Source organism: Ptychodera flava, chromosome 13, assembly GCF_041260155.1.
Source record: "Ptychodera flava strain L36383 chromosome 13, AS_Pfla_20210202, whole genome shotgun sequence".
Classification (NCBI taxonomy): Eukaryota; Metazoa; Hemichordata; class Enteropneusta; family Ptychoderidae; genus Ptychodera; species Ptychodera flava.
Genome location: NC_091940.1, coordinates 33,152,055 through 33,217,023, shown reverse-complemented (window position 1 = coordinate 33,217,023; position 64,969 = coordinate 33,152,055). Strand labels below are relative to the sequence as shown.

General features: G+C 37.6%; 1 protein-coding gene, 1 long non-coding RNA gene and 1 pseudogene across 3 annotated transcripts; all 3 read right to left on the bottom strand.

Moving 5' to 3' along the window:
• Window positions 1–4,489: 4,489 nt before the first annotated feature.
• LOC139148214 (ribosome biogenesis protein bop1-like) lies at window positions 4,490–17,595 on the bottom strand. Of its 2 annotated transcripts, none has more exons than XM_070719528.1 (13): window positions 17,445–17,595; window positions 15,735–15,872; window positions 15,247–15,436; window positions 14,468–14,619; window positions 13,756–13,975; window positions 11,408–11,620; window positions 10,135–10,296; window positions 9,449–9,599; window positions 8,736–9,052; window positions 7,478–7,663; window positions 6,834–6,936; window positions 6,188–6,380; window positions 4,490–4,983 (listed from the first exon to the last, which is right to left on the bottom strand). In XM_070719528.1, the coding sequence occupies exons 3-13, from the start codon at window positions 15,406–15,408 to the stop codon at window positions 4,830–4,832; spliced, it is 2,013 nt and encodes a 670-aa protein (XP_070575629.1). In that variant the 5' UTR covers window positions 15,409–15,436; window positions 15,735–15,872; window positions 17,445–17,595; the 3' UTR covers window positions 4,490–4,829. The 2 variants fall into 2 exon arrangements, with proteins under 2 accessions (XP_070575629.1, XP_070575630.1); XM_070719529.1 differs by lacking the exon at window positions 17,445–17,595 and adding an exon at window positions 16,683–16,909.
• A 4,624-nt stretch (window positions 17,596–22,219) lies between these two features.
• Window positions 22,220–24,539, bottom strand: LOC139148213 (uncharacterized). Its single transcript, XR_011555895.1, has 2 exons — window positions 24,440–24,539; window positions 22,220–23,481 (listed from the first exon to the last, which is right to left on the bottom strand). It is a non-coding gene; the product is annotated as an uncharacterized lncRNA (long non-coding RNA).
• A 407-nt stretch (window positions 24,540–24,946) lies between these two features.
• On the bottom strand, window positions 24,947–37,059 carry LOC139148212 (alanine--glyoxylate aminotransferase 2, mitochondrial-like; annotated as a pseudogene).
• Between the last annotated feature and the right edge of the window lie 27,910 nt (window positions 37,060–64,969).

The window sequence follows — 64,969 nt, the reverse complement described above, 5'->3', positions numbered from 1 at the left end:
GATTCAAGTGCAACCAAGGACGTTATACGGTATGCTAAGGACATATTTGCTTCTTTTTGCTAAGAAATTGGCACTACTGTTCACGCTGTTGAGTAAACTTAGGCCGAGCAAAAAAAACTTGTGCTGTTCCGATAACCCGACCCTACCCTATTTTTACCCGCCGACCCTAAAATTTTCAGAGCTACGTAAACATGGAAGTAAAAAAAAAGAAAAAAAAATCCCGTAAAATCACGCGTTCGTTATTTGCTTGAACGAGAATGTCTTTAATGTTTTTTTTTTCCTTTTATATGTATGATACATTTTTTTCGAAATGTTGTGGCCAGTGTTTGACCGCCCTGAACACCTGAAAAATGCATATTTGAAAATAAACATATTTTTGAAAAAAAATCCTGCCGAACAAGTTACCCTATTTTTGAAGACAATGTTATCGGAACAGCACAATTTATTTATTTTTTGCCTTATCATAAAGTGTATAGTTTCAGTGCCTTTACATCAAAGCCTATTCAAAATAACAATATAGAAGAGCATGGGCATGTCGAGTGATATAAAACACCTATAGGCCTAACCTAGTCTTATTCGGGCTATAGCACCAGTTTATTACCCCTCGCATGTTACCAGAAACACATCACACTACCCCACGGCCTCGAGGAATAGCGATTGTGTTTCTGGTAACGCACGGCCCCTCGGGGTAATAAACGGGCGCTGTAGCCCTCATGACCAGGTGATAGGTGTTCAATATAGACCCTGGAGCAAGATGCGCCAGAGTTTATGATAAAAAGAATAGCGACAGATCATGCAAAGTCCCTAAGCTACTCCCCATGCTGTTTACTTCAAAACGTGACGGCATTGCCAACTTTGAACGTTTCTGAATGCATCCAAGAGGCATATAAACGGACTCTCAAACTTTCAAATTACTTTGCCTCCTACAAAAGTAGGCCTAGCAAATAGGAGTTTGGCGGGAGCTCATTTTTAGTTAAGGTCATAGAGTAAAGTTTTCACGAAAATCGAAAATTTCATTTTTCCCCGCAGAGTTGACACAGGCATGGCGACTATTTATTTAAACTGTCGGGAAATATTGAATTATTTGTTTATCTAGTATCAAATTTTGCGCGGTGACCCGTGATTTTATACTCGATTTCGAAAGAGAATGGTTTGAATTTTGCTTGAAGAAAGTTTGGGCAACACTTTGTCTGTAATTTCGAGGCACGAACTACCATATACCATTTCTTGGTTGGTTCGAAATATATAGTACTCGTGTACACTGCCCCTATATAGATTGTAAGTGAGTAAGCATCACCGCCACTTCAAGTCCGTCTGCACCTGCAAAATGTTTTCAGTACTTTAAAGTATGGTAACTAAGGAAATGTGTATTTGGCCATGTTTTTATTCTTGTGTATTGCTTGTAGCATAAGAAACACTTAAATTTCATTTGCGACACGCATAAAGATCTAATCATCGACAAGATACCCCTATCCTGTAATGAAAACAGTTGAATTTCTGCATGTCAGAAAGCTTACAACTTACCCTGCCGACTATGGATAACCAAAGTACTCGGCATGACAGTGAAATAAGTAATCTACACAAAGTTTCCACAGACATTGAACATGGTATTGGGAGCTAAAACTGATTTTCTCGCCAACATTTCAAAACTGAATCTCAAGTTAGTCAAGTTAGGCATCGGGCACTACTTTCTTCACGGGCCATCTTCGTTGGGTAACCAAAGCACTCCGCATGACAGTGAACCCCTCATCTACACAAAGGACTCCTTTGGATCGGATCCAACCATACTGGAAAAAGTTCAGACAGGGCACAAAAAATAAGCAACAATAGACAATTTTCTGCTGCACTTTGGATTGACATGGGGTCACTCAGGGTCATTGACCCTACAAGTAGACTGGAGTAAAGGAGTTTTCGGCATTCAATTCTTTACCCTTTAGGTCCCCATTAATAAGGGGAAGATGTCGAATGGTTCCTCAGCGAAATGTCTTCTAAAAGGAATGCAACACTCCACAGTCCCTCTACCCATTGAGGGACTGTGAACACTCTAAGCTTTTGACTGCATTAAACCTTTCTATCTGTGGAGGACTTTTATCCAAATATTGACCTACTAAGTGGTTGTATGTCGGAAAAGGTATAATATGATTGAATATAAGCTTGATATGCAAAAAAAGTTTACTTTTGAATTTCGAGAGAAACAACGGGAAACTTCGGCCATATGGGGACTGTTTACCCGCTCCGGCGGAGCCTTATTTTATGCCTGGTGTACCCAAAACGCCCTCACACGGCAGGGTATGCAAATTGTGAATTCCTGCCTACATTAGATGCATATAAGTTTTTACAAAATTGACAATCCTGGAAAGTTATTATCATTATCAGTAATCTTTGTTTAAACGCGATAACTCCATAAGTGAAACACCTCTTTGGATTGAGGTCGAATAGATAAAGAAACAATTATATAGTAGGTACAAAAAACCTGAAAACACAGGAAACACAGAAGTACAAACAGCAAAAAATAAAACTACAAAGAAGCATCAGACAAGTTTATAGAATACAGAAAGTTATTACAAAATTTCTTAAAACTAGTCAGTGACTCGAAGTCCCTCATGGCTTTGGGGAGACAAACCCGCAACAGATAAGGTATTTTGATAAATCATTGTACGTTCCTTGAGAGTTTTATGGAGGTTCTGATTGGAAAGTTGAAATATTGCATCAAATAAATGTTTTAATCTCTGAAATTTTGGTGTAATAAAGGTGAATTTGGTAAAATTAAATAATTTTATTTAGCCACACATTTTTTTCATTTCAATTAGAGTCTTTATGGTACAAAGTTTTACTTTTGTGTTATTTTACGATGAGAATGTGAAAATTTAGTAAATTAAGCATGCTCATCCCAATCTTTTTTCTTTAATATTTGATTATTCTATGCCAGAATTCAAACTCCTTGATAACTTTCAAGTCTCCTGGTCTTCAATATGTTGCTTTCTTGCCTGATCTTGTGTACTACAAGTATGTTTCACTGTCACGAGCGTCACATTAGCTACTTCATAGTCAGAGCTATCTCTGTCACTGTCGGTATACAGTGACAGTGACACTGTCCATAGGCAGTAGCAGGGCAGTACCTGTAGGCCTATTAAGTTTGATAATTTTGACAATAACTTTGTTCAGTTTATACAACTGCATTCTTGCTCTTCTTCCTACAGCATGTTGAACTGTCCAGCTTGCAAACACAGCTTGTGAATATGTACCCTGCATTCGTATCATTGACAAATGACATTCACTCTAGACTCCAATTCAATATTTACATATGCAGGCTTCTAGTGACGAACTGAATATTGTGTGTTTCAAGCATGCTGTATAGGGAGACAGCAAGAATCTGTATTTAATATAGTGCATAGAAATATTGAAAAATAATTATCCACAGTTGCAGCTTCTGCTCCGATACTTCGCCTACTTGTTTTTTTCACAAAAATTCATACATTTTCGATTTTTTTTTGAGACAAAAGTATGAAATGCGACAAAATGGTACTAGATCTTGTTTAATTATTACTAATACTAGAACAATTGGATGACGTTAAAATGTTATTCAATATTCATTGAATTACCCACCAAACCTTGCAATAAAAAAGGGAACCAAAACATTTTCAGGTCCCCCTACTACCTCCAAACTTTTCGAATCCCCTCCCTGAATTCCTCCATCCCCCGAAAAATGTGGGGTTTTTGGTGACCGCAGCCTAAATAGGAGTACTACCCAGTGACGTGTGTATAGGTGTCGGTAGCAATGATCAAACAACGTTCAGGCAGTTCATCTGTTACTCCGATGACATCACTTTCCTTCCAAGGCAAGGGTTTTCAGAGTAAGCTTTCTGCGTATTCTCAATATGACGACCCATGGACAATCAAAGAAAAACTCATCTGCATTGAAACAAATTGTCTTTTAGCAGAAGTGGACTATTACCCGAGACAGGAAAGGCTTTCCCATGGCCCACGGCAGTTAGAAGGAAATCTGAGGAATATTTCGTCTTATTGTTGGCAGGGGTAGAGAGTATATGATTTATTGTCGAGATCAACGCTGTATGATTTGACTCTTTCAAACTTTATTCAGTCTGAAAATGGCATTTTTACGTCAAATCACAGTACCGCCATACACTTGGCGAATTGTCGATCGAGTTTGCTTTTGAAGACCAGCCATAGAGTACAGCGCCCTCGTGCGTTTGAAGTGAAAGTACCATATCGATGACTGCCAGATATTATCCATAACGCTTTCTCTGCGTATAGTATTAGCCTTGTTCACACTCAAGTTATTGTGACTTTCAATACTCTTTTTCAGTAATTTTTTTCTATGTGTCAATAAGCTGTTGGTGTTTTAAGTGACAAAGTTACTAAAAAATTACATGCATCTCCATGCCACGCTTAATGTTCCAGTTTACAAGGATAAGATACGATTCTTTGATTCAGACATTGATTTGATCTCAATAACACTGATACAAAGTTGTGCTTTAAATAATACATTTTTTATTCACTGGAAAAGACATGATTACTCAGGCACAAAATTCATGACAAGAACATATATCTCAGGGAAGTTTACCCATGATTCAGATAAAAGGGAAGAGAAAATGGGTGATGGTCAGACAATGTGCATAAAGGTCTTGTAGCATGTGTTATTGTAGGTATTGCAGAATATTTCTTCAGTGACCGAGTAGTCACCAATGACCACAATTGGAATAACCATAACTACAGCATTGTTAGTGAAAATGTTCATTTTGTCAATAGTTTTGTACAGATGACTTTATGGAAAAAAAAAGCCCTGAACTTGCTCTCTCGTACATCCGTTACGTGAACAGCCTGATGGTGCAATCTGCCGCACTGGAGAAGAGCCAGGGCTGCGTCGGGTGGAATTGGCAGTCAAGCACGCCAAGGTCATTCCGAACTTCATGTCCTCGGAGAATCTTGACAGGAACAATGAGAGGGTTCTGGAGCAGATCACTGCGAACAGAGGAGATAGTGGGTATTGATTGAAACGTATTTGAACGATGACATAATTGACATTGTTGCACTGATTTGCACTGGAACAGTCTGGACAATGTCATTTCTATGGTAACATGAGAAACATTACCCATCTGGTGCTGAGTTTCTACATTAAATGTATTCATTTATGCAAAATATTTTAATTTGCATTGTTGAATATGCAAATTAACTTATGAGTTATCATCTATGCAGAGACTAACTGGCCTAAAATCGTGCACTATATGACACTGCCAGTAGATTTCGTCTGGTCTATGCCAGAGGTAAACAAATAAACATAAATCCCATGTAGTTTGTTGTGTAGGGGTTATCTAAGTGGGCAAAAAGATTGTTTGAGGGTTTGGACAGACCTTTGTACAGTATTAAAGATCTGAAGTAATTACAAAATGGCATGCAAATAACCTCTCACAGACAAAAATTACTGGCCTTGCATATGAGTTGCAGTAGGGTGGTCTATTCCAAAACATCTGGACATTTACACATCTTGTAAGTCTATCAGTGTCAACGCCACACATTTATATGGACCAATTTCACCTTGATGTGCCATCCTAAATAACTTGAGTATATGCCATGAGAATAATTCAGTATATGCCATGACATCTATTGAGTATATACCATGACATCAATTGAGTATCTACCCTGAGCATAATTGAGTATTTGCCATGACATTCATTGAGTATTTGCCATGACATTCATTGAGTATATGCCATGACATCAATTGAGTATATGCCATGACATCAATTGAGACTGATGACAATGCATTTATATGCATGATACAGCCAACTTTCACAAATACAGTAACATGCAATTGTGATGGAAATGGTTTTTGATGAACTATTGCAGCACAGATAAGAAATTAATTCCCAGTCAACACGTACAAGATATATCACATCTGGCTATTCTCAAAACTCTTCAATGGCCTTAGAACCTTGTACTGTAGTTGGTCATAAGTCTGCCAGTTTTGATTAAGATATTCTGTAACAGCCACATATATTCACTGAATTCTTTACTGAATTGTTACAATAGATTGTGCTGAAGTAGTATCTTCAAATTCAGCTGAAATGTTTTGTACAAATTACTACACATACAAACAGGGTACCAGATGTAAAGACACACTGTGGTCATATCATTTGACAATTCTTGCACGTAAGGTCACTGAACTCACCTGTACACCATTCCGTGGCAAACAATAACAGTACCATCATCTGACGCTGAGGCAAACAACGGGTAGCAACGGTGGTAGCATGCTTGGCGGACGGCTCTCCGATGATGTCGTAATGTCTGGTAGGGCTTTGTAGATAGATCCATATCAAACCAACTCAACCTAGCATCATAGCTTCCCACTAATAGGTTGTCACCTGTTAGAAACGGATACTTAAATCAGTAACCATACCAACCGTTATTTGCTTCTCTTGTATGCCTGATTTTTTTATCAAGCCTCTTTTTAAGGTTGAGTAATTCACAATCTGCATTAAATCCCAGTACACAGAAGACTGCAAAATATTTTAGGCCTCTTCACATGGTCAGGCCAAAAGCCATGTTCAGCCTTGCTGCATTTTATTCAACTTGACCTTGATAGTGATGGATGAAACTGGCTGAAAAGGCTTCACAGATACAGCCATTATGGTCAGCTGTGCCTCATGGACACATACATCTATTCAATACACGTATTCAAACTCTAAAACTTTTACAATACTTTTTTGGTCTACTTCTTGTGGAGGCTTATTTTGAAGATCATGGAGTATGTCAAATGTTTAATGCTGGGTGGTTTTCAGACGGTATAACCTAACCACTGACAGTGGACAACTTACCTCCAGGATGTACAGCTATGCTTGACACCCATTTGGCGTTGGTTAACAGCTTCTTGGTCAGTTCTTGCTTCAGGAGGTTGTACACTCTAACAAATTTCTGAGTCTGAATACAAAATTTGAAACAGTCAGATTGAATGTGCCTGAATCAAGTGAATGTATAAATCAGCGACCTGCCACACTGCAGATTGGAATGGATATCCATAGATATTAGTCTCTCTCCTGTTAAAATTCACGCAATTTCACTGTTGTCAACAAATAACTCGAATGCAAACAACTGTTGGAGGGCAGGAAAGTGGTGGAGGTCAACAAACTGGTAGGATGTCATTCATTATGGACCTTAAAAATTGGTTACACAACGCCAAACATTAAGTCAGATATACTGTGAATCATGTTGAATAATATACAAAAGACAAAAGAGTTTAGGTTAGAAACAGCTTATCAATTATTAAATGCTCATTTTTTTTCACTTAGATATAAGACAAGGAACTATACAAAACTTGGTAATTTCAAGAAATGGTACACTGAACACATAACAATGCCAACATTGAAAACAGCATTGGGCAAATTTGGTAAACGTTCAATAAATTATATGTCTGGTTGCATTCAGCTTATTTGGCGATTTTCAAGCATAAAACCCTACTTACTGCGACAAAGAAGAATGGCCTTGTGGGATGGAACAGCACGCACTGAACCAAACCTTTTGGCTTGCGGAATGGATTCTGTGTCCTCCTGGTGCTGAGCTGGTGTATCAGTACTTGAGCACTGCCCCCTAGAGGCTGAACAGTGGCCAGGTAGTCACCTCGCCCATGCCAAGTCACCTGTTTCACTGGCTGTGTGTGGGGAGTAGAGAGGACAAGAGATTGGTTTGTAGGACACTGCAGGTAGTCACTCTCGTGCTGTAAGTTTTAAAGTCATGTACACTACAGGCAAGTCTAATTTCAAAGTAAGTCAAAATGGCTGTGTAAAACATGCCTTGCCTGTGATATATCTGAATTTTCAGTCCCCCCAAACTTACATGTTCATCTGGCGTTGTGCTTTTTTTTGTGTCAAAAGAATAAAACTTCATTTGACTGTAAAACCACTCCAACCATGAAATATTACATCATTCGCATCACCCTGAAGTAAATCACTTAAGGCTATTGTCCTGCTAGAAATCGGCTATGAATGCTATGGGAGGTATATCGTTCACGAAACACAAGTTTTAGGGGACCAAAACTACTTTTACAGATCAGTCCTTGGCACACAGGGAACTGACCATTTGGCTGGTGTAAGCTATTGTAAGGTCTGCTACATTCTGTCTGCAGTAAAATGCATACTTCCATTTGTTTGTGTTTGTTTGTACTGTATTGACTTGGAAACCAAAATCAGGACAAGAGATGGATTCTCATCCTAAACTGCTCAAGGATTGGGCAAAGCGAATAAGAGGGAATATATGCTGGAGAAATAAAACTTGAAACAGAATCTCAAGTTTGAAAACTCTGTAATATGAATGAGAACTGATTTGTGATGCAAGATCATAATCCACCAATTATACAGCTTAGCCCTTTCACCGAGACAGTTTTGTACGACCCATTGTTCTCATGGCAAAACTAGACCACTCCATTTGAGAAAGAGGGTGACCAGCTTGAAGGTGCAAAATATGATCTTGTTTTATTAAAACTTTTCATGAAAGACTCGACTAAATGATAGTATTTACATGGACAAAATGATACACATGTAATCTTAAATGTTGGATGACTAGATCGAAATTTTTTCAAAAGTTGCTGAGACATAATTTGTCACTGAAGTAATAATATCAAACTTATAAAGGGAATACCAACAACTGTAGTTTCAGCGACCACAGTCTTGAATGAAGTATAGTGGTTCATAGAAGCAGACTGCACACACAACAAACCTACTGACCTTAGGGTGTTGTATTGTCAGTCGAAGCCCAGCATCTAATTGATCGCCCTCTAGAGCCTGCCAGTTGACCAACTTTTTAGCACTTTCCTCTTCAGGCGCTTCATAGCTATTGATGACATTGTCTGTTGCTGTGATGAGCACTTTATCGCCAAGGCAAGTGTTATGAATGTGGACAGAGTTTTCAACAGCTACTGCTAAGAGTGTGAGCGATGCATTAGGGCACCACGCCACACATTGGACTGGTCCGTTCACCGGGATGGTTTGTAGACATCTCCCAGACACAACCTCCCATAATTTGACCATGTTGTCATCAGAACCTGGATTCATAGACAGACAGGAAGGGAAAGAATATGTAAAACCTATAATAATGTGACAGAATACTGTCTACTGTTATACTTTCACTCATCCACTATGGTAAGCTGTATCAAACGTGTGTACGTACATGAGTCTGTTTATGCCATACTATGATGTGTTTGAAAATATAAAATTCTCTTAATTATTTTACAGATATCAAGGCTGTGTCCCTGTAACATAGCTATGCACTAGTGCAATGCAAAAGGTATTTTTTGCTCACTGCCCATGCTAGTGAGGCATAACTAGACATGATACAATTTCACAGTCTTGGAATGCCTTGACTACAAACAAGAGCAAGGATACAGCATTTGATTTATTATGAAGTTTGACAAAGATTGATAGTGGTTTGTGGAACTCACCCGAGGCAAGCCACTGTCCGGAAGGATCAACACTGATTGTTCTCACTAAATTCTCATGTCCTTTGTAAACCAGTGCCTGTGTCGTCGGGAAAGGCTGCAATTCCATGGGTTTGGGGAGTTTGGGAATGAGGTCCTCTGGATTGACTTGCACCTACAGAATGGAAGAATGATGTCATAATTGCCCGGTAAAGTCATTTACAGGGCGCAGCAATGTTTCTATACCACAAGATTACATGATTTACCATTAGTCAGCTATTCCTACTCAGAGAAGCTCTACGAGAAATTTTCTCTGCGACAAAATTTTTTGATGGAAATAATTGATTTATAGACTTCTTGTATGTGTGTATAGATGCAGATATTTGAGGCTACTTTGCGGTAACTTTTGTGCATTTTCCAGTATTTTTGTTCTCCTGTTTGCAAGTACAGGGGCATGTCAAAATGCCTGGGGTTCAATTCATCAGCACAGTCTGTATATGTGTAATGATCCACTTTGCTGTACATGACTCAACTGTAATCTTGACTAGAATTCATTTGTTTACAATAACACTGCATACGAAACACAATGCAGTGTGCTAGCAAGGCCAAATCTTTGTATTTAACCATACTGGTACACAGGAAGAGAATACGTACTGGTTTTATCCCAAAAATAATGAAAGTATTATCTTCAAAAAAACTGTAACACTAACTCTCATTTTGCGTTGTCTTGGACACAAGTACAAATCCAGACATCTCTCAAACTGTTCTCTAATGTACTGCGAATAAGCCGGGACTCTCCGGAGACAGTCGTACTTCCGGGGTAGTACGCTAACTTTCCGGTCTTCAGGGTCTTGCTCTTTCCACACCAATGCCTGTTGGTGGAAATGTCCGTTAAATTTAAATTTATGGAAAGGAGAGATGACACTGGCTAGGCTACTATGAAGTCTGCTGCATTCAAATGCAATACCACAAGTTTAACCCTTTTCATCACCACGGTGTGGCTTGACCCCATTGTGATCAATGGTGAGTGTAGACCTGTTCAAAAGAAATATGGGGGTGAGCAGGTTCAAGGGAAGCTTAAGGCATTAGCATTCAGTTGGTTACTGGAGCTAAGAGGTGGCCATTTACTGCAAAACACCCCTGTGAAAGTTCCAATTTCTAGTATTCTATAAGCTGGTACAGTTTGGTGTATCGTGCCATGAAAATAAACCTTGAATGAATTCCAAATATTTCTTTCTGAAAAAAAGGTTGAAAATTACACAACTTTCTCTGTAAAATTTGTGATAGAATATGACTGACAAAATGGCTTGCGGTGACCTTAGAAAATTCACAGTGCTATCAATGTACAACTGTACAAAAGAAAACGCAAAGGGAATGTAAATGTGAACGTCTTTGTGGGTTTCAAACACAGTGGTGTCATGTGTATTCTTGTGGGCTAGCCTCCTAAGATGAAGAGTTTCTCCTTTAAGAATCACAGACTGAAAGTGCAAACACCTGTCAAGGTGACAGCACCTTCAACTCATAACATTGCCCATTTTTCATGGTTATTCTTGCTGAAACATATAGTATTACAAAGTCACATTAGAAGTTTCTCTTGAATAATTCATTCAAAAACGTCATTGGATGAAGTTTTCGCTTGATCTAGCCATTACCTCTACAAGCACGTGGCAGATTGGTATTTTTACAAATCAAAAGTACAACAATGCATTGTAATATCAACAGACACTGGAATTTCACATATATCAAGGTTATGGGGTAGACAGTTATTGTACTGAACTACTTGAACATAATTTTGTGTTTGCCATGACTGCTGATATTTTTCACTGTTGACTTGAGTATTATTGACCAATCAGACAACAGTATAACCATAATGAATGTTGACCTAAGTACTCAGCCAATCAGAAGACAGAATATCTATATTGACCACCGAATTGATTACTTATCCAATCAGAGGAAATAGATGAATCTACAATGACCTCTCACCTCTTCTTCTGTTGGTAGATATTCAGGAGGCGGGTTGTAAGACTCCCCATGTCCTGGAAGCTTTGGCTTTGGTGCCGGAATGTGCATATTAGCTCTTTTACTGATGGCAGCCTGGTCATCATTTTCCCACAGGAGGTAGAACTCTGGTTTCTCACCTTCCTTTTTACTGGGTTTCAGCCAACCCATTCGGATGGCATGTACAAGTCTGCTTACCTATACAGAGGTCAGAGTTGAAAGGTTAAATATGGAACTGATTAGACCCACAGACAGTCTTATGTCAGACTACCCTTCACTACAGTGATGTTTCTGTTGCTTGTTTACTGTGCAACTAAACATAGGGCCAAAGTCCCTGAAGCTACTATAGACATGGATACAAAATTAAGTATTTCCTGACTGTATGAAATTATCTCACTAAGGTCATCCTAGGGACATGTAAACCAAATATTAAAGCTGTCTGACCAGCGGTTTTGAAAAAACAAGCGACCCAACAGTTGACAGAGCTCTGCTGTGGTATGTAGAGAATAACCTTTTGTGACACATGTATTGATGAAGAAGGTGGATATCTTTGATAGCTCATTTCAGGATGGCCTGACCAAAAATGGAAAAAAATTCCGTAAAAATACAGATTTGCATATTTCATCAGACTATATTAGTCTATAATAGCAAATAAACGAGAGTTAATTACATTCTAATTAAAGTAAACAAGACTTGCTTAAATCAAGATTTACGTCATAAAAAAAACAGCATATCTGTCAGGTTATAAAGAATCTTGAGCTGGTTATCTTTTATTATCAGTATTTTCATCCTATTAACCAAGCACATTTTAACTTTCAAATTAACATTGTAAGTAAGTTCTGTTGAATAAGTTGAGACTGTACGTACTCAGAGAATGCACACTGAAGAGACAAATGTTTGAAACTTAAGAAGTTCAAGGTCATCAAAGGCATTATAAGGAATCATGTTACACTTTCATTGCACTGTTTACACAGATTGCATAATTGCTATAAATAGCACATAAGGAATCTTACAGCCCAGCTTTACCATAAAAACCCTATCACTTTGACCACTCTTTTAATTGACCACTCTATTTTTTTCCTCAAAAAGTAATCTTTTTTATCCTTACCAAGTCAACCATAAATGGAAATTAGAACTTTCTCTATCTCTATTTATTTGACCACCCTATCACGACAAACTATTATGAGCAATTTCTTTTAGATAACATAAATGGTGGTTCAGAATATATCAAAGTTGGGATTCAGGAAAGTTGCCTTTACATGTTTTAATCCTCCATTCACTATGAACTGTCAAAAAAAGTTGAACTTTCTGATAATTCCACACTAAAATTATTTTGGCTTTGATGATTTCCTAATTAATTCAATTATTTAAAATCATATTGATTATTTTTTTTCTGGGTGAATTGATAGGGTTTATACAGTACAAGAATTACATACAATGTAAGTCAAACTTTGACCAAAAATGACAAAAAAATTCCTTAAAAATACACATTTGCATATTTCATCACAATTTGAACAAATCTAAGTTGGGTTATCCCTAGGGATCTGTATACCAAACAACAAAGCTGTCTGACCAGCGGTTATGAAGAAGATTTTTTACCAAAAACACCTTTTTTGGCATTAATTTGCCTATTTTCAACAATATCAAAAAATTAAAAAAAAAAGTTTCTCAAAATCATATTTTTCATCTACACAACAAATATCAAATCAGTAAGTACTGCGGTTCTCAAGATATTTGAGTGGACGGACGCCTCACAAACGGACATACATACATACAGACTGACGACGGACGCCGGACGAATACCCATCCCAATAGCTTCTATAGACTATAGTCTATAGTAGCTCAAAATCAAGTTTGACCTGCTCCTAGAATAGCCAAATAGGGCTGTTACAACTGACGTCATTGTTTTCTCATTAATATGCAGAAATAAATATTTGTCTGCTTTACAGATTTCCCTTTTGGCAACTGCTCCTTTGAGAATGATGAAAATAAAACTGAGTACCTGTAGGTGATAACAATGAATACTAGAAGACATATTTATGACTCAGAGTACAAGCTGTAACAACAGCGACACATTGAACATTGACGAAGCAGTGTCTGATTCTGCGTGCATGCAGTATTTGGAAACAAACTTGTAACCTGAACAACAAACAGCATTATTAACGCCCACAAGCAGCTTCTGTCCTAAGACTGTGGATAGCTTTGCTCAAACTTGGCATAATTCTCATAAGCATTTTAAGATAATTCTACAACTATTATCTGATTATCTGTTTATTGCACAGTTGAATGGCACCTGGGGAAATGTCATCTTGAAATGATTTTGTTTTCTTTACCTTTTCCTTTTCAAGTAACGAAGGAATGAAACTTCGTTTGTCTGTTGGTCTCCTCGTGACCGGATGTATCATGGTTTCACTTGTAAATGTATCTACATACGGTTCATACGGATCATAATTCTTATCAGGGTATCGGCCTTTCTCCATGCGCTCGATGATGTCAATTTCTTCATCTGTAAGCACGACGTTTTTACCCGTCATCTTGTCCTTTACAGTTTTCCTGTGCAAGGGGAGTGCATGTGGTGAATGTAATAGCCAGTGAAAATAAAATAGGTGAAAATATGTTTTGGCTCCATACCACTTTTCACTCATTTGAAGGGTAGTATGCGCCACAAAAGTGAAAGACTTAAACTTTTGCTCAAACTTTCCTCAAGGAATCTTTCAACCATTCACTTTCAAAATCAAGAATAAAAAATTGGGGGTCACCATTCAAATTTTGGTACTAGAGAAACAAATTACCCAAGATTTACCAATATTTGAAATTCAAAATGGCTGCCATTCCAGTGTTAACTCTATGGAGAAGAATAAAATTTTTGATTTTCAAACAACTAAGATGGTGAAAGTTTTCTTACTCTTACTTCAAAATGAATCCCCATAAGTGGTAAATCAGAAAAGAATATTGTAAAAGTTTGAGAGTCCAATATCTGTCCCTGAGACACATTCTACTTTAACTTATGATAAGAACTGCAGCATAAAATGAACTTTGACTCACCAGTAATCTGGATTTTCCATTTTATTTAGGAAATCATCCAACTCATCTCCCCTGGCAGGCTGCAATATTTGCTTTCCGTCGAGGTCATATCCTATATGTGGATAGTCATTGTACCACTGCATTGGAATATTCCCCACTGTATTCCGGATATCCTAACAGATTTCAAAAAATTGACTGTTATGGCAAGGCCTGACATTACAAGTTTTGTTCATGTTTTATTTCAGTAAGAAAAAATTTAGAGAGGGGATAAAATAGAATTGAGCCATCTTTCTAACATTGTACTGGCAACTAGTTTGAAAGTATAATGAAGGGAAATGTTTAATTTTTTTATGGTTGACTAAAAAGTATTACAACTACAAAATTACAGATAAATTGCAATGCAATGCCTGCATGGGCTGGAGCAGGGGAATATGCCATCAGCAGGAATAGTGGAAATAACACAGTCTTAAGATCACATAATTCTTAGAATGATGTGGCATATTGCTTCTGAGTTTATTTTCACTGGAAGTAATTATCATCAAAACTGAAACTGAAAATTGCCCGTTCTTTCAGTCGATTTTTCTGGGAGTGGTAGCACCATGCCTGTTACATGTATATACAGGAAAAGATAATTTTTGCTTGAATTTTTATTTCATTGGAAAAGTTGCTCCATCAAGAATGATAACATTAAAATTTTGAACTGAATATCACTTATTACACAATTATGGGGTTTGAAAATCTATATTAGAGAATTACCAACAAAAATCTGAGAATGTGTTAATATTTTTTAACAAATTTACCTCTTCATCGGATGAGTCGTATTCATATTCATCCTTTTCATCTTTCTCTTTTGTATCTTCACCTTCTGTTTCTTCTTTGCTCTGTTTTGATGCTTTTTTCCGTTTCCTTGTCTTCCTCTTCTTTATCTTCATCGTCATTCCCATCACTATCCTTCTCATCATCCTTATCTGATGAATTCTTATTTTCTGCCTGTTGTCAGCACACACAGGATGAGTTTAATAAGGAAAAAAGGGATTTCTCTTAATCTTATGCTCTTATTTGTAATTGCACTAAGTAATTCTTGGCCTCAAAATTGTTTCAGTGGCTGGCACCATACCTAATGTAATTTTGACACAACAGCTTGCAAATGGTTAGTACCTCTGAAAGAGATGTCAGAAATGTTTTGGTGGCAACTTGAAATGTTCAATATAAACACTATCATTCCTATTTTAAAGTGGTGTAACACTTGGATTCTTGATAATCATTTGCACGAAATATAAATTGTTACCTCTTCTACATCATCTTCATCATCAGAATCTGACACTGTCGGATCATCAGATTCCTCCAGACCTGAGAAGTAACTATCTTCACTTTCTGAATTGTCTTCACTGTCATCTTCTTCATTTTGCAAAATTAAGTTTTCAAGCTGTTACAATAAACAACAGTTTGATAGAGTTTACATAAATCTAAAAGCTAGAAAAAAACAAAATATGTATATTTTCAAAGACTTAAAGCAAATATGAGACAGCTTCCTCATTTTTTGGTAACAACAAGTACACACAAGCATTGATAGGTGACAAAATTGTGCCTGACCTAAGAATCAAGTCTGTCGTTTAAAATCAACCACAAAACACATGAGAGTTCATGTAGCAATTTTGATACACATGAAGGGGCAGGTATAAAAATATTGCAAAGAAAAAGGGATCTAGTGCGAGGACAATAGTGGATAGTGCCGACTGATTTCACATGATGCACTACCTGAACAAGGTACGTGATGTTGCAAATTGGCAGAGTAGGTTGTGATAGGGCCAGTGTGAAGTGAACTCTTGGAGGCTGTACAGGCTCGTCAGATAAGTCCGCTTGCGGCGTGCGACTGATGCCGGGATACAACGTACCTTACAGCAAGGAGGACACACAGCGTGCTACCTCCATGCTTACAGTGTTAAACAAAATTTGCTGGGACAGCTTTAAAGAACCACCCATGTAACGTATCGGCGTGTGACAGACCACACCAGCATTCATACTCGATACACTGTACACTACACAGTACACTGGTACACGTGGTTACGGCACAGGCGTGCTGTTTTCTGGGTAGTTTCTATAAGTGTAGTTTATTCTACGTTTCGACGTTCTCTTCCGTAGCCTAATCACCAAGGTAAGAAACAGAATTATCCGGCCTGCCAAGAAAACTGCACGTTCTAGTCGAAAAATAAGCACAAATCCTTCATTGAGTTACCTAGTTAGATGCGGAAGGATCTCGGCTGTCCAAAAAACACACTCATGTCACGATAAAATGACAACTTCAGGAGAAATCTGCCGTGTTTTGACAAACTAGGCATTCCTGGCGTCCAACGTTGTAATAACGCAACTCATTATCATAATTGTACGCCGTCCGCATCGCTGATTGGTCCGTGAGCAACGCCATCAACGGCATCAGACTGAGATGCACCACTTTCTATGTGCAGACACCGTCCATTATATTAATGAGTTGCGTTATTACAACGGTGGCCATCAGAAACGCCGATGTTGTCAAAACGCGGCAGATTTCTTCGAAAGTTTTCATTTTATCGTGACATGAGTGTGTTTTTTGGACAGCCGAGATCCTTCCGCATCTAACTGGTAACTCAATGAAGGATTTGTGTTTATTTTTCGACTAGAACGTGCAGTTTTCTTGGCAGGCCAGATAATTCTGTTTCTTACCTTGGTGATTAGGCTACGGAAGAGAACGTCGAAACGTAGAATACACTACACTTATAGAAACTACCCAGAAAACAGCACGCCTGTGGTTACGGTAACGTATCGGCGTGTGACAGACCACACCAGCATTCATACTCGATGCACTGTACACTACGCAGTACACTGGTACACGTGGTTACGATCCAAGTTGAGCAAGTTGCCAAACTTTGAAAGCTTCAGTGGTGATATGAAACTTACACCAAATCATTGAAATATGTTTGGCAGTAGCAAATCTCTTCTTTCGTTATCAACTGCCGCTTACCTTTAGATCGTTACTTTCAATACTTTCTTGTTTCTGTGGTCCTGCTTTCCTTTTGCTGCGTGTCGCCATTTTGTTCCGAGAAGTAATGTTTTTAGATTCCGACTATTCGGATTCATATAGTTCGGATTCCACCTTACTGTCACCGCGACACTGGGGGCGCGATTCACAGCCGACCGAGCGCTGCCCAGTGCTATCCCACTGGGCACGGCATGGGCCGACGTCGACGGTCGGGCGAACACCAGCTGTGCACAGTTTCAAAATGATATCATTCGTTCTCGTTGAACTTTCCGTACAGTCTAATCTTTCTTGAGCACACAGAATGTGATTGCCCATGTTCCTTTGGTCATTAATAGAATCTAGGGACTGGTCAATTGGGTTGGGGTGGGGGTTAGTTCACTCTGTTTTTGACTTTGGTAATGGGATCACCATGTTTTTGAAAATGCTCATTGGGAGGGCCAGTGTGTTTTTGAATTACAACGCAGGCTCATACTTACCTAAAATACATTGTACCAACCACGAATTTTATCATTCAGACACATTTTTTGGTGCAACCTCATGTAATTTTTATCTACAGATATATATTTTTCAGCATGCCCTTCCATGGCATAACTTCAATATATCAGACATATATATCAGAGATATTGGGATGTTTATAAATTGAAAGTTTGTAAAGTGTACTAATTATTATAAAATCTGCAGTTCATATGAAAAGCACAATAAATTCCTGATACTTTTTTGTTCTCCATGAGAATTCAATAGGAAGATGCACTAATATTTCAGAATACATCTGATACAGTGACATATTTTAGAAAGAGAAAAATGACAAGTCTATATTTCTCACTGATGCAACTACTTTACTTCATATCTCAGGTTTTCAAGTAAAAGGTGTTTTTCATGACTAAAAATCATAGTTGGCAAAAGGCAGTTTTGTCATCATAGCTGTGCTTTATAGTTTCAACATTGAAAGAAAAAGCCCTCTCAGATACTGTGCACATCAGATTTGGCTACGGCATATCAGGAGATGTAATTGGATGCCTGGAAACTGTCTAATTAATTACCAACTGAAGTTTTTGATTACTGCTGTTCTCTCTTTGATATAGATCATTGACCTCCATTTCTGTACAACATTCAGGACAATCTGGTTATGCACATAAAGTGTGAAATACATTCACAGCTCATTATATATATATATATATATATATATATATATATATATATATATATATATATATATATATATATATATATATATATATAATATATAAGTATAAAAAATAACACAAATTACTTCAAGTACAAAGTACTTTGTACTTGAAGTAAGTTGTGTTATTATTTATAATGCTCTGTTTTAGTGTCAAGCACTGAATTTCCCTTGAGGATATCTGTATAATTGTGTGTTGTGTGTGTGTGTGTGTGTGTGTGTGTGTGTATAATATATATATATATATATATATATATATATATATATATATATATATATATATATATATATATATATATATATATATAAAATTTATATTTCACCTCTTGTTTTTACCTTTGTCACGGGGTGGGGGTCACTCTGTTTTCAAAAGTTGGAATAGGGGCTCATCCTGTATTTGAAGCACAAAAAATACCCCCCTGAAGAAACTGACCAGTCCCTTAAAAGGGCCAGTAGCTGTAATTTATTGACATAGTTCACTATTTTGTTTTTTATGTCAATTACAGCTTCTTGTTCTACAGAGTATTCTGCCTGTCAACTAAGCCTTGACATGTGCAAACTGCATTGTGATAATGACATTCTGGTCCAGACTAGAATTTATGTGTTAAAATAATAAATGTACATTTTAAACATACAGTAGATGCTGTGTTGACAAAGATAAAATCATGCATGGTGGATGTCTCAACATATTTTATGAAATGGAACAAGAAATGTGAACGTCATAGAAAATTACAGCTACTAGGCGTAACTAGATTCACTGCATTCTGTACATCAAACGATGATATAACGATAAGTCTTAGGGCCAGGGAGATGCGAAGAGAACTGCATTTCACTCAGGGACACATTATGGTGCACCCAAGTCAAGTATGAAGTTTCCTACTGACAAGTTAGGGGTGCTGAGTGCTCTAGCTTCAGCACTGTGATACCACCTAATACCACAAAATGATTTATGTATTTAATATTCAATTGAAGAGTTAAAATACAAAAACATACCTTTTTAATATACAAAGTCCTGGTCATCACATTCCAATATAAGATTCAAAGGTATTTTTAAGGTCTATTGTTTTTATTTTAAAAGATAACTTGCATCTGTATCCTGGATAACAGCTAGACACCAATAGTATCTAGACTATGCAAAATGAACTTCTAAACAAATGCCAGGTCTTGCTCAACATGAAGTTTGTGCTTATAGTTTGATGTACCTACATCAAAGCCTGCTAGGAACCTGTTATTAACCTGTTATTTCCATTCTGCTGGTAAACTCTATGACATTGAAGCCAATCTTTTAGACATTTGTCAAGGCAAAAGATCTATGATACAGATTGCATTCAGACAATGGCTTAAATGATTGTTGAGAAGGAAGACATGTGGAGAGTTGCCTTTAAAAATTATTATTTTCTGGAATGTTGAAGAACACAGAATAAGGCTTTTTGACAGGGTGGGCTTTTTTTTGAAATCAAGTGACGCCATATGTGTTGTGTGAAAAGTATGACCCCTCTTTGCAGTTTTTAGCTACTATAGACTATAGTCTATAGAAGCTATTGGGATGGGTATCCGTCCGGCGTCCGGCGTCAGTCTGTATGTATGTATGTATGTATGTATGTATGTATGTATGTATGTATGTCCGTTTGTGAGGCGTCCGTCCACTCAAATATCTCGAGAACCGCAGTACTTACTGATTTGATATTTGTTGTGTAGATGAAAAATATGATTTTGAGAAACTATTTTTTTTAATTTTTTGATATTGTTGAAAATAGGCAAATTAATGCCAAAAAAGGCGTTTTTGGTAAAAATCTTCTCCTTTATAACCGCTGGGCAGACAGCTTTGTTATTTGGTATACAGGTCCCTAGGACAACCCAACTTAGATTTGTTCAAATTGTGATGAAATATGCAAATCTGTATTTTTAAGGAATTTTTTTGTCATTTTTGATCAAAATTTGACTTACATTGTATGTAATTCTTGTACTGTATAAACCCTATCAATTCACCCAGAAAAAAATAATTAATATGATTTTAAATAATTAATTAGGAAATCATCAAAGCCAAAATAATTTTAGTGTAGAATTATCAGAAAGTTCAACTTTTTTTGACAGTTCATAGTGAAATGCTTACCATCTTGGAGGATTAAAACATGTAAAGGCAACTTTCCTGAATCCCAACTTTGACATATTCTGAACCGTCATTTATTGTGCACTGTATGTTATCTAAAAGAAATTGCTCAAAATAGTTTGTCATGATAAGGTGGTCAAATAAATAGAGATAGAGAAAGTTCTAATTTCCATTTATGGTTGACTTGGTAAGGATAAAATAAAATTACTTTTTGAGGAAAAAATAGAGTGGTCAATTAAAAGAGTGGTCAAAGTGATAGGGTTTTTATGGTAAAGCTGGGCTGCAAGATTCCTCATGTGCTATTTATAGCAATTATGCAATCTGTGTAAACAGTGCAATGAAAGTGTTACATGATGCTTTTGATGACCTTGAACTTCTTAAGTTTCAAACATTTGTCTCTTCAGTGTGCTTTCTCTGAGTACGTACCGGTACAGTCTCAACTTATTCAACAGAACTTACTTACAATGTTAATTTGAAAGTTAAAATGTGCTTGGTTAATAGGATGAAAATACTGATAAAAAGATAACCAGCTTAAGATTCTTTATAACCTGACAGATATGCTGTTTTTTTATGATGAAAATCTTGATTTAAGCAAGTCTTGTTTACTTAGAATGTAATTAACTCTCGTTTATTAGCTACTATAGACTAATATAGTCTATAGAAGCAATTGGGATTGGTATCTGTCCGGCGTGCACTATCAGTATGTATGTATGTATGTATGTATGTATGTCCGTTTGTGAGGCGTCCGTCCACTCAAATATCTTGAGAACTGCAGTACTTACTGATTTGATATTTGTTGTGTGGATAAAATATATGATTTTCAGAAACTCTTTTTATTAATTTTTGATATTGTTGAAAATATGCAAATTAACACCAAAAAAGGTGTTTTTGGTAAAAAATCTTTTTCTTCTTCATAACCACTGGTTAGACAGCTTTGTTATTTGGTATACAGGTCCCCAGGGATAACCCAACTTTGATTTGTTCAAATTGTGATGAAATATGCAAATCTGTATTTTTATGGAATTTTTTTCTATTTTTGATCAGGCCATCCTGAAATGAGCTATCAAAGATATCCACCTTCTTCATCAATACATGTGTCACAAAAGGTTATTCTCTACATAACACAGCATAGCTCTGTCAACTGTTGAGTCGCTTGTTTTTTCAAAACTGCTTGTCAGACAGCTTTAATATTTGGTTTACAGGTCCCTAGGATGACCTTAGTGAGATAATTTCATACAGTTAGGAAATACTTAATTTTGTATCCATGTCTATAGTAGCTTCAGGGACTTTGGCCCTTTGCAGTTTTCCAACTTAGCATGAGTCCCTGGCAGGAAGGTGAATCTAGGTCCCCAAGATACTGTTGACCGTCACACACTGACTCGCTATATTCAATGTAAACACCAGTCTCTCATTCATTTGAAATCTGAAGCCCCAAAATTCAGGGAAAGACAGACATGTAAACGATTGAAGTATATAACAAGTATTCTTTAATTCAAATTTTTCAACTAGAAGACATACATGTATGTACAGAATAAAACTGCTTAAGAAATGTACTTTCCAAAAATTTGTTACGTATGTGCAACTTTTCTTGGCATATATCATGACCAGATGCCCCAGGTGGTATCTTGTGTGTTCATCTAAAGACTTTACAGGGTTAAAACTGACACCATGAGTACAATTTATGAGCTGGACAATAGTTCCCTATGGCGGATGCAGTCAGGGAAATTTTTGAAAACTAACTTTAATACCACTGATTCAAATCACTTAATAGACCCTGGAGCGAGATCTGGCTCTAGCGTCTGTGCTTAAACCATGGCTATTCCTTTTGTTTAATCCATTTCTATGGTCATGACATATGTTTAAAATGCAACATCTTTGAAACCCTTGACTTTATTTACAAAGTAAAACCAGGTGGATCTTTTGAAAATTGAGACCCTACGCTGGGCAACAACAGCAACTATGAACCACTTAGTCTCAAGGTTACTTTCTTATGCGGGATTTACAGAATACGTTGACCAATGAAAAATACCACGGCATAGAAATATACCCAAAACAGGCATTTCATGATAACGTGTTAACATTTTTTGTCAGCGTCACAGATTCCTGTCTGTCAGTGCAGTGTCATCTTTCCCAGTCTCAGTGAAAAAATATACTTCTAAACTTAAATTTGACCCCTCAAAATGAGCAAATTTTTTTATATCAGAAATAAAAAGCATTTTGCTCATGCATACTTTTTTGGTAATGCTGCACGAATGATAAAAATGTAAAGTTTGTGAAGAAAAAAGGGAGAGATGGCATAATAATACGGCATAATAATTGCCATGATTTGTCATATTCAGATATTTTCATTTATAAGCAATGCTTAGCACTGAGTAGGGCAATATTTTTGTTGCTAAAGTGAACAAATGCACTAAAAGAAGGAAAAAATATTCCAATTTTGTTCCACTTGTCTGTTGAGAATAGCAATCTGTTTGAAGTTTTATGTTAGATATGATTCAACCATAACTTCTGTTGACTTTGCAATTTTTTTGCATATGCAGTGTTTTTTTGGTTCATGGTTTCACGTACATGTCAACTTTCCGCTTGGTGACGATGCGTTTGTTTGGCGCATTCTGCTGGTAGAATGGTTTCCTCTTGGTGTGGTTGACGAGAGCTCTCCTCATCACGTCGACCGCAAAGTCAGCGTCAGCCTTTGTAATGCACATGGGTGGTTTGATTCGAAGCACCTGGATGACAAAAAAAGCAAAAATAATCATCCTCAGATATCAGCGTCTTCTCCATGTTTCTGTCAAAGGGAAGTGGGACATATCCCTGTGGCTTGAAACTTTGAGGATTCATGGGCACAATAATAAATAATGTAAATTTAAGTTATGTAAATTAAGATTTTTGAAGGTATTAGCAAATTAAGATGGCATTGACCGAATATAAAATAAATGCCAGTCCTGTTTCTTGCTCTTTTTCTGATGCAATTTGTGCTCATATTAAGTAGGAATTTGTATAAATGTGTGGGGGATTTGCACAAATGCGGGCTCTGGAGAAATCACTGAGATATTGCTATTGCTAATCAACTTTCAAACCAATGGAAATATTTTCATAGAGGATCTCCAGATTGAAGCTGAAGAAATCATTACAAATTTTTTCCAAAAGTTCTTGGTATATTTTCCAGTTGAGTTTATCAATCTTTTCAATTTTCTTTTCATCTTTATTAAGAAACAGTAAGAATAGCTCTCTCAGACAGAAAAGATCCTTCACCAAGCAATAGATTGCCATGATTCCAAAAGACTACCAATTTTCAATATTGATACCACAGAACATTTAATACTGCTAGGACTGTGTTCACCCTATATTCTTCTGCTTGGACTCCCATCAAAATGGTAACCTACCCGTTTGACGAGAAATCGTCCTAATAGCTCTGACAAATGTGTACACTGTGGTGTAAAGGTTAGGTATTTATCTGCTCCTAAAATTTTCCTCAGTAATTGTATTCATTTATGCAAGGATTATCAATTAGCATTGTTTGAATATGCAAATCAACCAATGAGTCATTTATCAATGAAGCATATTCATTGGCCTAAAATTGAGCATTATATGTATAGGGATGGTGTTCCGCATTCAAATTTACACTATGTATAGGCATGCTGTGCCATTTCACTTTGTGTATTGAACACATAATGAATTTCTTACATTTCCAGACAGCCCGGCTCTTCCCAGTAAGATTCCCATATCTTTGGTCTCTTCCAAGATTTCTGTTACATCAGGTCCTGGCAGTGTGAACGTGATTCCTGGTATTGGAGAGAGGGAAAGATCAGTGCACACACAGAGCACATCATCAATGCACACATTCAAATCATTGCCTCATTTATTGCTGGACTTGAACTTTGACCTTTCATAATGTAACTGCGAATATAGATGAAAGTAGAGTACCAAAATATTTCACAATCTGTTTGATATTGGAATAACCATCTGTGCATTCATGCATATGGACTTTCGCAACTTTTCAAAGTTTGGTTAAAACTTTAAAGTCTACTTCATGAAAGAGTGCTCCTATTGTTAATAACAACTGCTTACTCTGGCAAATGAATTTGTATACCAATTTTTGAGAACCATAATACCATTTTATCCCCTTCAAAGACCAGGTCATGCTGTATAAACGCAAACTCAACTATGAACCACATTGTGTTGGTGTCTATACATGTACATGAATATTCATGAGTTAACTGTCCTCACCTTATCTGTGACAAGGTCAATGCCAATCATAAGGCCCTTCCCCCTGACATCTCCCAGAACTTCAAACTCGTCTCGAAGTTTTTTCCAGCTCCTTCATCAAATACGTGCCGATAACTTCTGCATTCTCTTGCAATTTTTCCTCTTCAATTACCTTCAAAAGCAAAGATGAGAACAGAATAAGGGATCATCTCAACTCATTCAAATTCAAAGATTCCTTACTTGTGACAGGGTCCCTTGCTTTCTCACTTTGATGGGTCCATCACTCACTTGAAAACTCAACTTTTTCATCACATTAGCAATGACAAATGCCAATCTAAAGCAGATTATCACTGGCACATTCTCAGCTTTGAAATAAATTTGATGTCTTCACCAATAAAATGTTCAAATAATTAGCGATTTCAGTGACAGTATTTCACACTCTTTTATATTTTCTGCAAGCAGGGGAACTTTTCAAAGATTTGATTTTAATTTCCTGTGAAAGCATTCATATTGACATCTATACAACCTTTATCCTCTATGCAAAGAACAAAATGGAGAAAGTTAAACTTAGAAATTTTCAAGGCCATGTCAGACAAAATTCTGTTTGGGGATGCAATGTTTCCAATATTCATGTTCCAGGCTTGATAATGGCTTGATCGTGTTTGTATGTTATCTGATGTGCATATAAACCAATGGAAATGATCTTCCTTTATTGTTAATATAAATACACAGTTACATACATCAATGACTGCAGATCCCACAGCACAAGCCAATGGATTGCCACCAAATGTGTTGAAATGTAGGGCTTCTGTGAGACACTTGGCAATTGCTGGAATACAAAAGGTGAAATGTAAATATCATGAATGGAAATTAAATGATCCTTGACAGTCAAGTAATTACAGCTACTGATCTTGAAAAATGATAAGATTGAACAGTCAATAAAAGTTTACTTATTACACATTGTAGAGGACAAAACATCACATTTGGTGGGCACTTTACAGACAGATAATTAGTCTTGTTTTAGATTTGTGGTCAAAGCTTCATGATTACAGTCATTGTATGCTATTATGCTCATACGTTGATCACATCCTATTCATGACTTTGGACTATTTTACATGACTATTTTACAGCATAGAGTCAACCATGATGATAGCTGCAGATTCTCACCTGGTGTGGTAACCACAGCGGCCAATGGGAAACCATTACCAATACCCTTTGCCATGGTAACTTGAATATAACAAAAAAGAATAACAGATTAAAACAAGGGGTCATTAAAGAATCTGTTATCAGACAAATTTAGGAATAACAATGACCAGATAAACTGGTCCTAATTATTGACATGAGTCTCAGCAACTCTGTAAAAGAATTATGTCACAGGTTAGAGACAGTTTACGTGTACAATATTGGGATCTGAGTGGCTTTAGGTATCCCTGAGAACTGACTTGACATTTTGCCCTAATATCCCTGTGCATATGTTCACCTACCCTAGGTATATGCACAGTCAATTGTTGAAAAGGTTAAGTCACATTGATTAAGAACTTCTTTTATCAGACTTTCACTGACTCGGCTCTGAATGTCTATATATTTGAACACTGGATTATCATACAAGAAATTTCAATGACAGGGACCTAATATCACTTACCAATATCTGGCATGACACCATGTGTCTCAAATCCCCAGTAGTGGCTACCCATTCTACCAAAGCCAGTCTGTACCTCATCAGCAATGCAGAGAGCACCCTTCTTTCTAGCTACAGTGTAAGCACCCTTCACAAAGTCCTTGGGATACTGGTTAATTCCACCAGCTCCCTGAAAGATAATCAAGCGACAATTTTCCATTAAGAGTACATCCCACTTTGACTAAACTTGCCTGTGTTTTGTTTAGACATTTTCATTGCAACAAATGAAAAGAAAATATCCCCTTTGATAACACTGTAAACGTCATAAATACAGAAAATGTGAAGGGTTGTTACTTATATCAAGTACCAATGCAAGAACTGAACAAATATTTACAAGTATTATACAGATACAAGAAATTGGGAAGAAATTGAGAAAATTTTAACAACACAAAAAGGCTGTCCTACAAGAGGGCAATGTACCATCTCAACATAACCATGAAAGTATTCATATTTGTCCATATCAAAAACTCTGAATTCATGGAATGACTTAAAACATGCTGATTGTATTGTTTAGGCTTGATAATCCTAATAGCTAATTCTAGATTGCTCCTGATGTATCACACCTAGAAGTTCAACTGGATAAATTTTGATCTCCACGCTATACTCACCTGGATGGGTTCAATAAAAATGCCGGCAATGCTCTTGGGGCAGGAATGGTTCAGCAGATCCTCTACTTGGTGTACATACTTGTCATTAGCCTGACACTGTCCGGACGGGCAGTCACAGCTACGGATTGTCTGGAAATACATGCAAAAAAATCATTTGTAAAAGAGGGATATATGCTGGTACTTTGGAGATATACTTGGGGTGTGCGAGTTCACTAAGCTCTTAACAGTATGTGATGTCATGATGATTAGGATCTTGGAACTGTCAAAGAATGACAAGTATTGGCATCCTTCAAATGAAAGCTTCTGTCAATTGGTACTTCTTAGAATAGCTAGATCATGAGAATTGGTGAAAATGCAGAGAAAAAGAAAATATGATTTTATCTTTACCTTTGAGGATTAACAAAATGTGGATGACATACCTGCACAGGGGAGTCTCGGCAATGGGCACCACCATACGGTCCACGGAATACATCAGCATTCATGCTGTTATGGATACCAAAGCCTCTAGCAAAGGAGTAGTTCCAGGTCTGCAACGCTGTCAATCCCTGGAGGTAGGGACTTCCGCCATGATAGGCACTCCTAGGAGCCATGGATGGAAAATTTAAAAAGTTAGCTCAGCACATATTATTGTAAGGAAATACGTTTGATTTTGTTGAGACACGCAAGTAATGTTGGCAGTTATATACCTGACATTGAACTTTTGTATTCTAGATCTTTGATCATCATGAAAACACGTCTAAATATGGCAGTACAGAATCATATTTGGTAAATTCCACATTTTCACTCCATGTTCTTGCAAATAACGTGACATTGGATTCTGAAGACTAATATTCAAATGGATAATTTGATTGTAGCTGTAAATCAAACCTGGACTCAGCATCACCACCACAAACTTTTTGCACAATCTTAATTTGTTTTGAGTTGCAAAGTTAGACCTTTACACTGAGAAATGGGGGTGTCAGGGTCAGAGAAACAAAAGGGTTTAATAAAAGAAAAAAGAGAATGGTTCATAGCTTGTTGCAGAGGACAGCCGACACTGGATCCCCTAAAATTCAGATGCAGTTTCTCATTAATTTGCACAAAATGTTAAAAGCTTTGTGCTATTCGTCCAAGATTTTTAACAATTGTCCAAATTTCTGAGTAAAAAGTTGTGTGGAAATGCTGTAAAAGATATTCTGATCAAAAATGTATGTTATTTGTTACCAAAAACAAGATCCTCTCAGTATAAATTATGTAATATTGCCTCGACAGAGAAAGTTTTATGCTTTTTGTTCAAGCTCTCCTCGAGGAAATTTGTAACCACGTTTTCTCATCATCAAGAATAAAAGTAAGAGGTCAGCTAGCATGCAAAACTTTGGAATTTGAGAAACAAATTACATAAAAGTTATCAATATTTGAATTCAAAATGGCTTCTGTAGCCAGTGCTATCTCTATGGGAAAATTTGCCAGTTTCACAAACACAAGACAGTAAAACGTCATTTACTTCAAAAATGAGTCCAAACAAATGGCATAAAATGAAAATTGCATACCTCAGTGAAATGATGTCAAAGCTGCGGTGTGAAGTCTTGCTAATAACATAGCTAAGTCATTGGCTTCAGATCCACTGTTCACGATGTATGCCACCTGAAATTGTTTAGAAAAACATCAGACTCCTCACATCCTCCGGACGGTTCGTGTGACATGGCTTTGTAACTACCGCTTAAACCTAAAAACGCCAGCCAACCCTTTCAACTGCTGTAAGATCCTGTGAAAGGGTTAAAAGCACACAATGCAGATTTCTTTTTATTCCGCACCTTTTTAAAATTCAAGAGAGGTTCGCCGGATTGGAGAAAAATAGAACTGCTTCAAAACTGCTCCGCTACAACAGCTTTCTGAAAAATGAAATGAATTCTGGCTGGAACGATTGATGCGGTATCTTGAGAGCACTGCAGAACAAACGCACCACCATTTCCCCCGACCTATGGATGACTGCATTGCCCGGACTGCAAACTCTGCTGCCACTTCTGGATACGTTGACCATCATCAGCACCTAACACTTGAAATACCTAACAGCTGTACATTGCTATCAAGCCTTGTGCGCGTTCTTTGTTCCTCATGAATACGTAAATGTGTTAAAACAAAAGTAGGCGCAAATGTATGATAACAAAACGATAGGAATTCAAAAAGTGTAACTGATTCTATGCTTCCGTCTGATGGTATTTTTGATACATGCATGTACAATATACATCGTATCAGGCATGTTCGGACATTCTATTATTGATCAATTTCCAAAATAAACTGCAGCTATACCAGGAAGCCTTGCATTGAGATCATATGCAAATGGGGATAAAAGTCTACGAAAATTTTGAATAACAGATTTGAACTGTTTTCATTCAATTGTTTCTAGGGTTTCCATAATTTTCCTTTTTTTTTTTTTCAAAGACAGCCGTAATAACTGATCACAGAGAGAAAGCACCCTTCCAGGGATTGTGTAGATGAAATAGATAGGAACTTTCAAATTTTGTATAGTTTGGACAATGAACTATAGCACAAAGCTTGATATATATTTTTTAAGAAGCCTAGCTCAGCCACTATAGTTGATGCGATACCAATCCTGTGAATAGCAAAATCCTACAGACCTACATCCCAGCCTCAACCAGAGTATAGTCACAGGTGATGCAGAGACAGAATACAGCTAGATATTGAATAATATTCTTTATGCCTGTGACAATTTCTTTATCTTTGATAACTAACACTTCATGTGCTTCAGTATGAAGTTCCAGTTCTGACAGAAATTGTATTTGAGAATTTCATGATAAAATTTCTGATTTCTTTCTTTCTTTAGCATCACAATTACTATAACTTTTTCACAGCCAGTATATTATTGTCACAATTTTAGTTCAATTAACTTTTTTAGCAGAGGGGAAGTTTCCCTTTTTTTTGCGTTTTTAGAGAGACTTCATGATGATCAGTTCCATAGCGATACAACATATCACGTAAGGAGATGTATTTGCCCCCTTTGGACCATGTGGGATACTGTGCCATTGTAGTGAAACAGTAAAATAATGGTATGGCTGTGAAATAGCTATGTAAGTATAATATTTTGTCGTATCATGCCAAATATATAAGTCATCTCAAAATACAAACACCATAATAACGTTAGACCTGTCGACATGCACATACAGCAAGAGTTTTCACCATTGGAGAACACCAGTACAATGGGACATGCCGGGAGGTGTACTGCACAGCTATTTTTTTTCTGTTTTCTGCGAATTTTATATCAAATTTTGGTAAATTATCAAACATTTGAAAATACGATGCCCAATATTCTGGACACTTATTTTTGTCAGACAGGTGTAACTGTAATTACTTCTATGTTCAGAGCAAAAAGTGTTTTATAGCTAATAAAAGGCAAGTGTAAATTTTTGCTTGGCAGACAACTGAAGCACATGAAGTGTTGGTTTTTTTTCTTTTTCTTATCATTGAATGGAAATTTGAAAAGATAGTATAAATTTGCAGTGGACAGCACTGGAACAGAAGCACATGCAAAATGAAAGCACCACTACTGTCCACTACCTTCAAATCCCCTGGTAGCTTATCAGTTAATTTGGTGACATATTCGTGGATCTTTGGGTGTATATATATGTTGCTAGTATGCCACAACGTCTTCATTTGTTTTTCTAAAGCAGCCACCACTTTCCTGTTGGGTAGAAAGATTGAGAACACATGGCAATGAGCATTAGTGGTGACCCCGACACAACTGCCAGACAGCTTCCTGACTCTTTCTCAAGCACACGACTCCCAGGGGTCACTTGACGCAGCCATTAACCACCACCACATTGACAACTTTTTAAAATTTTTTAACCTTTCTTTGAATATATTTCAATATTTCTAGATTGATTGCTTAATATTGTAGGAGACTTTCTCTCTAAATATCACATCTTTTTGGTTCTCCATTTTGGGATTAGAATTTAAGATTTGCGTGCGCTTGGCACCTTCAGTGCTTGCAAAGCTACCTCAGGGGATGATGTTTGCTAACAGTGAGGGAGTTAGGGGTGCTTCACACACAGGTCTCTCTTTCCATTGGCCCACAGTATCACTGTTGCAAAAACTGATTTCCTGGATTTTGTAAATAAAATGTTGCGAGGAACTTTTCAAGCATTGAATTATACCAAGCAAATTCTTTATCTATTTTTAAAAATCCAACAATGTCAGAAATTTCAATTTTGTTTTGATTAGGATCATGAATTTGTCCAATTTTAAGCAATCAAACCAGTTTCTTAGAAGATTATGATCATGAGGGGGTTTTTTGGATTGATTGTTTGTTGTTTTACATGTTAAATATGGCCGATGGGTAATTTCAAATTAAGTAAAGCCAAAATTATTAATTTATTCTACATGAAGTTTTTGCTTTTTCTTTTTCTTTTCCTGCTTTACTCAAAGCACTGATGAAGGTGTCACAATTCAAAACACCCTTTGGAAAGCAGTAGTTTTATGCAACATGCCAAATTTGTTCAAAATTTCACTTATTGTTCGGGAGAGGGGGACTTATTCAATTATTTGACATTCCATCCACTGCTACAGCCAATTCATACCCTGAGTGGTCTCTGCTTCACAAAAGAATCAAAACTTACACAGAAATGATTACAGCAATTAGAGGGCTTTGAAGCTGGCCAAATATAATCTGTATCAGCGGAGATGATATTTTCCATAACAGGAGGTTCACCAAGCAATGTATATACTGATTCCCTTTCTGGGAATTTTTTTTGACAAAACTTGCATGACGACTCATGGAATTTTTACATTTGCTTTTGGGGTAAATACCATTCACAGTTTTCATCTCTGCAACGAAACATGCATTCATGAACAGTGGACTGTATGTCAGCTTAGCAAACTTGTTTTCATATATGTCTGAATGACTGTTGATTAAATGCTGAATTGCAGTCTGATGTCGTTTCATACATAGTTTGTCATCACAATCTGAGTATCACATGACACAGCCTCCAAAGCAGGTTGAATCAGCTGGTTCTGTAACTTGTGATTACAATTTTTCTTGTCATCTTTTGTGGAGAAAGTTCATAAACATACAACTTTTGGTTTCTCTATTGGTCAGTATTCTTTTGGAGTTGCGCACAGATACTTTCTACTGCTCAACATGTCAAGCTACAGTGATGTACATGCGCCAACGAACTGCTGAAATCATTTCCTTTACAACTATAATTGATCAGAAGACAAAAAGTTCAAATAATGTCCACAAATTCACTGAAGATAAGGTTCCACCTTTTGGCTGCCACATACCTGTCATTGTGGGGATGTGAAGATACACTGAAAATTGCTATGCTGACTTGACCTGTTCACCCTAATTTCCGGTAAACAGGTCCGCCATGACCCCTGATAACAGTGGGTTTGGACCCAACCATGTTGGTGAGTGGGTTAAACATACATGATATAAGTGGCGGTGAGTCATATCATGTGAGTGGGAGTGAGGAGGGTGAGGGGGTTATGCAAAAATTTTTTTGTAAATGTGGACAGTTCACTTTTCCTTGTAAGCTGATCAGTTCCAGTTGTATCATAAATAGCAGAGTCCGCGGAGGCCCATCAATTGGCTGAGAACTGATTGAATGTAGTACAACGGAGTTATGAAGGTTACCAGCAGAAGCCTATGGTGGCAGTATTATTTTATTTTATGGTCGCTATCAGTCTTTTATCAGAGGATGGCAAACTGCCAATTGCAAACTGACAGCTTGGCAGGTGAACAAGCAATTTACTGAACAATGATTTTAATCCTCTGATAAAAACATGTTTAGCGCCAAGCAATAATTTTTTCTTGCGCCATCACTGTGTTTGTAGAAAGCATTACACTTAAAGAGCTGAATTTCCAATAATAACAAACGTCTACTCAGCATGGAGTATTGAGAATTCAACCGTACCTTTTCTACGGGAATCCCTCCCTTTTAACTCAGATTTAACAATCACTCATTATATCTCAAAACTGTACGACTGAACTGACATTGCTTCAAAAATGTTTTCTGAGTAAAGGGTTAAGATTTCCTCATAGGAAAGGTGCAGTTATCAATTTTAATGAAGCAAAAAAACTCCATTTGAAGTTTTACAATAACTGAGCTGCAATCTTCAAATGAAGTTTCTTTTGTGAGAAAGAAAAGAAAGTTTGACAGGGTGAGTGAATTTTTAGAAAAAATACTTACGGATGACAATGCCCACAGCTGACTGTGTTGATACCTGCAAAAAGATCAAGATATCGTCTCCCTCGTTCATCATACAGCCACTGGCCATGACCTTGGACGAACATGATTGGTTTCTGGTAGTATGTCATCAACGATGGTGTCAGCCTCTCCTTGCGGACTTTCATTGCTTCCTCGAATGTGATTCCCTGAAACGAAGTCATACGAAGTAGCATACAAGTCTTCGGGGAATATCAAAATCATCATAGCTTTTCAGGGACAGCACTTGGAAGTTGAAAATAGTCTCTTCCATTTTCACTTTTGTTTGAAAATTTTCAACATCCTTTTACTCTCAGAATGAAAGATAAAAGGCACTGACTAAACCAATGGGGGACACAGATTAGTGACGGTAGTGTAGTAAAGCTTTTGACAAAGTAGCATGTTGCATTTCTTTATTTTATGGTAGGCATGGACACTGAAATGTTTTGTTTAGTTGCACCTCAAAAGTGAAAGATTTAAACTTTTGATTTCAACCATTCTCTTACCAAAGCAAGAATAAAAATCAGGCGTCACCATGCAAAAATTTGGTACTGGAGAGACAAACTACTAAAATTTACCGATATTCGGAATTCAAAATGGCTGCCATCCCTGAGGCAACTCTATGGGGAAAATAAATTTTCGATTTGCAAAAAACTAAGACAGTGAAAACTTTTCTTTCATCAAGAGCTTTAAAATGAGCCTACACAAGTGGTAGATCAGAAGAGAATTGACAAAATTTGAAAGCAAGAATTTCTGTCCCCCAGGCACATTCTACCTTTAAGATCATTCCCTTTGAAACTTTTCTGAGTTAAAAATTTAATGGATTTGTGGCGTAATGTTTGCTAACTTTGAAAAAACTATGGCTGAGATAGGAATGTGTAAAAGTTTAATACACAAATATTCTTGCACTGTGCACACTTTGTACCAGACAAAATGTGAGGGTGAAAACTTACGGTGTACTTGTCTGGTTTGAAGTCAGTTGGGGGCATCTGTACCGACTCGAAATCTAGCTCCTCTACTTTGGGGCTCAGCGCAGCCAAAGCTGTGACAAGGAAAGGAAAAATACGGACTCGTTATTGGGCTTCATGGCCACATGCAAGTCTTACTGCTGTTTACTCTCTGACAAGTCATGAGCAAAGTGTAGTTACGATGTAACTGCGGTCAGTCGTGTCGGTAGAGCGCTTAAGTGTCCATGGGCTATTGGTGCAACTCTGGCCGATATAATAAAAGGGATCCGCCTTTGTAACATTTTGGTTCGCGGAAGGTCATTACATGATATGGCAAATATGCAAATTACACCATTCACGATCAGATAATGGTGTTGATTGGCCTCGGAAGTTGGAAATGATGTTTAGCCGGAGGACGTAAACAACACGGATGACTCAATGTTGTGTTTGTCATTCCAATCAGTTATTAATACGTCATTGAGATTACGTGTGACCACCACAGATCACTGAATTCGAAACACATGTACCCTCGCGTGACACTATAACATGACGTAGACTTGTAAAATGACGACAACGGTTCACTCGCAGGTTCAAATTTGTTATACTAGCACTGCGTAATCTTGGTAGCAAACGCTAAAAATGACGGTAGAGCTCATAATAAACTGATGTTCTTTCTGAATTTACATGATAAACAAACACATGGAAGTACAAGCAAAGCAATGATAGTAATTAGGGCAAAAATAATACATTCGCTGATTGTCTGGTCTCGCACACATAAAACTGGCACATGTTACACCTTTGGAGTGCATGTCATAATTATTTACTAAGATTTCTTATTTTTACGTTCCATCTGAAGAGAAAGCTGCATTGCGCCCGATGCCACCACAGCTGCACGGGCGACGGGTGTCATGGGCGACGGGTGTCTGATGTACATACTAGTACTCCCTTTTACCCAAACTGTACACTACATACCCGGTCCTGATCTGAGTGAGTACTGTGATTCAGAGAGACGACGAGCCGAACACTGCCGACAGCGACATTTTAGCCATACAACCCTGTCGAGCTGTCCCGTCTCGGAACGGTCGGGTCCATGCGCAAGCAAGCCAAATATCTCGCTGCAATTATCTCGTATACCTCCGGCTCCATATAGATACATCTATCACTCACGCGTACGCGTCGGTGTGTGAAACCACCATGCCAGCAGCATGCAGGCTGCAGGCTGCAGCACCCCGCCTGCACCGGCCCGGCCGGCCATCTTGCGAGCAAGTGCAAGGTACATCAGAACGAGGCCACGCAGCCAGCGATAAGCCTATTTGAAAGTTCAATGGCCTGCATATTGACTGTTCATTGTTGTTATGAATGTGGTCGGCCTTCGGTTGGTAAAATACGCAAAAAGGAAAAGTTGCTCTGAGTCTGATAGAAAAACCCGATTGTCGGCGAATCAAGAAAATCAATATGTGAGCAGAACAACTGCGCAAGAACCGGTTGTGCTACCTGTACAGGAAGAGGTTACGCATACATTCCGGAAAAGGCTCGTGACGCAATGCTAAATTCCAAGATTGTAAGATTGTAAACAGCGATTTGAAATGTAAGAATTATACACGGAAAAACTATTGTCGACTCAATTTATATTAAAACACTTGACAGAGGCATATCCTCGGTCAAATACAGAATGAGAACAGGTATTTGTGTCTTTTTACATTCACTTTTCATTTTTATTTTACTATCACTAAACTGCACAATGCACCGACTTGATGGATGAAGAAGTTTAAATTTATTTCATTTACGAAGTAGCGTTTCTGAAAGAAGATAATTGAAAACAAAATTGTGTTCGCAACCATAATCCATGATAAACTGATCACTATACGCCCGCTGTCACAGTACCGATCGAGCGAAAACGATAACATGCTTCAAAACTGGTTCCAGCTAGTTTAGCAATAGTGAATAGAAACCGGTTTGCGGCGTTTCGCGCTGTACCGTTAAACTTCAAAACAAGTGTCTCAGTGCGACCAGAACAAATTTCCCGAAGAGCAAATACTCCACCCAAGAAAAAAAAGAAATATTATTTTTTTTTGCAAAGCAGAGGAATAAAATCATTTCATATCAGAAAACGCGGGTTTTCAAACATACACTATTTTTTTCGCGAAAGTTTGTCAGCGAACCGGAGCCGGCCTGACACAGTGAGCGTCCTTGGGCGTGGGATCAGGAAAATTTGATTGGCAGCGGTCAATCAATTCTCTCTGAGTTCGCGCCTACAACGTTCTGTGTGCAGATTTCCCTCTTTTTACTTTTTTGAGAACTTTCATTTTGCACTTTCACAGCAAGACTTTGCAGGCGTTGTCTACCCTAGAATCCCTTAAATTTTGTCATTGGCATTGAGAATTGCGTGTCAAGTTTGAGTAATTTACCACAGTATCACGGTAGCATTTTTACATATTAAAGAAACGGTCCTAAATCAAAAAATTATTTGAAAAATTCTAAAAAGACTAGGTAACTGACTAACCGCTTTGCTGCTTAACAGCTGTCTTCAAAATATTCGGTACAATTCGGCTCAACATCTTGGAAGCTTGCTGAAAGTTCTTTTGGTCGCCCGAGACGCAATCAACACACACACTTCCGATCTTCGCTGTAAACCGCTCTGAAAAATATTTTGTAGTGTTAATGCATTTTATACGTTATGCAAATTTATCCAGACTTATTTCAATATTTATGCAACTAGGGTTTGCTAGACCGAACTGGATCGGACTGGATAGTAGTTGGCACTCGCCCATTACTACCTTGTAGTATACTATTCTCCATCTTTCTGAATTGCCGTCGTCATAACGACATGAATAAATTACGATCGACCAATGACCGGTAAGCTCTTGGTGATCGCAAGCAGCCCGATATCCATCCCATTCCGCGGTTGCGTTACTTCAAAGCTAAGCTTGCCCTATGCGGATCCCAACGATGTTGAGAGGAAGCCATAGCGGTGCTCGTAACTTCGATGGCCGCCGCGATCTACACATGCAACAGCCCTCGCTCCGTAAAAGAAAAGTACGCGGATGCAACTTCTTGCATATCGTGATCATTATACGTGCCCACAGATCGTAACGCCGGGCAAAGACGTGTAAGGTGTTTTCTATCTCGCAGGAAAGGGAAACATAAATATTGAAAAAACTTGTCGATCTATCTGGAAACGAATGCCATCGCATATGGCGCACACTGCTTACGTTGATGCAAGTTCTTTTTCTGTAAAAACAGTAGGCATCGGAGAATGAAATACACACAGACGCCAAATTTAAGAAGTATTTCCAGTAAAATGGCTGATTAGGAAGGTTAGATCTGTCGGAAACGTCTTCATTTATTTTTACCCGTGAGACTAGAAACAAAAATGCGCTTGTTGTTTTCGACACTCAATCCGGAGCAAAACGTACGCCGCAGTCCCTCTGTGGGTACGCTAACTGGCCGGGTTCTGCACTTGGTTTCTCGGTCCAATTGTTAATTTTAAGCAAAGGCCTAACCAGACGCAGAAGTAGTATTCTGGATGTTTTTCCATGGAGAATCGGTGTCTCGCCTAAACAGAAGTTCGATTTTCTAAAGCACCCAATCATTTCTGGTCGCTTCAGCAGATATAATGAATATAATCCACAGTGTGCCTTACTCGAATCTGTTGCTCATGACCTTGACATGCTCGTGAAATACTTAATGGACATGCAAAGGTATTACTCTTTTAAGAAAAGAAAACACATTTTCATTTCGTCTATTTATACTCCGTGTTAAAGAGCACATTACTAGCGAGAAAGCAGGCACGAACATTTTTTTCAGGATGACGCCATCAGAGCACGTTGAAGGCGCACTGAGCGGAGCAGCTTCAGCGATACAATGCGGAAAACGTAAACAAGTTTTATCAATAGGCGTCGAAAATAAGGTCAGCAATGCAAAACAACTTGCTGTTGGGAAACACCCCGCAAGGGATCGTCTACACTTGCCGCAGTTCTGTAAACAGCAGTGTAGAAACTCGAGAACAAATTTATTTGTCTCATGTTGTTACATGTATATCGGTTAATTATAGCGAGTTTCTAGCAGGCCTTCGCGCTAGGGCGTGTGACAGCCAGTAAATGGGGAGTTCGGTCTGGGCCAAATATAAAAGCGAGTTCATAAGCCTGATAAGCGTTGTTTTGACATTATGTGTTGAGAATGGTAATTGGACGGCACCGGTATTGTTATTGTGTGGTTCCTGTGGTGTTTCGATCGTACTGTCCTGTGTAGAGAATACATATACCGGAACACCATTATATTTTATATGTTCAATGGTCCCTGTACCAGACTTCCCGGCCGTGTCCGCACAGATAATCTCTATAAGCCTAATTCATTAGATAGGCAACTTCGATATTTGGCCCTATGTTAGCAAGAAAGTTCGACGCGAGTTGATAGTTGCATATAGAAGCTCGATATGAGCGTGCATGCGCAAAAAAGACCGCCCATCACAACACAACACAACACAACGCAACACAACACAACACAGGGGGACACGACGCACATTACATCATAGTGACCGGGTGAAAAAACTTAAATACTACACATCTGATACCTCGCCCTTACGCTGGCACCGTGTGTCCGCGTAGACGGCGTTAAATGACTGGAAAAAAATAGCTAGAGAAGAGAGTTGATCAGAGAAGAACTGCAGATCGGAAAATTTATCGAGGATTAGCTCGAAATTGACTAATATGAATGTAGATTTTAATAATGAAAATAAAAATCGCTATAGTGGTTATAGCCAGTGTTTCCCTTAACATACTGTATACAAGGCGACAGCGATTTGCAGGCTGAATCCAAGAGCGGAATTCGATGTCTCCGTTACATGTTGCCCTCGCTCACTGCACAGTTCTTTTTAAATTGCTAACATCCCCGTGAAAAATTTGAAATCGGAAAATATCTGCAGCAATTCCACAGCATTTTTTTTCGCCGTAGGGGTAGATTTCTTCCGCCATTTTTGATCATCCCTTCCAAGAGCCAATGGTTCGGTGACCCCTAGGAAATTATAATCTTATGGCCACGGCCTTGACTTTTTGCCAGTCACCCATAAATTAGAAGGCATTTTATGCGCTGAGAACTTGTCAGTGTTATCGAGTACGAGTGGCGCCCATTCCACTTCGTTGGGCTCGGGGTGAGAGAATTTGGAAGTTCGACTCCGGAGCTTGCGCTGTGCATCAGAAAAGCAACTCGCTACTCCTGTATGTGTGTGCATTCCTGCAATAAACTTCAACGGCCAGGTAAAACTTTGCATAACCATCACTTAATTTTGACGCAAATGTGGTCATTTTCACACAAAGGAATAATATTCCCGGGTAAAATATTGCCTAACAAAATGTTCGCGGCAAGATTGTGTCTCGCTACTAAATATTTCATACCAAAGACTGAACAATGATAAGACCGGCACTGGATATTCCATGTTGTGGGTTATAATTAATTTTTCCACTCAAAGCCATCCAATTCAAAACTAAAAATTGTGATATCGCGTTGTTCATCATTTAAGCACCCCTTCGCATATTTAATAACACACTCGATCAGTGATGACCAGCAGATCAGTGTCGATCGGGAGCGGCGTTTGGCGCACTGACAATAACGGCGGCTCAGAGTCCGGTTTGCCAACTTTTTCGACGATCCCTAAGAGTCCAGAAAGTGGGTTAACGAACGACACATTGCCGGAGTTGGCACAATTCCAGCGCACTGCGCACAAACACAAAGCACGCAAACATGCTGCCTCTTTCTAACAATTGCGTTTGGGTCTATCTACAGTGTAGGCGGTATGCTTTTGCGTGTAATATGCTCAATGTATAAACACCAGAGGGAAGCGGCCACGGCTGTGAAGCGACACTTCGGCAGGACTGAGTACCGGCGAGTCACCGTAAAAAGCGACTAAAATGCGAAAGGGTCCGGGGAAGGGTGAATCAGTTGTTGGGTTGATGTACTCTAGGCCTATATCGGGGCGTGAAACTATGTAGACTTTGCGATCATTTTGAAACTATTCTGGCAATTTCTTGATCTTAATTTTAGCGAGTGAATTGCACTAATGATGCACGCACATGACTTTTGCTGTCCCCCGTTTTCGTATAACCGTGTGTGAGTATAGATTACGATGTTCAAATGTTGGCAAGAACAGTTGTAATCGCCTGCTATGTCACGTGATATTGTTGTATTCATATAAAGTACATCGGATGAAAACATGATAACATTCAAGGAGTGGATTTGTTTTTGATCTCCTCCCTGATACGATGTTGCTTTTCAAAAACAATTTCGTAAGGCGTAATTCTAGCAATTTATCAATTCTGATTCAAATCAATTGAGAGATTTAATTGGCTCTGTCGTATACCTAGGTTGGATGACTGAGCCAATCAATGGCTCCAGCCGACTTAGTGAGTGTGCTATATTACTCACCGATCCGTCTATGTCCTTATAAGGAGGCACAACGGGTAAATATGTCAATATCGAAATGTAACTCTGCTGATGTGTTTTCTGACGCCAAGATTGAGCTATTAGGGACTGGTCAGTTTATTGGGGGGGGGGGGCGGTGGATTATTTTTTGCTAGGTCAAAAAGTGGCTGACTCCCCTTCTATTCCAATTTCGGAAACAGGATGACCCCCCCCCCCCATTTCAACTTTCGAAAACAGGGTGAACCCCCATTACAAAGGTAAAACACAAGGTGAAATATAAATATCTCTCACACACACACACACACACACACACACACACGTGTACATATATATATATATATATATATATATATATATATATATATATATATATATATATATATATATATGTTTTAATGTTAAAGTTTGAATTCAGTATGTACTGTGAATGTATTTCACTCGTACTATGCATAACCTGATGTCCAGAATTGTTGTACATAAATGGATGTCAATCATTAATATCAAAGAGAGAACAGCAGTAAAGGAAAACTTTGGCGGGTGTTTACACTTGCCAGCCATCCTATCACATCTCTAGACAAGCCATAGAAAGCTATTTTGTAAGTTGTAGTCAAATCCGATGTGCACAGTGTCTGAGAGGACCTTTTCTTTTAAGTTGAAACCTTAAAGCACACCAAATAAAGACAAAAACTGCCTTTCGTTAACTAGTATTTTGTCATGAAAAACATTTTTACTGAAAACCTGTGTGACACAAAGGAAAATAGTTGCACCAATGAGAACGAAAAATGCAACTGAATGATAAAATTCGTAGCTGGTACGATGTATTTTAGGCAAGTATGACCCTGTGTTGTAATTCAAAAAACACACTGACCCCCTTATTGAGCATTTCAAAAACACGGTTACCCCCTCCCCATCACCAAAGTCAAAGACAGGGTGACCCCCCATGACTCCACCGGTACCCCCAGGCCGGAGAAACGACCAGTCCCTTAACGCTATACCGGTTTGATATTGCTGCAATCGTGCAGTCTCATCGTGAACACCGGGAAGTTTTGTCGTAATTAATATGTGTGTCGTCACTTGAGTGTACGCATGCTCCAAAACAGTCAGTATAACCCAGAGCGGATACAGAAATGGCGAAGCAATTTTCTACTTTAATGCAACTGTTAAAATTCGACTGTTAGTCACAAATCGACCGACAGTGACGTTAAAACCAATATGGCCTGCAGTATTCATTGATTGATTATAACGAGGCGCAGACGGCCGCTGCCGTCATCCTAAACGGAGCTCCACGTTTGTTTTGTTTTTTTGAAACGGCCAGGCTCGCGATCGCGTGTATACATAAGTTGTTACATGAAATTGCATGAACTCAGGTCAAGAAAAGTTTGTTCACCCAGTAGACGCAAACTACCGTTCTTTGCTTGTATAGCGTAGCCGTTTGATCTCGTTGTTACACAAGCGGATAATGCGTACATAGTCTATGCAAGATGATAATTATGAAATATGAACAGTATTGATAAAATCAGCTCTTTAGTTGATCAGGGTTGTGCCGCCCTTCTGCTCTGAAGTACTTTCAAAGTTACTGAGCGCGAATACTAATCACACGTGATGGACCCCCTCAATGGCTATTGGAAGACAGTTTTGTACGTTTGGGAAGCGCGCGCTGCAGAAATACAATTCAAAGTTGAACACCTATTCACGTTAAGTCGGTTTCGTCCAACGAAAACTGTGAGAGCTTTATATAATAACACTCTTTTAACCTCTGAAGGCCAACTGCTATAAATGTTCCGTCTTCGCTAACATCCATTGAATCACCGATTGAATGCACCGATACTTCTGTTGTCCTTGCCTATTTATAGTTCATCTGAAGGTCAGTCGATTTCTTTTGAAGACAAACAGGTGAGTGTGGTCACATGTTCTTTGTTGAAACCAAACTTCGTCACCGTAAGCGTGTCATGATATGTCATTGCTCAGTGTATAAGGGGCAGCAAATCAACCTATTTCAGACTCAAAATTCTACAATTCTTTTCTGATCTACCACTTGTTGGGGCTCATTTGAAAGCTCTTGAAGTAACAAAACTTTATACCGGCTTAATTTTTCGAAAATCGAAAATAGTATTTTTTCCTATAGAGTTAACACAGGGATTGCGGCCATTTTAGAATTTCAAATATCTGTAAATCTTATGTGTTTCTCTAGTACCAAACTTTGCACGGTGACCCTCAATTTTTATCTTGATTTGGTAAGAGATTGGTTGAAAGTTTCATTCAGGAACGTTTGGGCAAAAGTTTAAGTCTTTCACTTTTGAGGCGCATACTATCTTAATTTTAAATATAGTGTAGCAAAGATGAGGAAAACACATTTCGGCGGGAAAAAAGCTGTTCACATCCATCACAATTTTAATAGTCCTCCCCTCCTGCAAATATTTCCCCTTTCCCGACCTCCCGACAATCAAAACTCCCAGTGGCCCTCTACCCACCACTGAAACTCCCAAGTTCTCGTTCCCCACGACAAAATTTCTCCGCTGCCCTCTCATTAACATATGACTGCTATCTTTCAGGTTCGCATTGACTGAATCTTACTTTGGATTGAAAAATCTTGTTTACAATCAACTTTGACTCGCGACGTTTTTTTATAAGTGCAGTTGATGAAGTGTTGTAAGAAATAGAAACCGACTCCGCATATCGTTCATATTTTTGTTGTTTGCGTTTTGAGTGTATGATAGTGTGTATTTTTTTAATATGTCATATATTTGACTGTTTTTAGCGTATAACTGCTGAGCGATGGCGATAGCCATTGCGATATGACAAAATCATCATAGACTCACCGATGAAGTTGAACTTGCCACCGCACGAACCACTTGCGAACATCTTTTTTCACGAACAGCTGCATTGGCTGACCCTGAGCATGAAACGTGTAGTTGAACTTTTGGATGTAAAAGTCTTGAAATGTCATGTTTTGCACAGAAAATCTGGTTTTTGGAAAATTTCGCATAAAAATATTGATAAACTGCATAACAGTAGTTTAAATATATCATTGCGCCATTCGATGATGAAAATCGTTCTATTTTTAACCCTTTTTCGTCTAAAATGAAAATAAAGCATTAAGTTGACTATAATTTGCCAATAAACGTAAATATTTTTGGTGCAAGCTGAGTAAGAGAGGCATGTAATAAAAACATTATAGCCCAAACAAGGGACTATGTACCCTCGGGGCAGGAGACCATTTGCCCTCCTTACGTCGGGCAAATGGTCACCTACCCTCGGGCACATAGTCCCATGTTTGGGCTATAATATATAATATTGACAAGTTGAAATCAGAACATTGGACATTACTCAGAATTTTACGCTACGACGTGTCCTTCGTAGCGATCATCAGACGAATGGTTCAACTTATCGTATATAGATGTCAAAAATAGAAAGATATTGAAAAACATATCTAAAGTTGTTAAAGAGATTTTCTACTTTTTTGATTGATTGAAGGGTACTTTAAGAATTGTACCATTTCGCATACAGATGCAACACTAATATGAACCCACAGCGACAATAACGATTTCATGAAAGAAAACAATATATTTCGATAAGAATGAGAAGGCATGCGCAATTGTGAAAAAGACGGGCAATAAAGCGTGTTTGCGAAGAAAGTCTTATTTTGACCTCGATTCAAGTATTGCATTACCAAGCTAATGTGGCTTTATTTCAAAATCAACGGTTTAACCTTTTCATCTCATTTTCCGTTGAACAGATTCGCAATCACCAATGATAACAATGGGTTTGGCCCAAACAAGGGTGGTAAACGTGTTTAAAGCTCGCGTTTGCTCGCTGATCGCGTTTGTTGAATCTATTACTTTTGTACAGGACCACGGGAGCGGCACTGGGTACCGTTATATTTATAAAAGAAGAGCTTTGTCTCAGATTGTCTCTTTCGGTTTCTTCTCAGGGATACGTAGCTTAGCTTTGCGTTCAAACATGTATATTACTCGTTGGAATCGTCCGGTCCGCACGACTTGCGGTCATAATTTCATGTTTGTAATATTGTTCGCTTAAGGGTGTACGATCAGAATAATTGTAGCTATTGTTACATTTTTGCGTTGGGAAATTTGTAATTCTGGTTTTTTAGAATAATCAACTGTTAAAGAAAAAAGATGGAGTCAACACGCTTGATTTAAAGTCAATGTTTTTCACGAAAATCACTTAAAGTCAATTTATAAAACAATTCGTTTCAAGTTCATTCAGTGAATGAAATGTTCTCATTCTCATCGTACAATAACACAAAAGTAAAATTTGGAACAGTAAAGATTCTAATGTAATTGAAAAAATGTGTGAATTAATTGCATTATTTATTTTTCACCTAATAAGTAGCATCTAGGTCATATATGTCTTGTACTTTTTATAAAAAAATCTTCAGTAGGTCACCGTGCTCAGTTTTCCATTATTTGGCAATGTCGAATTCACAATTTATATACTGTCTCATGATCGTCATTTTAGGCGCTCTTCAGCGGGTTCTATTGACCCAATCAAATTTGGATTAGCTCAAGTCGGCTTAGACTGATAAATTAAAATCTTAAAAGTCCACTGATTCATTTAAAAAAATCAATTTAAGAAATCGACCTAGGAACATGCCTCTACAAACTACTGAGAACATTTCTGTAACCACTACAGAATATTTATGTTAAAAAGGTGGTGTCGAACATCTGCGAGCAGAACTGCGAAATGCATGTTTATTTTTTCTGCTCTTACATCCCTTGTAAATATGCTACTATATTATGACAGTTGGAGGGATTTGAAAAATTTTGATCTGATGGATGGAGGATTTGAATTTTTTGACAGTATTGAGGGGGGTCTGAAAAAAAATTCAAATCGCGATTCCTCAAGCCCCCTCCTCCCTAACCATTATTTGTGAACGCAGCCTAAGAGCTCGAAAAAGTACATGCGGATAAATATCAAATATGTACATAGAGCAAATGCACAGAATAAGAAAGAGTAAGATCTTCATAACATTACAAAAAAGAAACGATCTAAATCTGAACCCATTTGACAACTTCATCATAGGATAATCATCCAACTTTAATTTGAAAGTGAATAAAGTTAAGCAGTCTCTAATCGAAGGGGAATTAGTACTTTCAGCTTGAAAAGAGAGGCTTTTGACCTGTGGGTGTGGCAGTCTTGACTCTTGGAAGATACAAATTACCATGACCAGCATCACGGATTTCCGGTGAAATTCGATGAAAAATGCCGGTCAAATAAAGCGTTGCGAGGCCATTCAAGGATTTGAATATCAACTTTAAAACAGTGCAATAGCAATACGTATGTACACAGTACATATCAAACAAGCTCGCAAAACATAGCAACTAGAGGTATATAATCAAATACTTTGGAAAACAACTGATATCACTAAATCATATACCCTCATTAGTCTTAACAAGTATTCAAAAATCTGGTGTGCTTGAGAATACGTACATTTGATATCTCAGATGTCAATTTGTTGCCTGTAATGCTAATCAAGTTGAAATTGAAATCCAGTTGTTGTAAATAATAACATAGAATTTGATGTTCATTCAATCGACGATCGCAAAATTCACATACTTTACTTGAGATATTTCGAAAGAGTAACTTCCCTCCATCGCTACCGAAAGAAACGAGGGGACGTCTTCTTTAAGTTGATCAGAAGGTCAGTCGACTTCTGTTGAAGACTATGGATGAGTGTGGTCATATGGGCGGACATTGAACTACATGTCCGTTCTATCACCATAAGCTTCTGCCATTATGTCATGGCTCAGTATAGATAAAAGGTAGGCTACACAAATGACCAAATGCTGTAGAAATCCATTCTTTCGCGACTAGGGCCCGGATAAGTAACGATGTGTACAGTTTGCTACAATCGGCGGCTTCATTTCATGTCCTGCCAATTGAAAATCTACAGTTTTCCCTTGAACCATACAGCATTTCAGTCTTGTTTTACTGACTGGTAGTTTTCAGTTTTATGGACCGCAAGGAATCTAAAGACGCATTCTTATAGCAAACAAAGAAAAAGAAAATAACATGTGTTCTTCCTTTAATTTTGAAATTTAGTCCTAAGTGAAATGCACCTTCTATTTACTAAATTGAGTAGCTTTGACAGTCAGCCATCTCCCGATCTCATTTTGAGCATTTTTTGAAATTTCCTTGATTTGACTCAATTTCTGTACAACCTACCCAGTTACAGATTCAAATAAAACGGTCCGTAACGCAGACAGTTGTTGATAACTCTTGGCGGGAAATCTAATGCGATAGGCTTTTTTAAATTCTATTTTTTAGCTTCGAAAACTCTGAGGGAACAATATGAATCACTAGGGGCATGGTTAAAAGTAAAAAGGACTTTTTGACAGCTACTATACCACAATTACATGCATTTTCGGATGTTTACAAAGATAATACACTGCTGCTGCTGCTTGCAGGCTTTGAAAAGCAAATGACCTGACTAGAGGTGTAGAGTCTTGTTTGAGAGAGAGAGAGAGAGAGAGAGAGAGAGAGAGAGAGAGAGAGAGAGAGAGAGAGAGAGAGAGAGAAGAGAGAGAGAGAGAGAGAGAGAGAGAGAGAGGAGACAGACACACAGACACACAGACACACACAGACAGACAGAGACAGAGACAGACAGACAGACAGAGACAGACAGACAGACAGACAGACAGACAGACAGACAGACTGACTGACTGACTGACAGACAGGGGGATTGAGGGATAAGTATACAGGCATACAGACAAGGAGAGACAGAGGACATGTGTAACGCTTTCAGTGCGAAGAGAAATACCGTTGAATATGTATATACTAATCACATGACAATGACGTATTATCGGTTGACGAAAACAGGGTATGGAACAATGGTTATTTTCCGTGTTTGTTTGTCGTAAGTATTTTTTTCAAGGACATGCAATCACAATCTCGATGCGCTTCACGTCTATTCTTTCTCAGTACGAACAGTTACTGGGAAACTTGTCGACAGTGCACTTATCGAACTTAGGTAGACAGCTTCAAAATGTTTTCTTACAAAGTGAACTACCTTCAAGTTTGCATGATATCTGGGACGTATGTGTGTAGAGTGCAGAAGACACATCAACAACACACGCAGGGCGGGCGCACGATGCCAGGTCATTAAAACAGAAGTTATATGTTATCTGAACATTGGTGGCGCAAAACATCTACGACTTTTGTCGATTTATTTACAACATCTGATATCCTGTTACAGGTTGGAAGGTTGAGGAAGGTTTATTCGTGTCAGTCCCCGTATGAATGTCTAAAGTAGATGCATACAAGATCATCAACGTTGACACAGGATGCTTTAAGAAAGATACTAGAGATGTTTAGTTAGGCTGCATTCACAAATACTGGTGAGGGGATTCGACAATTCTGAGGGTAGCAGAGGGGGACGTGAAAGTTTTGCTCCGCGTATAGGGGGGGGGGGGAGGACCTGAAATATTTTGGTTCCCTATTATTTTACCAATGAAACTTTAATGATATCCTGATAATTGAAAAATAAGAAAAAACAATATAAAGGCCTCGTAACGGGTTAGAAGCTGCAGTGTTGATAATTTTTTTTCAGTATTTCTATTCGAAGTATCAAATACAGTTTCTTGCTGTCTCCCTACAGCACATTGAAACACACAATATTCAATTTGTCGACAGACTCTGTATATGTAAACACTATTGAGTTAGAGTCAAGACTGAAAGTCATTCTCAATGATACCAATGCACAGTACGTACACATACATAGGCTGTGTTGGCAAGCTGAATACTGGACAGTTCAACATGTTGTAGGTAGTGTGTGTATCACTGTTCACAAAATATGTTGACTAAGGCTTATGGTACACTAGAAGAGCTCATTTCTTGGAATGTATGGGCACAGTTTACTTCTATTCCTTTATGGCTAACTGTATTTGTCATTTTACAATGAAAACATCGAGTGAAACAAAGATATGATTGATCAGTAGGTATATTAAACTTGATTTTTTTTCAAAATTGTATTGTGTATCATCATCATTTTTTGTAGTTATTTTTTAAAATCACGTTTAAATGCTTTAATCTTATGGACGTTTTCTGTGTTTTATTTTCTCATCCTTTTTAGAGAATATCGTTGGTTATTTTGTCCTTTTTGTTTCTCTTTTACTTTTTTCTTTGTACTTTGTTCGGGTTTATCTTTTTGGATGGTTGATTTATTACAGTCCCTGTAAGTGAGGCTCTGGCCCGTTTATTCACCCTATAAACAATGAACATGAAGGAGCTGTGTGACCAACTTCACCACCATAAAATTTCCAAGTTACTCTATCATTTATCAGTTATACTACCCCAGTATCTATGATGACCCATGATTTGACAATATCTCCGAGAAAAATGTATTCTTATCTCTATACATGTATTTAATCTACTGTATGTTATGTCATTAATCGTCTTGTACTTGGTTGTCTTGTGTAGTACGTGCTACAGCCCGTCAGATTGAACGCGCCTCGGGTACATACATTCGGACTCTCAAACTTTTACAATTCTTTTCTGATCTAGCACTTTTGGGAGTTCATTTTAAAGCTCTTGGTGTAAAAAAAAACCTTTCACACTCTTAGTTTTTTTGAAAATCGAAAATTTTATTTTTTCCCCATAGAGTTAAAGGCAGGGGGAGCCTATAAATACCCCCTATCTCCCTAGGTATTCGTAATCCAATATGAGTGGCACATGGTAACAGCTTCAACGAATGCTCCCGAAAATCCGGAGCTTTCAACAACCATGGTGTAAATTAAAGCATTGTTCAACATATTATGTTTTGTGAATACTTGTGGCATCACCTTGTTGGCGAAATTCTCTCATTTTTTCCATTTTAAGTTGATTTTTGATGCCTAAACTGCCGTGGCCGAAAACGACACAGACCCTCTTCAGTTTGTAGTTGCGTCGTTCTGTTAGAGCTGCGTCGTTCTGTTTTGATCTGCGCTCTTCAGTTTGTAATTGCGTCGTTCTGTTTGAGCTGCGTCGTTCTGTTTCGACCTGCGCTCTTCAGTTTGTAATTGCGTCGTTCTGTTTTGACCTGCGCTCTTCAGTTTGTAATTGCGTCGTTCTGTTAGAACTGCGTCGTTCTGTTTTGACCCGCGCTCTTCAGTTTGTAATTGCGTCGTTCTGTTTGAGCTGCGTCGTTCTGTTTTGACCTGCGCTCTTCAGTTTGTAATTGTGTCGTACTGTTTGAACTGCATCGTTCTGTTTGATCGTCGCTCTTCAGTTTGTTTTGTTGTAATAAAGGGAAAGCAACTCCACACATCGTTCATATCTGAGTTGTTTGCATTTTGTGTATGATATTGTGTATATTGTGAGTGTGTATCAACTATCATGTTTGATTGTTTTATGGGAGTATTTGTTAGCCATGGCGAATGTAATAAAGGGAAAGCAACTCCTCACATCGTTCATATGTGAATTCTTTGCGTTTAGTGTATGATTCTATGTGTGTGTATATAATGTTTAGCTGTTTTATGTAAAGGGTTGATTAGCCATGGCGAGACGTACCCGTAATTTACGTGTCTTGCTGTTAACCCACATTGGAACGGAGAGACTAGCGTTACACTGCGATCCTTTGAAGCTACGTTTCGAAAACAGAGATTTCTTCATCAGTCACTTAAAATTCATTTTTGATTGGTGAGACATGTTGAATGATTGATTGATTTTATGTGTTAATATGTTGTTCCACTGAAGTTTGTTGTTCAATTACGGAAGCTATGTCTACGGTTTGGTCTTGTTGTGTTTGTGTATGCTCATGTGAATCGGAGTGCCATCTATTGTAGCTTTTGTGAAGTCTGGCATTTGTAAGTGTATCGCATACTTCTGTTCCTTCTGTATGCGATTATTGGTTGCTCGAAGGTTTGCAGCATGAAAAATATATTTGGGACAAGATTTCACTGACGTTCTTGATCCAAGGCTTAAATAGTATAAAATCATGGACTTTTGTATAAAATACAGCAAAAATGGGCTAAGTGTCAAAGACACAAGAAAAAAAAGCTTGAGCAACAAAAAAGGACCTCGAAATCAAGAAAGTGAAATAGAAAAACATGACAAGACATTGATGAAGTTCAGAGAGCTTTAGATGATATTTACGAAGTCAAAACACAAGGTATTACTCAACGTGCAAAAGTAAGATGACATGAGCTTGGTGAAAAAAGCAATGCTTATTTTTTGAAGCTTGAAAAGAGAAATCGTTACAAAAATCACATTCGTAAACTTCAAGCATCTACAGATTTAAATGAAATTTTAAACACGCAGAAAGAATTTTATCGAAATTTATACCAGACTACACATTGTTTTCCTGAAGAAAAGCCAGAAGAGTTCACTGGCGATTTGCAATTCCTTTACTGTCAGAATTACAGAACAAATATTTGTGAGGGTTATTTGAGTCTCGAAGAGTGCTACCAAGCTTCGAAAAACATGTCCAGTAATAAAAGCCCGGGGAATGGCGGTTCTGGCCCTTGTATGGTAATTTAATTTTACTGACTTTCAACTATATGTACACGTCCATATGGAGAGTTGTCAGTGTCAGTTTCCCAAAGACAAGCAACCATTACTTTGATTGATAAAAAAGAAAAAGATCGTCTGTAGCTGAAAAATTGGGGACCTATTTCTCTTTTAAACTTTTATTATAAAAATTGTTGCCAAGGCCCTTTTAATTCAAATTTCAAAGTTTTATCGGAAATAATTTACCCAAATCAAGCTGGTTAATATGTGAAAGGTCGCTACATCGGTGCCGCTGTTTGCAAGATTTTAGACTCAATACACTTTACAAAAGAAAACGATATTCCTGGTATTCTACTTTGTATTTATTTTGCCAAGGCATGTGACTCTATCGAGTGGCCTTTCCTATACTTTGCTTTAAAGAAATTTAATTTTGGTGAATCTTTTATTCTATGGTCAAAGTTTTATACTGCGATATTTTTAGTCATTAATAATGGTGTCACCTCTGGTTAATTTTAAGTTAGCAGCGGTTCAAGACAAGGTGATACTCTTTCACCGTACTTGTTTTTTGTTTAGAAATTTTGTCCATCGCCATTCGTCACAACAAAACAATTAAGGGCATTCAAATCGAACAAAATCAGTTAAAATTGCACAATATGCAGATGACACCACTCGAATGTTATCAGATGTGAAATCTGCCGAAGAATTTCTCAGAATAGTTGACTCATTCGGCAACATCCCCGGCCAGAAGATCAATAAGGAAAAGAGTGACGCACTATGATTAGGTAGTAAGAGAGATTGTATATACACATATTAATCGACTCAATGTACCGCATCATTTAACAAAGCTAGAAACGATGTGTGAAGTTGCCCTCACTTTCCTTCTTATAAAATTGCTCAAAAATGCTTAGGTTGTAAACTGTCTGCTCTACCATGTGTGGCAAGTGATGATGACGACCACGAGGTAGCCTCGTCCAAGGGTACCAGTGGAGGCATAACCTCTTTCCCTGCTATTTAAATTACAGTAAAAACATGTTGTTACTGTGCACATTATCTTAGGGAAACAGTTCTTGTCTAAAAGTGTAGACAAAAAAGAAAATTCCTCCGTTCTATTATTTATAACGGAGGTCAAACAAAAGCACAAAGTTGAGAGAACCATTTCCTACAAAAATAGCACAACTTAAAAGTATAGGACCCGCTGGCATATTCTGGTAATGTACTTTGAATCATAGATTGAGAATGTTTTTGGTTTTTTTTTGTTAGTGCTATCCTTGTTCTTTGTCTTTTGTCTGTGTTCTGTTTCCGTTGTCTTTTCGTACCGTTTTCTCTTGTTTGTAAATTATATATATATATATATATATATATATATATATATATATATATATATATAATATATATATATATATAATGTACTTTGAATCATAGATTGAGAATGTTTTTGTTTTTTTTGTAAGTGCTATCCTTGTTCTTTTTTTGTCTGTGTTCTGTTTCCGTTGTCTTTTTCGTACCGTTTTCTCTTGTTTGTAAATTATATATATATATATATATATATATATATATATATATATATATATATATATATATATATATATATATATATATATATTTTTTTTTTTTTTTATATATACATATATCAGTCTAGTAAACACGATACGAACACAACCTTTAACACAGTAGAACAAAGTTAGACATCCTAGCTTCCAGAATGAAAGAACAAACCTTCAGTGGGACAACATTGGAATACGTACAATCTGCCATTAGGGGAGAACCATTTGATTTTTTTTTGGGGGGGGGTATGGAGGAAATGGTATGGGAGCAAATTTTTTTTTCCTGTCACAGTGACAGCAATTTTTTTTTTCTACTGTCAGAGCTGCATCAATTTTTTTTTTTCAAATGGAGTAGCAATGCAATTTTTTTCTTTGTCATCAAGTTTGTGATGCGTTGTATATAAGGGAGCCGTCATTATTTACGCCTGAAACTCAGAAATTTCAGTGACACCCCCCCCCCGTCAACCATGATGAATTTGAGTAACTCCCCTCTCTAACTCTGAAATTTTGACTGATCCCCCCCCCCACTTAGAAAAGTTAAATACAAATACATGTATTTGTAAAATTTACAAAATACAGCAATTTAACAGTAAAGACCTTTCAAATCCTGATGTACTCTGCTAGACTATCATCAGTTATCTCATGATGGTTCAAAAAAGGTGAACCTATCAAAATGAAATTGCAAGTCACAATAAAATAAAGATATAAAAGCTCACGCAGTATCTAACCATATAGTATATTGTTTAATTTGGATGGGTATTATGACAAGGTTTTCACTAGGATATCTGACCGGGCAGAATTTTAAAGTATAGGGAGAGAACACGTGAGAAGCTTAGGGGAAAAGTGTCACAGGGACTTTCCCCTATCTTGCATGCAAAGTTTAAGATATTGATGTGTGCAATGGTGCAGTCTGGTGCGATCTGAGAGGTGTTTTTTAATTTTTTTACTAAGTGAAACTGTTAGAACACCCCAAGGGGGAGAGCACGAGAGGGGTTTCCCCTCTCGTATGGAAATTTTGGGAAATTGATGTGTTTAATGGTGCAATCTGAGATGAGTTTCAGATTATTTTGCATTTGGTAAAACTGTTTGAAAATGACATTGAACACTGCAATATTTTTTTACATTTTATGCATGATCAGTGTTTGTGTCACAATATTCAATAACCAAACAATGACAATACAATTTGTGAAAAACAGTTCTGTTTGCCAGAGACTTAATATAATAAATATACAGGAACGGAAAATTTGTGACCTTCTTGTGTCATTTCTCCAGCTGCCAGCTTCTAATGAAAAGCATGAATATGGTATGTTTAACTGTCAAAATGGTCATTAACTGAGGTAAATGAAAACATGTTTCTGTGATAATAAAGATGAATTCACAACAGTTCAGTTTTGTCCTAGATCCTGTGAAAATTTTGAGAAATTGATGTGCGCCACGGTGCAGTGTAGTGCAATCCGATAGGTATTTTAAATTTGTCTTTTACCAGTAACACTGTTAGAAGAGCCAAGGGGGGGGGGGAGAGCACGAGAGGGGTGTCCCCCTCTCCGATTGAAAATTTTGAGAAATGGATGTGTGCAATGGTGCAATTTGAGATGTGTTTCAATTTATTTCGCCAAAATAAATTGAGTAACCCGTCCCCCTTCTTCCTCTCCACATTTTGAGTAACGCCCCCTGAAGTTTTCAATGTTTTTAGTGACCCTCTCCCTTGTATTTCATTACATTTGTTGCTCCTCAATTTTTCATTGTCAACTTGTACATCTTCCTAATATATTTATATTGAGAGAATACTATATTGATTTTAACACTAGTTTATTGACTCCTGTCTTGTGTTTTAAAATTTTCACAATTTACAGAAGTCAAAAAGTCCCCTTTAGATGTAGTGCCTATGCCATCTAGATATTGCAACAGAAATCCTGAAATATGATTTCTTGGGTCAGGAAAGGGAAGGAAAACATTGAGTGCACTGAGGTGTAAGTAGACCTATGTAGTGCATGCTTATATCATAAGTGCTGGGAAAAAAACATAAGAATTGCTTGTGGTAAAAACATTTGCGCCGCCTATGGCGGCGCGCCGGCAAAGAATACATGAGAATAGGGTTTCCAAATTTTGCTAATTTCTGGTGCATTGTGACAATTTTTTTTTTCACTTCTGTCTGTTATGACAATTTTTTTTTCTCAGGCCATGGCAGGATCAATTTTTTTTTCTTCTATCTCACCTGGCGACAATTTTTTTTTTCTCAAATCCTCCATACCCCCCCCCCCCCGAAATCAAATGGTGTTCCCCTTATACCACGAAAGTTATCCACTGAACCTGACTTTAGGCGATTGATAAAGAAAGTCTGGCAAACTTTCGAAACATAGCGTAAGTGTCGTACGCAGTGTCTCAACTCTGGAGTACAGACTGCACTGACATTCATATTCAGCTGTCTCGCCGTACCTATTCTGCCAATGAACAGACTGCACTTTAACAGCTGTCTCGCCGTACCTATTATGTTCTGAACACAAGACAGTGAAACAAAAAATAAACACCATAATACATTAAACGCAAACAACCAATATGTGAACGATATGTGGAGTTGCTCTCCCTCTACTACCTATGACTCCACGGGCACCCATGCCAAGTTGCAATGGTATTCTCCAAGTGACCGTTCAATGTTTGTTACAAAATGTTTACTCCAGTACTTCCGTGTTATGCTGAAAACAAACTGAAGAGCACAGATCAAACAGAACGACACAGGTCTAACAGAACGACGCAATTACAAACTGAAGAGCGCAGGTCAAAACAGAACGACGCAGCTCAAACAGAACGACGCAATTACAAACTGAAGAGTGCAGGTCGAAACAGAACGACGCAGCTCAAACAGAACGACGCAATTACAAACTGAAGAGCGCAGGTCGAAACAGAACGACGCAGCTCAAACAGAACGACGCAATTACAAACTGAATTCGCTGATCACTGCGTCTCACGTGACTAGCTAGACGCAGCACGTAGTAAGACGCAGATACCGGCAAACCGCCATTTTGAAATGAGACAGTTTTTGGTCTCCCGAAGTTGTTGATTGCGCATGCCCGCACATAGTGCATCATTTTTTATCGCGTGCTTTTTAGTCTAGTCTGGTACCTGCCAATATTTCAAAACTTTTAAGAATGTTAATAAATCCTCGATTAAATTCTAGCCACGTTCGCTGTGATAATTTTAGCTTTACTTGCAAGTAAAATTGAACAGCCAATGACAGCGCCCCATGATTCAACCAATCAGATTTCGTAATTCGATACATGGCGGTTTCCCATTACCTGCCTCTTTGTGCTTGTCACTGAGGCGGGGACCAGCCAACAAACTGAAGAGCGCAGGTCAAAACAGAACGACGCAGCTCAAACAGAACGACGCAATTACAAACTGAAGAGCGCAGGTCAAAACAGAAGGACGCAGCTCAAACAGAACGACGCAATTACAAACTGAAGAGCGCAGGTCAAAACAGAACGACGCAGCTCAAACAGAACGACGCATTACAAACTGAAGAGGTCTGTGAGGTGTGTGAAGTTGGTTCCTAGTTCCTAGTTCCTAGTTCCTTATTCGACCCGATCTGAATAAGGAACTGCAACGTGAAGTTGGTTCCCGGTTCCTAGTTCCTTATTCGGCCCATTCTGAATAAGGAACTGCAATGTGAAGTTGGTTCCTAGTTCCTAGTTCCTTATTCAAAATTACATATTTGATCAATTCTAATCGTATTAACGCCATTTGCACTAGTTCCTGATTCATTTCTTAGTTTCTATTTCAGTTCCCGATTCAAAATAACATTTTTGTCCCAGTTTACCCCTTTTCAACCAAATTTTACTGCAAATAGAAACCTAGTTCCTAGTTCCTTATTCGGTGGTTCCCAGTTCCTTATTCGGCCCATTCTGAATAAGGAACTGCAATGTGAAGTTGGTTCCTAGTTCCTAGTTCCTTATTCGATGGTTCCCAGTTCCTTATTCGGCCCATTCTGAATAAGGAAATGCAATGTGAAGTAGGTTCCTAGTTCCTAGTTCCTTATTCAAAATTACATTTTTGACAATTCTAATCGTATTAACGCCATTTGCACTAGTTCCTGATTCATTTCTTAGTTTCTAATTCAGTTCCCGATTCAAAATAACATTTTTGTCCCAGTTTACCGCTTTTCAACCAAATTTTACTGCAAATAGAAACTAGTTCTAGTTCCTTATTCGGTGGTTCCCAGTTCCTTATTCGGCCCATTCTGAATAAGGAACTGCAATGTGAAGTTGGTTCCTAGTTCCTAGTTCCTTATTCAAAATTACATATTTGACCAATTCTAATCGTATTAACGCCATTTGCACTAGTTCCTAATTCATTTCTTAGTTTCTATTTCAGTTCCCGATTCAAAATAACATTTTTGTCCCAGTTTACCCCTTTCAACCAAATTTTACTGCAAATAGAAACCTAGTTCCTAGTTCCTTATTCGATGGTTCCCAGTTCCTTATTCGGACCATTCTGAATAAGGAACTGCAATGTAAAGTTGGTTCCTAGTTCCTAGTTCCTTATTCAAAATTACATTTTTGACCAATTCTAATCGTATTTGCACTAGTTCCTGATTCATTTCTAGTTTCTAATTCAGTTCCCGATTCAAAATAACATTTTTGTCCCAGTTTACCCCTTTTCAACCAAATTTTACTGCAAATAGAAACCTAGTTCCTAGTTCCTTATTCGATGGTTCCCAGTTCCTTATTCGGCCCATTCTGAATAAGGAACTGCAATGTGAAGTTGGTTCCTAGTTTCTAGTTCCTTATTCAAAATTACATATTTGATCAATTCTAATCGTATTAATGCCATTTGCACTAGTTCCTGATTCATTTCTTAGTTTCTATTTCAGTTCCCGATTCAAAATAACATTTTGTCCCAGTTTACCCCTTTTCAACCAAATTTTACTGCAAATAGAAACCTAGTTCCTAGTTCCTTATTCGATGGTTCCCAGTTCCTTATTCGGCCCATTCTGAATAAGGCAATGCAATGTGAAGTTGGTTCCTAGTTCCTAGTTCCTTATTCAAAATTACATATTTGACCAATTCTAATCGTATTAACGCCATTTGCACTAGTTCCTGATTCATTTCTTAGTTTCTAATTCAGTTCCCGATTCAAAATAACATTTTTGTCCCATTTTACCCCTTTCAACCAAATTTTACTGCAAATAGAAACCTAGTTCCTAGTTCCTTATTCGATGGTTCCCAGTTCCTTATTCGGCCCAATCTGAATAAGGCAATGCAATGTGAAGTTGGTTCCTAGTTCCTAGTTCCTTATTCAAAATTACATATTTGACCAATTGTAATCGTATTAACGCCATTTGCACTAGTTCCTGATTCATTTCTTAGTTTCTAATTCAGTTCCCGATTCAAAATAACATTTTTGTCCCAGTTTACCCCTTTTCAACCAAATTTTACTGCAAATAGAAACCTAGTTCCTAGTTCCTTATTCGATGGTTCCCAGTTCCTTATTCGGCCCAATCTGAATAAGGAAATGCAATGTGAAGTTGGTTCCTAGTTCCTAGTTCCTTATTCAAAATACATATTTGACCAATTCTAATCGTATTAACGCCATTTGCACTAGTTCCTGATTCATTTCTTAGTTTCTATTTCAGTTCCCGATTCAAAATAACATTTTTGTCCCAGTTTACCCCTTTTCAACCAAATTTTACTGCAAATAGAAACCTAGTTCCTAGTTCCTTATTCGATGGTTCCCAGTTCCTTATTCGGCCCATTCTGAATAAGGAACTGCAATGTGAGGTTGGTTCCTAGTTTCTAGTTCCTTATTCAAAATTACATTTTTGACCAATTCTAATCGTATTAACGCCATTTGCACTAGTTCCTGATTCATTTCTTAGTTTCTATTTCAGTTCCCGATTCAAAATAACATTTTTGTCCCAGTTTACCCTTTCAACCAAATTTTACTGCAAATAGAAACCTAGTTCCTAGTTCCTTATTCGATGGTTCCCAGTTCCTTATTCGGCCCAGTCTGAATAAGGAACTGCAATGTGAGGTGGTTCCTAGTTCCTAGTTCCTTATTCAAAATTACATATTTGATCAATTCTAATCGTATTAATGCCATTTGCACTAGTTCCTGATTCATTTCTAGTTTCTATTCAGTTCCCGATTCAAAATAACATTTTGTCCCAGCTTACCCCTTTTCAACCAAATTTTACTGCAAATAGAAACCTAGTTCCTAGTTCCTTATTCGATGGTTCCCAGTTCCTTATTCGGCCCAGTCTGAATAAGGCAATGCAATGTGAAGTTGGTTCCTAGTTCCTAGTTCCTTATTCAAAATTACATATTTGATCATTCTAATCGTATTAACGCCATTTGCACTAGTTCCTGATTCATTTCTTAGTTTCTAATTCAGTTCCCGATTCAAAATAACATTTTTGTCCCAGTGCTTACCCCTTTCAACCAAATTTTACTGCAAATAGAAACCTAGTTCCTAGTTCCTTATTCGATGGTTCCCAGTTCCTTATTCGGCCCAGTCTGAATAAGGCAATGCAATGTGAAGTTGGTTCCTAGTTCCTAGTTCCTTATTCAAAATTACATTTTTGACCATTCTAATCGTATTAACGCCATTTGCACTAGTTCCTGATTCATTTCTTAGTTTCTATTTCAGTTCCCGATTCAAAATAACATTTTTGTCCCAGTTTACCCCTTTTCAACCAAATTTTACTGCAAATAGAAACCTAGTTCCTAGTTCCTTATTCGATGGTTCCCAGTTCCTTATTCGGCCCATTCTGAATAAGGCAATGCAATGTGAAGTTTGGTTCCTAGTTCTAGTTCCTTATTCAAAATTACATATTTGACCAATTCTAATCGTATTAACGCCATTTGCACTAGTTCCTGATTCATTTCTTAGTTTCTATTCAGTTCCCGATTCAAAATAACATTTTTGTCCCATTTTACCCCTTTTCAACCAAATTTTACTGCAAATAGAAACCTAGTTCCTAGTTCCTTATTCGATGGTTCCCAGTTCCTTATTCGGCCCATTCTGAATAAGGAAATGCAATGTGAAGTTGGTTCCTAGTTCCTAGTTCCTTATTCAAAATTACATATTTGACCAATTGTAATCGTATTAACGCCATTTGCACTAGTTCCTGATTCATTTCTTAGTTTCTAATTCAGTTCCCGATTCAAAATAACATTTTTGTCCCATTTACCCCTTTTCAACCAAATTTTACTGCAAATAGAAACCTAGTTCCTAGTTCCTTATTCGATGGTTCCCAGTTCCTTATTCGGACCCATTCTGAATAAGGCACTGCAATGTGAAGTTGGTTCCTAGTTCCTAGTTCCTTATTCAAAATTACATTTTGACCAATTCTAATCGTATTAACGCCATTTGCACTAGTTCCTGATTCATTTCTTAGTTTCTATTTCAGTTCCCGATTCAAAATAACATTTTTGTCCCAGTTTACCCCTTTTCAACCAAATTTTACTGCAAATAGAAACCTAGTTCCTAGTTCCTTATTCGATGGTTCCCAGTTCCTTATTCGGACCATTCTGAATAAGGAACTGCAATGTGAAGTTGGTTCCTAGTTTCTAGTTCCTTATTCAAAATACATTTTGACCAATTCTAATCGTATTAACGCCATTTGCACTAGTTCCTGATTCATTTCTTAGTTTCTATTTCAGTTCCCGTTTCAAAATAACATTTTTGTCCCAGTTTACCCCTTTTCAACCAAATTTTACTGCAAATAGAAACCTAGTTCCTAGTTCTTATTCGATGGTTCCCAGTTCCTTATTCGGCCCATTCTGAATAAGGAATGCAATGTGAAGTTGGTTCCTAGTTCCTAGTTTCTTATTCAAATTACATATTTGATCAATTCTAATCGTATTAACGCCATTTGCACTAGTTCCTGATTCATTCTTAGTTTCTATTTCAGTTCCCGATTCAAAATAACATTTTTGTCCCAGTTTACCCCTTTTCAACCAAATTTTACTGCAAATAGAAACCTAGTTCCTAGTTCCTTATTCGATGGTTCCCAGTTCCTTATTCGGCCCAGTCTGAATAAGGAAATGCAATGTGAAGTTGGTTCCTAGTTCCTAGTTCCTTATTCAAAATTACATATTGATCCATTCTAATCGTATTAACGCCATTTGCACTAGTTCCTGATTCATTTCTTAGTTTCTATTTCAGTTCCCGATTCAAAATAACATTTTTGTCCCAGTTTACCCCTTTTCAACCAAATTTTACTGCAAATAGAAACCTAGTTCCTTGTTCCTTATTCGATGGTTCCCAGTTCCTTATTCGGCCCATTCTGAATAAGGCAATGCAATGTGAAGTTGGTTCCTAGTTCCTAGTTCCTTATTCAAAATTACATATTTGACCAATTCTAATCGTATTAACGCCATTTGCACTAGTTCCTGATTCATTTCTTAGTTTCTAATTCAGTTCCCGATTCAAAATAACATTTTTGTCCCAGTTTACCCCTTTTCAACCAAATTTTACTGCAAATAGAAACCTAGTTCCTAGTTCCTTATTCGATGGTTCCCAGTTCCTTATTCGGCCCAGTCTGAATAAGGAACTGCAATGTGAAGTTGGTTCCTAGTTCTTAGTTCCTTATTCAAAATAACACATTTCACCTAATTTTATTTAGGTCATTTTCACTTCAGTTTCGGATTCATTTTTTAGTTTCTGTATCAGTTCCCGATAATACTTGTGTCTCATTTTACCTGTTTTCAACCATATTTCACTGCAGTTCCTGATTCAACTGATAATTAGAAGCCTAGTTCCTAGTTTCTGATTCAACTCAATCTAAATAAGAAGCTTCGACATCGAGATTCTAATTGTATTTAGGCATTTTCATTTCAGTTCCTAATTCATTTCTTAGTTTCTAAATCAGTTCATGATTCAAAATAATACATTTGTCCCATTTTACCGTTTGCAACCAAATTTCACTGCAATGAGAAGCCTAGTTCCTAGTTCCTTATTCGATGGTTCCTAGTTCCTTATTCTACTCAATCTGAGTATGGAACAGCAACGTGAAGTTGGTTCCTAGTTCCTTATTCAAAAGAACACATTTCACCTAATTTTTTTTAGGTCATTTTCACTTCAGTTTCGGATTCATTTTTTAGTTTCTGTATCAGTTCCCGATAATACTTGTGTCTCATTTTACCTGTTTTCAACCATATTTCACTGCAGTTCCTGATTCAACTGATAATTAGAAGCCTAGTTCCTAGTTTCTGATTCAACTCAATCTAAATAAGAAGCTTCGACATCGAGATGGTTCATAGTTCCTAGTTCCTTATTCAAAATAGCACAATTGACCAATCCTGAGTGTATTTAGGCCATTTCATCTGCAGTTCCTGATTAATTTTTAGTTTCTTATTCAGGTCCCGATTTAAAATAATGTTTTTGCCCAATTGTGTGATTTTCAACCAAATTTCACTGCAGTTCCCGAGTCAACTGATGAAAAAGTAGTCTATTTCCTAGTTCCTGATTCGGTTCCTGATTCAAAATAACTCATTTGACCAATCTAAATGTGTTTCAGGCATGTTAGAATTTACTGCACTTTAGAATTTTAAAGGTAGATCTCGCCACGTTTTCATACGATTTGTCTATTGTGGTAAACATAGCAGTGACGCTCTTGCTGCTGTGGTTATACAGAAAACAAACATATTTACACATAATGGGACCTCTTTGGAACATTTTTCTCATGCATGTAGTGGCGTATTTTCAGAAAAAAAGCGAAGAAGTAATCACTTTCTCACTTTGAACCACTCGGCATTTACGGAAATAGCCGAGCACGCCTCGTTGTGATTGTCGTTGCCATGGTGTCATGGATACAATTTACATATCCGAAAAGTATAGAAATGTATTTGTTTTCCAAAATGTCTCTGTGTGTGTTTGTTTTGGTCAAAAATACGCGAAAGTATAGAGGGAATGGGCCGTTTTGTGATCTGTAAACAGCAATCAACAGTAGAGTGTCTTAAGAAAAAAGTGTTTCAGAATTTTCAATTCCGTTTGAATTTTTACAATAGGATGTGAAAGTGACAACTCCGGTGACTTATTGAAAAACTCCAGGTTTGTCACTTTCACACCCTACTGTGCACAAAAACTAAACAAATTTAAAAATTCTGAGACACTTTTTTCCTAAGATACTCTACTGTTCATTGCTGTTTCCAGATCACCAAGCAGACCACTCCCTCTATACTTATAATTTTTAAAGTAAAAACATCAAAAATGTGTATTTTTGACCAAAACAAGAAAAAATCCACATATTTTGGAAAATAAATACATTTTCTATAATTTTCAGATATAGAGTTTAAAGAAAACATATACTTTATTGGGTCAAAAACATCATCTTCAATGAGAAATACTGAGAAATACAGGATTCAAGAATGGTGCATGTCATCCTTTAGAAAAGAGTAATTTACTTTGTAACATACTCTATCTAAGAATGACACCCAATAAAATTGAATTTTAAACATACCCTTAATTTTAACAGGCTAGACACTAAGTGTATCGGACGGACGAGTCCATCAAAAAACAGCTTAAAACGATCGGCAATACATCTGCCTGTTACCGTGTTAAATGATCAACAACACAACTGTGTGTCCTTGACAATAGTAGTATCATTAATATGTAAAATAAAATGAAAAAATACATTAAAAAAGGGTTGGTTTTAAACAAATGTTATGTTCTAGCACAATGTCATTTGTTTATTTTTTCTAAATGTAGAAAATGCATTGGTTTTGCCCAGACAATTACTGGATTGTGAGAAAAAAAATTATCATAGTCACATTGCGCGTTGCCAGCCAGCAGTATGCTACATGCGTTACCATTACAACATCGGTAAACTAACTTGACGGTCCTGTGAACTCTGTCGATCAAAATCACATCTCTTGGATGCTTTTCTCTCACAATTTCAGTAAAGTTGAAATACGGTATACACAAACTAAATTTACTGTTTAAATCAAGTATACCTTTTGATCGACCTTTCTTTGGGAAAAAATATTCCAGGAGATGATTGATACTATCTGTTCAAACAATTAGTTTACTCCCCCCCCCCCCCGCAATTGTGCCTGGACAGTGGCTGAGGTTGAGACTTGTTTTACAGTTGATTCGACAATCCTTGATGTTTACACTTGTTTGTGTTATAGAAAGATTACGTTATTTAAAAGTTAAAGTTATATATTAAAGTTACCTAAACTAAATGTAATGGCTGTATGATTCCTTTGTATATGTAAACCCTTGATTTCCAAATGTCTTTATTGACATGATAATACTTGACGATGACAGTTAAACATCTTCTGAAGTTCTGCCATTTGACTTGTCAGTGCAATCTGCCTATGTCGCAATCACACGAGAGAACAACAATATTTATTAATCCGTGGCATTTTCAGGCCAATCGAATTTGAATGTCAAAATCGAAGAAGGAATTCTGAAATATCGTCATATTTCTTTCCGTGAATGTCGTTTTTAGAGTTGGCATTTCCAACATCGGATTTTACATGTAACGCCGTGCATTACGCGGCCAGCTTATATTTGATGATGACATCAGAGAGCGAAACGCGTATTAGCTCGAAATCCGGCACATATGCAATGTTCGCACGAAACAAGTGAGAAGATGTAAAGACCATCGTTTGGCAATATGCTAGGAATAAATTGAATATCGAAATTTGGTGTAGAACAGGAAGTTAATTCATTTGTCAATGTTTCATTTGTAAAGGCGGAGCCCTTTTAAAAGGGCGCGAAGCCGTGGTTGCGTTCACTGTGTGTGGACACCAAATAGGCAACACGCGGGCACACGCTCCAGAAAATGCCACTTTTAGATTTTTTCCGGCCGCAACAGGGCAGAAAACTACCAAGCAGTCAGCGCGAAGCTGCTGCCGATCAAACTCTGTGGTTACATTCAAATTCTAACGCAACTGGAAGACGATATTTTAGGAAATTCGAGCGTTGGTGTTGGGGAATCAATGACCGCTGGCGATTTGAACCGACCGTCAATCAAGCGCTAACCTCGTATAAACTCTGTTTGCAGGATAAGCAAAAGAAGCCAAAAGGTTGAGATCAATTTGCGTAATTAATGGTATAGAAATCAAACATCATACTGGCCAAGTGTTTGACTGGGAGGAGAACTCCACTAATGCGAGAACCTGGACTTGAAAATCGCGGCTTTAATGTTGACTTTGACCTAGC

Excerpts from the sequence above, each read along its gene's own strand:
- LOC139148214 (XM_070719528.1), bottom strand. The coding sequence starts at position 15,408 with ATGATGAGAAGGATAGTGATGGGAATGACGATGAAGATAAAGAAGAGG. Across the intron at positions 14,620-15,246 it reads ACGACTCATCCGATGAAGAG|GATATCCGGAATACAGTGGG; the intron begins GTAAATTTGTTA and ends GAAATCTGTTAG. Across the intron at positions 13,976-14,467 it reads ATGGAAAATCCAGATTACTG|GAAAACTGTAAAGGACAAGA; the intron begins GTGAGTCAAAGT and ends CCCCTTGCACAG.